We start from the raw sequence: 60,517 nt of genomic DNA, 5'->3' as shown, positions 1-60,517 counted from the left end.
CTGGAAGGAGTAAATGTATTTCATTAAATGAACAAAGTACAACCCCCAAGTTAAATAGATACTTTTCCTGAAACTCTTTTTCCCCCCTCCCTGCCTGTTCCATCAATGTATAAACCCAATACCAGCAGCTCCTCCATAAATGTATTGATTGGTATTCAGGCCCATTGTGCAGTTCATACCAAATAGCAATCATCCTTTCCAAATCCTACTGCATCTCCATTTGTGTCCTTCACCCCCAGGCATAGATTCAACTGTTGATGATGCTGCAGCTGCAACACGCCAGTGTTTACACGTTAATTTAGGAACTTAGCTGAGAACTGCACCGGCTGCAATGAAATTGCCATCTTCAGCCATTCCACGTTGATGTCTTTGCATCTCTGAGGCATTTCTGGGGTATCGGAGTCCCCACATTTCACACGACGATGAGCCACAATTCTACGAGTCGGGCTGAGTTTGACGGCTTCATGTTTCAGACAAAACAAAGTCTTCAGCTCACTCGATGTGAAAAACTTTACAGGCGCCCAAGTTTTAAGAATTACATTGAATTTACAGCACAGAAACAGGCCATTCGGCCCGACTGCTCCGTGCCGGTGTTTATGCTCCACACGAGCCTCCTCCTGCCCTTCTTCATCTAATCCGATCGGCATATTCTTCTATTCCTTTTTTAGCAAACTTCCCCTTAAATGCATCTCTGCTCTTCGCCTCAACTACTCCATGTGGTAACGAGTTCCACATTCTAACCACTGAAGAAGTTGCTCCTGAATCCCCTGTTAGATTTATTAGTGACTATCTTATATTTATGGCCGAGTTCTGGACTCCCCCACAAGCGAAAGCATTGCCTGCCTCTGTTCCGCGGCTATGTTCGCGCCCGTGTGGCCCTGGAGATGGAGCACGCGGTGTCCGCCGGCACGCTCGAGGCCTTCCGAGACCGGTGGGCGCCGCGGGGACTGGAGTGCATCGTCACCCCGGCCGGTGTCATTCTAATCTAAGTTGATAAGCCTTATTTGACGTTTTCCTTAAATTTGCAGATAAATTGTACAACCAAAAGGAGGGACAACTGATCCCTGGCTGATGTTACTTTAATTTAAGTTGATAAACTTTACTTGACATTTTCTGAAGCTGCAGATAAATTGTGCAACCACAAAAGACCACAAGTGAAAGCATTTTCTTTCCATCTACCTTATCAAAACACCTTCATCATTTTAAAGACCTCTATTAGGTCACCCTTCAGCCCTCTTATTTCTAGAGAAAAGAGCCCCAGCCTGTTCAGTCATTCCTGACCGATATAACCTCTCAGTTCTGCTATCATCCTTGTAAGTCAAATGTGCACCTCCTCCAGTGCCTCTATATCCTTTTTGTAATATTCTCCTTAGAGCAGAGAAGGCTAAGGGGAGATTTGATAGAGGTGTTTAAAATCATGAAGGGTTTCGATAGAGTAAATAAAGAGAAACTGCTTCCAATGGCTGAAGGGTCGATAACCAGAGGACACAGATTTAAGATGATTAGCAAAAGAACCAGAGGCGACAGGAGGAAAAACGTTGTTACACAAGGAGTGGTTAGGATTGGGAATGAGCTGCTTGATGGGGCGGTGGATACAGATTCAATAGTGGCCTTCAAAAGGGAATTGGATAAATACTTGAAGTAGAAAAAAATTCCAGGTTCCTGGGGAAAGAGCAGGGGAGTGGGACTAACTGGATTGCTCTTTGAACGAGCCGGGACAGACTCGATGGGCCGAACGGCCTCCTTCTGTGCTGCACTATTCTATGATTCTATGGAGACCAGAACCGTGCACCGTACTCCAAGTGTAGTCTAACCGAGGTTCTATACCAATTTAACACGTTGAACTCGGGTGCGGTTCGGCTGCAAGCACTCCCCGCACTGAGGTCAGAACGGCACTAATGGTAACTGTTTGCATCTCACAAAATCTATGAGGTCGACGTTCACCCCGCTCCGTGCCGATACATTTCCTACAGTCTGACTACAAAGAAGCACAGCCCTGGTAGCAGCTCCCCGAGTGACGGGCTAGAAAATACACAGAGAAACATAGAAGATTGGAGCATCAGTCGGCCATTCGGCAACTCGAGCCTGTTCAGCCATTTAATGAGATCGTGGCTGATCATCCAAATTCAGTACCCTGTCCCTGCTTTCTCCCCATATCCCTTGATCCCTTTAGCCTCAAGAAATATATTCAAATCCTTCTTGAATATATTTAATGAATTTTCCTCAACTGCCCTGTGTGGCAGAGAATTTCACAGCTTCACCACTCTCTGGGTGAAGAAATTCCTCCTCATCTCAGTCCTAAATGGCTTCCCACTTATCCTTAGACTGTGACCCCTGGTTCTGGACTCCCCGCCATCGGGAACATGCCTGTTTTTCTGGAAGAGAAATTTCTGTCTTTACATTCGAAGGGATTGTGTGATGGGGAGAAATATTTAATGGAAAGTCAAGCCTCATGGGTCCCGGTTCTACAGAATCTGAAAATGTGAAATGAATAATACTCTGGTGTATGTTCCATAACACACAAAGATGTTTCCAATCAATTGATTCCATTTTTAGAATATTAATTCACGGGATGTGGGCGTCGCTGTCAACGGCCAGAATGTATTGCTCGGCGCGAGTCGCCCTGGAGAAGGTGGGGGTGAGCCGCCTTCTTGAACTCCGTGCGGTGAAGGTACTCCCACAATGCTGTTAGGCAGTGAGTTCCAGGATTTTGACCCAGCGACGATGAAGGAACAATTGTAGGAAAATTCATCGATAGCGAAGGATGATTCTCAGCACCTTGAGCTTTTGGAAAGCAGCAAATTGTCATTTAATTCAAATGAGAGCATCGAACAACGAGAGACTTTCCGATTTGAAGAAGGTCAAGGAACCCAAAAGCAATGACATCACCGAGACTGATCTCCCAAACCTGCCGGTTTTCCATAGCTCTGATTGGCTCTGGGTCTCCCCCCCTCCTCCCCCACACCCCCTCTCCTTTGTTAATTGGTGCCTGGATTCAGGAAAGATTCCTGATTGGCTCTCAGGGATTGTCAATCGTCATTGGTGATGTCATTCCTTGTTTGATTGCAGGCCGTCCCAGTAGTATAAATACAAGAGCTTGAGTTAGAAAGAGTTAGTTTTTGAACTTTCTAGGTGCTAGTGAGCAGTAATAGTATAACAGGAAATAGTGAAGATGGCCTCCCAAGTACGTCAGAACTACCACAAGGACTGTGAGGATGCTGTCAACAAGCAAATTAACATGGAGCTCTATTCCTCCTATGTTTATCTTTCCATGGTGAGTCTTGTATTCCTTGTTGCTGTATTCTTAAAAGCTGGACATTCTGTAGTTCCATGAACTGGCTTTCAACTATATTTCTCTTGACTTCCTTACCTGGGGAAGCAATCTTTGAGCAGTGAGTACTTCAGGGTGAGCTTGTTGTGTTGATGGCCTGCTCCTTGTAGCAGCTGCACTCTGTTGACCAGGTTTAATATATGGAACGAGCTCAGCTGCTGCCTGAGTTTGTAACAGAAGAGCACAAACCTGGTCAAGTGACTGTTGGTGCTTGTTGATATGAAACAAAGTTCAGTTTCAGTGGGGTGACTGTAGTGAGTGACATGATGGCAGGTCCTCACTGGCTTTCTCTTTAACTGGAAGTGAAGTTCTGGGAATCCTGGTGTTGAAGCCTTGTTCACTGTGCCTAGATCTCTTTGGCTACAAGGCACTTTGGGAGGTAGTCAATGAAGTCACCTGTTATGTGGGAAATGCAGCAGCCAATTTGTGCACAGTAAGCTTGCACAAACAATGAGACTCATCAGATCATCTGTTTTGGTTGAGGGATAAATATTGGCCTGGGAATCTGGAGAGAACTCCCCTGTTCTCTGAAGTAGTGCCTTGAGATCTTTCACATCCACCTGAGGACAGACAGGGCCTCTGTTTAACATCTCATCTGAATGACAGGAAATAGAGGAGGGACTACTTATCCAGCAGTAGAGTTTAGTTTGACTGGTCATGAAATATAATCCTGAACTGTAGTTTATAGTTTTTATTTGTTGGTTGACTGTTTCATCCTGGTTCTTGGGAGGAGAAGCTGGCCAACATGTTCAGATTAGTGAAGTGAATTGCATTTTGCTAGTTAACCAATGGTATCTTCAGGATCAAGGGAGAAGCCAGGGACAGGGTACTTGTTTGGATGATCAGCCATGATCTCACTAAACGTTGGAACAGGCTCAAGGGGCCGAATGGCCTACTACTGCTCCTATCTTCTATGGTTCTATCTATTTTTGCAAGATTAAGAACTCACTAGCTAACTAGGGGTAAATATAATCTTGCATTGTATATGAAGATCTAGGTCTGATGAAGCTGTTTAAAATTCTCTCCACAGTCCTATTACTTTGACCGGGATGATGTTGCCCTGCGTCACTTTGCAGAGTTCCTCAAGGAGCAGTCACATGAGAAACACGAGGATGCTGAGAAATTGATGAAATTCCAGAATCGGCGTGGAGGCCGAATCATCTTGGAGGACATCAAGGTTGGATTCAATAAATGAGTGGCCTTCTGTTGGGTTCCCCTTGTTTCCAATACTTTCTAAAGCAATTAGTTCCAATTTGAATCCATGGTTCTGGTGGCTTAATGCTGTCATTCTATATTCCTGTGACACATTGGTTCATGGTAACATGGATTTCTGGCTGCTTTTCACCCCTGTTTTCCTTGTGCTGTCTTGTGTCTTTTTTGTTTAATTCATTGTAAGTGAACTGTGACTTTCACCTTCAGAAACCAGAGCAGGATGAGTGGAGCAATGGTCTGGAGGTGATGCAGAGAGCTCTGCAGATGGAGAAGAATGTCAACCAGAGTCTGCTGGATCTGCACAAACTCTCCACTGGGAGCACTGACCCTCATGTAAGTTCTTGGTGGGTTTTTGGGTATGTTGGAGGTGGTGGAACCTTGCTGTCCTTGAGCCGATTCAACAATCTACATGCCCAATCGCTTTGTGTTGGGGTGTCTCCTGGGTTCTTAAAGGGGTTGGGGTGAGGATGGGACAGTTGGCCTTATGTGGACATTGAGAATAAGTGTGTCGCAGTGGTTCCAGGATCTAAGCATCTATTGTACAGGAATTACTAGATCATTTGAGCAAATTTACATCATCTCAATTACACCACTTGACTATCCTCCAGTCCAAGAGGATTAAAATACCAACTCTAGAGGAAGTGGGGGGAGCTTGGATGTTCCTTGATATCTGCTACTGGCCATAACTTGTTTCACTTTTTGTTTCTTTTCAGTTGTGTGACTTCCTGGAGACCCACTACTTGGATGAGCAAGTGAAGATAATCAAGAAGCTTGGAGATCACATCACCAACTTGAAGAGACTGGGAGCCCCTGAGAATGGCATGGGAGAGTACTTGTTTGACAAGCACACCCTGGGGGAGAGTGACTGAAGCTTATTGTGTTCAGTACTCGTGTTTATATAATTGTGTGGGAGACCCTGTCCTTCAGGGAATGATGGGTTGTGTGACTTTGTACAAAGAGCTGTGAGACCTGGGCTCTGTAATATCAACTGTCACTAACTGTAAATAAACTGTCCAACATTGGACTGGATTTTGTCTCCTTGTAAATTTGAGTGGTTGCTTATTTTCTGATAACATTTGGTTGTCTTCAGACAAGAGCTACGCTGGGCTGTGTCCTCTGAGATGGTGTGCGTTGGCAACGTATTTCTTCCACCAGCTGCACGGCCTCAATTACGCCACGCAGCTCCTGTTTGTGAAAGTGGGCGGCATGCGTGCCAGCCTGCGGGAGCTGCCTGTCTTCTACCAGGAACTGCTATGGGTTTGGAACTACGTCGCTTCCAGGCGGAGCTCTTCCCCCGTCAGGAGCGGCGGCTCTCCTTCGGGAGCCGTTGCTCAGGAATCCGCACCTCCACGACCGTGGGTTCGGGTGGCTGGCGGAGCGCAGGGCTGTGCCTGGCAAGGTGACCAGAGTCGGGGATCTGCTTGATGGCGGAGGAGCGGGCTGGATGGCGCCGGAGGAGCTGGCGCGGCGCCTGTCCTGGGCCAATGTCCGGCTCGCGGTCAAAGCCTTCGAGTCGGTGAAAATGGCACTGGGCCCCAGGTCCACTAGGTGTATGGAGGCGGCTTAAACACGTGGGGCAATCTCGTCCGAGCTTACCCCCGTTCAGATGGAGTTCCTTATCGGTGCCAGGCCCCGAAACTCCCCTCGTGAACCGGCTCCTCACAACTTGCGCCGTCTCGCGGAAAGGCCCTCCGTGCCTTTTCATTCCGCGCGGAGGAGTTTCCTGTACGGGCTGCTCCTGCGCACACTCCACTTTGCCGTCTGTGTCTGCCGTCCGGACACGCCTTGGCGTGGTGTCTTGCTGATCGGCGGTGGCGGAGGTCCCCAATGGAGGGCTCTCGACGCGGGAGTCCTCCCTTGTTCCATCGGGGACTTGGCCTGGAGGTTGTTGCACGGAGCGGTCCCGTGCAATATGGTTTTAAATAGGTTCACGGACTCCCAGGCCGCCTGCATTTTTTGCGGCCTGGAGGAGTCCGTGTTTCACGTTTACATAGAATGTGAGAGGTTGCAGCTCCTCTTTCATTACCCGAAGGGGCTGCTCCTCGATTTTTGGTTGCACTTCAGTCCCACGCTCCTGATCTACGGTCACCCGGTGCGGAGGGGAGCGGGCAGGTTGGAGGACCTCCTTGTCGGCCTGGGCCTGGCTAGAAAAGCCATCAATTGTCCGGGGGGTCATTCAGGCGGATTGCCTGCCTCTCTTCCGCGGCCATGTTCGCGCCCAGGTGGCCCTGGAGATGGAGCACGCGGTGTCCGCCGGCACGCTTGAGTATTTCCGCGACCGGTGGGCGCCGCGGGGACTGGAGTGCATCGTCAAGCCGGAAAACCAAATTTTAAGTTTCATTTGATGTTTTAAGTTGCAGACAATTTGTTTAAACACCCAATCTAGTCTAGTAGAATTGTCCTAATTCAAATCTGGGAGTTCCAACTGGCCTTTATGGGATTCTTTTCTTGGTGAAGATCATTTCTGTTGGTGGGGAGGGGGTGAAGAACAATACTCTCTTCATGGAGTCCCATTGGCTTAGAACCACACTGCACTAGGTTCCTACGGCTAAAGCTGCCACTTCTAAGCCTAATGGAGAGTTGGAGAATAGAGCAAGGTAACTATAGGATAAACAATTAGAGACGTGGTCACAGTGTTAGAGCTTTATCTGAGTTTTGACCTTGGGTGAAAATCTGAGGTTATTCTCAACATACCTGTATCACATGAACACGTGTGTCAGTCCACTAGTCCCACTTTTCCTTACTTCATCTTTCATTCAATAGTGTTAGACCTTTGATGTGCTTTCTTAGCCTGTTCCTTCCTGTTGATCCCACAGTGTTGTGGTCCAAACAGGAACACAAGGTATCCATGGAACCACAGCACCGTCCTTCCCTGACCAGATTGAGGGAAACATCAGTAACTCTCATCTCAGAATGATTTACTGGACTTCCTGTTCCACCAGAGAAGATTCACCAGTCTCCTCGCCTCTTTTTCCATTTGTACTTTCCTTCTCGACAGTCAAACATCAAGAGAGATTAATCACTAAAACAAGTCTATAACAGATAGTCTCTTCACATCAGTGGGACAAAGTCTACACAACCAACACTACACACAGTGATTGCCAGCAACTGGGTCCAGGCAGCAGAGGGTCGTTCGGCCGACTGACTGCCGCTCTTCCGTGGCCACGTTCGTGCCCGGGTGTCCTTGGAGATGGAGCACGCGGTGAACCCGGCACGCTCGCGGCCGCCTGCGACCGGTGGGCCCCGTGGGGACTGGAGTGATTCATCACCCAGCAACCAAATTTCAACTTAATTTGTTAAGTTTCACTTAATGTTTTCAGTTTAGTTAGTCTCTTTGTTTATGGGTTGCTCAAAAAGAGTACACACAGTGATTGCCTCTCTCTTCCTGCAATCCCCCCAATCCCGTCAGCTTAACTCAAACATCCTTTCCCCGGCGGATAGACCAGACTTACCCCAGTACATGTCAAATACATGGAATGTACTCGTGCAAAAGGTAATATTTAAAACATTACAAAAACACACATACACAGTTAACCATCATTTAAAGCTGGCATGAATCTAATAATGGGGGTGAGGCGGACCTACAAATACAAAGGGATCGGGATAGGTGGGTGGAAAATGGCATATAATGTGGGAAAATACAAAAGAATGAGACTAGGGAAAAGAAAGACTTGCATTTCTATAGCGCCTTTTACGACCACCGGACGTCTCAAAGCACTTTACAGCCAATGAAGTACTTTTTGAAGTGTAGTCACTGTTGTAATGTAGGAAGCATAGCAGCCAATTTGCACACAGCAAGCTCCCACAAACAACAATGTGATAATGACCAGATCATCTGTTTTTGTTATGTTGGTTGAGGGATTAATATTAAAAGAAAGCACAATTTACACTTCATCTAGAGCCATCCTTTGTTTCTTAACCTGTCCTATTACCATCTCCCTTTGCCTTGAATATCTCTCAATGTCTCTTAATCTCTCCTGCCGTCCATCCTATCACAGACCGTCCCTTTTGTTCTTTCCTCCCCTTTCCCAGCCTCTTCACTTGCTTAAGAATCTGTTCCATTTCCGGCTTTTTTCCAGTTCTGACGAAAGGTCATCGACCTGAAACGTTGACTCTGTTTCTCTCTTCACAGACGCTGCCTGGCCTGCCGAGTGTCTCCGGCATTTTCTGTTTTTATTTGAGGGATAAATAGGACAACCCAGCCTATCCAATCTTTCCTCATAGCTAAAATTCTCCAGCCCAGGCAACATCCTCGTAAATCTCCTCTGTACCCTCTCTAGTGCAATCACATCCTTCCTGTAATGTGGTGACCAGAACTGCACGCAGTACTCTAGCTGCGGCCTAACCAGTGTTTTATACAGTTCAAGCATAACCTCCCTGCTCTTATATTCTATGCCTCAGCTAATAAAGGCAAGTATCCCGTATGCCTTCTTAACCACCTTATCTACCTGTCCAGCTAACTTCAGAAATCTGTGGACATTGTAAGATTCGCAATTTTCAGCAAAAATCACGCAAGAAAACTGGATAAAATAAGACTGTTTATTGACCAAAGTAAGCTTGCACAGAAAAACCTTTGATAAAAGGGCATACAAAATGGCCGCCAGGCCCCGTGATCAGTTTATGAACCATTTTATTTCTGTTACTGCAAGCCAGACAGGCTTGTGGATTGAAGACAGTGAGCCCGCGAAAGCCAGTATCTGGGAACCGAAACTCAGAGCAACAGCATACATATTCAATGGATTATAAGTACAGGATGGGGCCCATCAAGATATGGGCGGATAATGTAAAAACACTTATACCCATTTATCGTACAAAGGAAAAACCATTTAGCAGCCATCAAGGAAAATGTCCGGACCGATCAATATGCGAACCGAGCCGCGGTGACAATGCAAAGGACATTAACAGACATTATCGGCCAGGAAGGCCAGTTCAAGTTATCACCGGCTCCGTTACAAGACAAAGCGCCCCTGCAGAGATTTCTGCCCGCCAAAATTAATACAAAGACAGGACTATGATTTGACGGGAGATAAGACTGTCCCAAAAGAGTATAACTATGGATTGAAAGTCCATCTAAGTTACTTCTTCTTCACTGCTACGGCTTCTTGTTGGGCGACTTCAGGCTTCCATTTCTTCAAGAACTTTCTTCTACGAGGAACGAACGAAGGGCGGACGGTGCCCGGATCGGCGCCTCTTCCACTTCGGCAGATCGATGAAAACGTTTTCGTCTTTTTAAAGACGGACGGTTTCGGAAAAAGGACAACGTGGCCGGTGTTCAGCCAAACAAGGCTCGGCCACGACGAGAAGACGACAAGGGTGGCCCGGGTACTGGGGTCGGGAGGTCATCGACGACCCAGGCCGACGGAGAAGAAACCCTCTGGAGAACCGGCGATCGATGCCACAAGATTCTCCCATGTGCATAACCTGCATCTAGGTCTACTCCATGAACCCAAATCCACGATTGTGGATCTCAACCTTGACGAGCGCTCATCGAGGCTGGGTCTACCCCACCGCCTCGAGGGAGGAGAGAATATCGACTGCGCCAGAAGCTTCCAATCCACGTGACGACGGGAAGCGGTGTCAAAAAGTCTGCGAACCCCTTTTCGCGATTTCGGGAGTGGTGAGCATGATCCCAAGTTCCCCAGGTCGAAACTTAGTTTAGGTATAGGGGAGGGAGTTAAGGGAAATCGTAATGTGTTTCCCCTTTTACGATGTGCCGTGTGTTCCCCATTTCCATAGAGTCAAGTTCATAAATTTGTGCATGATTGTAGTTACTTTAATCTGTGCCTATGACATGTATTTTGTAATGCTTCAAACTGTTCAAAAATAAAAGCATCCATTTCGTGCTATTCAGCCTGGTCTATTGAGTCCTCTTCTCTGCACTACTGTTCTCTGCATCTAAGTCCAAGGTCTAGAACCGTAGGGGGGGTGGGTCGAACCACTCAAGGGTAATTCTTGCACGAAGCCTGGCAGGGGGCCAGAACGGGCAAGAGAGCAGACAAACCCCCTACAGAAATGGCGACCGCGGCAGGACCTTGGCAGCAGGAAAGTAGTGCGTTAGATCAAGATCTGAATAAACGAAATGTGATGGATGAAAGAATAGCAGATTATGTTTTCGGAAAAGTCAACCTCACAAAACAATGGATATCTGATCTACTAAGGGATAGGCGCCCGCTAGACGCAGCCATCAAGTGGACAGCGGGTAGAGAGCATAAGAAATCTGTAGAAAAGGCGGTCTGGCTGATGTGCTACAAGAAGCAAGTCCAGCTTTTGGACCAGGTAGTTGCAGCACAGACAGTCCAGATCAACGGCTTGCTTAAAGACGTAGAGGAAAAGGTTGCGGGAGGTCAAAAACTGATTGAATCGCTTGACGCGCTGAATCAGGAACGCCGCTCTGTAATTCGCTGCCACGAAACCCGGGTAGAATATTTAAAATGTCAGGTCGTTGAGGCCAAGGCTGTTGTGTATGTAATATGTATGCTACTTTAACCCTATGGCCAGGGCAGCACTACTTTGTAGGGCGTAGTGATACCGTAGTACCACTCCTGGCCATAGGGGTATAAATAGTACTGCGGGTACTGATCTCCCCTCAGTTCCCGCCTGTGGGTATGAAGTAAAGACCTAAGTTAAACCCTTCCAAGCTGTCTCTTCCTTTTTGTATCAAGTATATGCGCATACTTTACACTGGCGACTAGGAACGTTCGAACTCACCAGTACAAGGTGCAACAAAGGATCGGTAGCAGTACGGGGAGAGAAGCTTCTTACCAGCCTGCAGAGTCCAGCGTCGACCGAAGGAGGCCACCCAGTTCAGGAGGAGCGGCAGCAACGGAGCGAGAGAGAGAGGTTCCAGCGAAGGCTGCGGCAGCTGAGAGAAGAGGCTGAACGGGCGTTCCAGCCACGGGGCAAAAGTCCACCCAGGGTCAGGTAAACTGCAATCCTTCCTGGGGAACGCGAGCTGCAAGGGCCAGAACGGGCAGGCGATCTGGGGAACAAACGGAGCCACGAGGACTAGCGGGCCACGAGAGGGGAAGGTCGTTGTAATAGCGGCGGTGGCAATAACGGGAGCTGCAAGAAAAAAAAAATAACGAACCTGGAGAGACGTCGTTGACAGCAGAGGGAGAAAAGGCGGGAAAAGCGCCATCTAGTGGACAAAGGGGAAAGTTTTTCTCTTCTGCAGTTTAAAATGAACAGCGCCATCTAGTGGACAAAAGGGGGAAAGTTTTTCTCTTAGAAAAAAAAATAACAGCGCCATCTAGTGGAAAAAGGCGGGAAAACATCTTCAGTACTTTTAAAAATGGCTAAAGAAGCTCGGTTGTCAGAATTTGTTGCCGACATAGAAGATTGGGACGCATATGTAGAAAGGCATGAGCTTTATTGCATAGTAAACAAGGTGAAAGATGACGAAAAGGCAGCAACCTTATTAAATTCTATGGGGGCAAAAACATACGGTCTGCTGAGGAATCTTCTTACTCCAGAAAAGCCAGCAGACAAAACGTATGCCCAAATTGTTGATACGTTAAAGGAACATTTAAACCCTAAGCCACCATTTATAGCGGAAAGGTACCGCTTTTACAGACGCGACCAAAGGAATGATGAGTCGCAGGCAGCCTATTTAGCTGAGCTCAGACGGTTGTCCAAACATTGCCAGTTTGGAGCCTTTTTGGCGGAAGCGATCAGAGACAGATTTGTCTGTGGCATGTTAAATGAGAGTACACGAAAACGGTTGCTGGCCAAGAAACAGCTCAGCCTAGATCAGGCGATAGAAATAGTATTGGCACATGAAGCAGCAGCACAGGGTGCTGCCCAAATACGACAAAATACAACCGGCTATGACACCGATGAGGTGACATTTCACAAAGGTAAATGCTACCGTTGTGGCAAAACCACCCACGACCAAAGTAATTGTTGGTTTCGTGATAAAATATGCCGGCAGTGTGGGAAAAAGGGGCATATAGCGAAAGTTTGTCGGTCGGGTACGAAACCCAATAGTGGGGGCAATCCGAGCAGTACCAAGGCAAGGACAAAAATACATAAGATATCTGACAGTAGCTCAGACGAGTCACAGGAAGGCACAAAAGCAGAGCCTAAAGGTCTGGGATGTCTCAAGTTATATGGTGTAGACAAAACGGAGGACCACAGCACAATGTGGGTTAAAATGAAGGTAGCAGGCGTCGAAGTTAATATGGAGCTGGACACGGGTTCAGCCCTATCAGTAATTAATGAACAAGATTATAACAGGCTGTTCAAACGCATTCCCTTAAAGGATACCGAAATCAAATTAAAAACATATACGGGACAAAAAGTTTACCCGAAGGGAAAAATGCAAGTAACAGTTAAATACAATGGCAGAAAAGTGCCAGGACTTTATTTATACGTCCTACCAAACGGCGGACCACCACTTTTGGGTAGGGAATGGATAAGAAAAATCCATTTCGACTGGAAGTCGATACACGAGATAAAAGTAGAGACCACCAAGGATGATGCAACCATTACAAGCAGGCTGTCGAAAATATTGGCAAAAACGCCAGAGGTGTTCCAACAAGGGCTGGGGACCTTAAAGGACATTAGAGCAAAAATAACTATTGCTCAAGACGCAAACCCCAAGTTTTGTAAGGCCAGACCGGTGCCTTACGCCATCCGGCCAGCTGTGGAAGCAGAACTGGATGCCTTAGAGAGTGCAGGTGTCCTTACAAAGATTGAGTGGAGTGAGTGGGCCACGCCCATCGTCCCAGTTATAAAGAAATCTGCAAATAACACGCCGGGGGAACCAAAGAAGGTTCGCATTTGCGGGGATTTTAAAATAACTATTAACCCAGTCCTGCACACGGTACAGTATCCGCTGCTGCGGATAGAGGACATATTCGCATCGTTAGCTGGGGGTAGACACTTTACGAAGATTGACCTTTGTCAAGCTTATTTACAGATGGAGGTGGAGCAGGACTCGAAAAAGCTCCTAACGATTAACACCCACAAGGGATTGTACCAGTACAATCGCCTGGTATTTGGTGTGGCGTCCGCCCCAGCCATATGGCAGAGGACCATGGAACAGGTCCTACAGGGCATTCCAGGAACGCAGTGCTACCTGGATGACATCCTGGTGACAGGACAAACGGATAACGACCACCTCGCTAACCTGGAGCGAGTACTTCTGCGGTTGCAACAATACGGACTCAGGGCGAACAAGCAGAAATGTGAGTTTTTCCAGGAACGTATCTCATACTGTGGTCACATTATAGATAAGGAAGGCCTGCATAAGTCCCCAGAAAAGATCGAGGCAGTAGTGAAGGCCCCGCCCCCTGAGAATGTATCTCAGTTACGATCATTCTTAGGCCTTATAAACTATTACCATAAGTTCCTCCCGAACTTATCGTCCATTTTACATCCACTAAATTCATTGCTGCAAAAGGGAGTCTCCTGGAATTGGGACGAAGCGTGTGAGGCTGCTTTTAAAAAGGGTAAACAACTCATTACATCAAAGGAAGTGCTCGCACACTTTGACCCAAAAATGCCAATGAGGTTGGCATGTGACGCCTCCCCGTATGGTATAGGGGCAGTGTTGTCACACAAATTTCCCAATGGGACGGAGAGGCCAATAGCATTTGCCTCAAGGTCGTTAACTACAGCCGAAGGAAACTATGCGCAAATCGACAGGGAGGCCCTCAGTCTGGTGTGGGGTGTAAAAAAATTCCACCACTATCTACATGGACAACGTTTCACACTACTGACGGATCATCAACCGTTGGTGTCCATATTTAATCCAACAAAAGGGGTGCCCCTGATGACGGCCCAAAGGCTACAGAGATGGTCACTGTTCTTAGGAGCACACCAGTACCTTATCGAATATAAGGGTACCAAACAGCATGGCAATGCGGATGGCCTGTCGCGGCTACCATTGCCTGCAGAGATCGAAGAGATAGTACAGGACCCCGTGGAAATATATCATACGGCGGTTATGGAACACTTGCCCATCACCAGCCAATGTATCGAGCGGGAAACACAGAATGACCCGACACTGGCAAGGGTTTACGAATTGACCGTGAAAGGCTGGCCGGCGCAGGGTGACGCATCATTGCCGGCGTTTTCGGCAAGGAAGGACCAGTTGTCCGTATGCCGGGGCACATTGATGTGCGGAGCCAGGGTGGTGGTCCCTCAAAAATTACAACATAAAGTGTTGCGGGACTTACACGAAGGTCATCTGGGGGGTGTCAAAATGAAAAGCCTCGCCAGAGCCTACGTCTGGTGGCCCGGCATTGACAGGGACATCGAGGAAGTAGCAAAAGCATGCCAAGGGTGCCAGATGGTACAGAACGTACCACCCCAAGCCCCACTACATCCGTGGGAGTGGCCCTCAACGCCGTGGCAAAGGATCCACGTGGACTTCGCTGGGCCCTTCATGGATGCGATGTTCCTTATTGTAGTGGACGCCCACTCAAAATGGCCGGAGGTCATAAAGATGTCATCAACGACAGCCGAAAAGACGGTCGCAGTCTTAAGGACCATTTTTGCCCGAAACGGGGTGCCCGAGCAAGTCTGTTCGGACAATGGGCCACAATTTGTGGCAGAAGAATTTCAAGCATTCCTAAAAAGGAATGGAGTGCGACATTATACGTCCGCACCATATCATCCGTCTACAAATGGGCTGGCAGAGCGCTTTGTACAGACTTTTAAAAAGGCCATCAAGGCGATGGGGGAGGAAAGGTTGCCACTACAACACAAGGTGGACAATTTCCTATTCGCGTACCGTAATGCTGCACATACGGTGACCAACCAGGCCCCCGCCGTCATGTTCTTTAATAGAAGGTTAAGGTCTCGCCTCGAATTGCTCAGACCAAACATCCGGAGAGATGTGGAAAACCGAGTATTTCGTAGGGCTCCTGACAGACAGACACGGAGCTTCGAGGTGGGGCAGCAAGTGTTGGCCCGTGATTATAGAAATGAAAAGTGGCGGTCTGGTACGATAAAGGCCCGCCAGGGACCTTTGATGTACACAGTGGAGACAGGGGACGGCATAATCAGACGACATGCTGATCAACTTGTGGAGTCCAGAAACCCAACTGATTCACTACCTCAAACGTCTCAGCACATTGTTCCAGCGGAATCACGGCCCAGCTCGTCGCTACAGAAGTCTCAGGATGGCGAGGAGTTCAGCACTCCAGTGAGCTCCACGGCACAGGATGTGCCATCAGACACCGACGACTCCAGCGATGAAGTGGTGACGGAAGTACCGCCGCCTACACCGAGACCGACTAGAGAAAGACGTTATCCTAGTCGAGACAGGAGGCCTCCTCAGAGACTGAATCTATAACATGTTTCTTTTTATATATATATAGGTAGACAACTCTGATGTAAATATGTTATGTATGTTGTGTTACCAAATGTTATTAGCCCTAGTTATGGTGCATCTGTTGACTTAATTGCACGGGTACGTTTTAATTAAAAGGGGAGGAATGTTGTGTATGTAATATGTATGCTACTTTAACCCTATGGCCAGGGCAGCACTACTTTGTAGGGCGTAGTGATACCGTAGTACCACTCCTGGCCATAGGGGTATAAATAGTACTGCGGGTACTGATCTCCCCTCAGTTCCCGCCTGTGGGTATGAAGTAAAGACCTAAGTTAAACCCTTCCAAGCTGTCTCTTCCTTTTTGTATCAAGTATATGCGCATACTTTACAAAGGCCAGTGAAGGTAGAATGAGAGAGAGGTGTTTCCGTCTAGCCAAACAAGTAGATGCCCAAGAGGAAAAGCTCCTGGGAGCCAGGGCAGCATATAAGATGGCCATGGAGGATAGATCTGAGAACACCGACCACAGCGCTTGCCGCCGGGAGCTAGAGGACCTGAGAAAGGCCCTAGCGAAGGCAAACAGGTTGGTGTGTCTCATAAATCCACCAGCGAGTCAGCTGTTGCTAGCCAAGGAATCCAAAAGACCGGTTCCACAAGAGGCAGTTGGGGTACCAACCCCCGAACCTTCTGCGCCTCCTGCCTATGAGGAGTCTTGGACTCCGGGACAGGAGACGGAGACGGTAGAGGAAGAGAGCCCTGAGGTAGAGCAACCCCAGACAGTAGAGTCGGGGCCGGCGCCAATGTGTCCAACGAGACACCGGAGGATCGGTCCAAATGAAGAAAATGGCGATGACGGACCCCTTGAGAGTCAGATCATAATGCCTCATAGCGCACGACAGCTAAGAGAGATGATAAGTCACATCCCAAAACTCTCCGAGTCAGGAGATCCCTCCGTGCATTTCAGGGACGTGGAGCAGACCGCAGCAGTCAATGACTGCGACGGGGTTGAACAGTCTAAAATGCTGCTGTTCTCCCTGGACAGTTCGCTCCTCCAGTGTCTCCCTGACGAGAGCAAGAGAGGGCACAGGGACTATGAGTTGCTACGGGATGAGATTCTGGAGATCATGGGAGAGGGGGACGGAACTCCGTTCCTCCGTTTAGAAAAGACAGTGCAGCTAGAGGGAGAACCCCCACGGGTTTTCGCCGACAGGTTGTGGCCAGTGTATCGGCGCAGCTGCCCGGGCGGGCCGGCCCGGGCCGGGCTGGATGGCGAACAAAGGGCTCACTGGCTTCGGTGCCTGGTAGCAGGTTGCCTGCCAGTAGTGAAGGAACAGGCCAAAGCATGGTTTGACCCCACTAACGCCCGCTCCACGGAGGAAGTAGTACTAGATCAGCTCACGATCAGTTATAGAAACAACAAGGGCAAGAAAACGCCTGTTGTGAAAGGAAAGGTGCATGAGGTGAGACCCGCAGCCTCTGCTAAAAAGGAATGGCGTCAGGAGGGAAATCGCCATCCCCAAGCAAGTAGCAGTTGTTACGGGTGTGGGAAGGAGGGTCATTGGCGCAAGGACTGTAGGAATCCTTGGAAGGATAAGAGGGAGAGAGCGTTCGCCGCAGCCCAAGATCAAGCCCAAGCCCGAGTCGCCAACGGCCCGAGAGTTTACCCAACACCAGCACAACCACAAGTGCAGGCCGCTGCCCCAACACCAGTCCAGAACCCAACCGTAGCCTCTGCCCCGAATAAAGGGGGTGGTGCGGTTGTGGACCCCGCTGCGATCGAGTCAGTCTTGGAGACTATGCGGTCTCTGATGACCTGGCAGGGGAAGGTAGCGGTTGCTAACAGCCCTATCGCCCCCGAGACCCCAGCCGAAACACCTAAATGACTGACGCCCGCGCAGCCCATCTACTTGTGTCCGCTCCGCTATGACGCTTGGAGAAGACCTGTGGTGGAGATGGAGGTGGAGAAACAAAGGGGTAGTTACCTGTTGGATACGGGAGCTTCGTGTACCGTGATCCACACGGACAAACCTTTTGCCTCACCTCTGTCCGCCCAGGCTCCATATTTAGTAGCGGGTTTCACAGGTAGAGAACAGGCTGGCGCGTACTCCCTCCCGCTCTCCATTCAGTTGGGAGCGCTCCCCACCACATGGACGTGCATCCTATTGAAGTGGAATGAGGGGGGGGGAAAGGCATCCTCGGGGCTGATTTCTTGGTGGAACACGGGATCCTCGTGGACCTGAGAAATCACTGTCTCTGGGGAGCCGAGGGCGGTTTAGGTAAGGTAGTCGTAATCCCGGGGAAGGAAGAAAAGGGGGCCCTGTGCACTATGAAGCCGTCAGGAGGTTACGATCTCGAGCTCATGATAACAAACATCCCAACGGACTTGCAGGCGCGTGTGTCAGAAAATCTGACCGCGTTCGCCACCCACAAGCACGACTGCGGGAGAGTCACTGGGTTCGAAGTCAGCGTAGACGGGGACCCCATGATCCGACCCCAAAATCAGTATAATTTCCCCAAGGAGGCAGAACCCGACATGGAGACAGCAATATCTTCATTGGTACAGCAGGGCGTGTTGAGGACGATAGCCACCCACGTGAACTCCCCATTATGGCCGGTAAAGAAACCGGACAATTCGTGGAGAGCCACGGTGGACTACAGAGTCCTCAATAGTAATATCCCAGCCTGCGCGCCCACGGTAGCAGCAGTTGCAGACTTAATAGGGAGTATTCCAGCATCGGCGACCACATTCACGGTGCTGGACATCTCGAACGGTTTTTGGTCCATTCCGCTGCGGCGGGAGGACCAGTACAAGTTTGCCTTTACTTTCAAAGGGCAACAGTACACTTGGAACTGCTTACCACAGGGTTTTCACAACAGCCCCAGCATTTTCCATCAGTGCATGGCGGGGAGTTTGAAAGAGTTCAGCCAGCCCAACCAGATAGTGCAGTATGTGGACGACTTACTCCTGTTCACAGATACAAGGGAGCAGCACGGCCCACTGTTAGCCGAATTGTTGGAACTGTTAGAAAGGAAGGGTTTCAAAGTAAACCCAAAGAAAGCCCAGATCGGCCAGCAGGAAGTTAAATTCCTGGGTCTGGCCATCCGCGCTGGGGAAAGAGCCATAGATAAGGCCAGACGGGAATCTATACAAGATCTGCCGATTCCCAACACAGTAACGGGTGTAAGGTCCTTTTTGGGATTGACCGGGTACTGCAGAGATTTCATCGAGGACTATGCTGCCACAGCGGCCCCGCTACTTCGACTCTTACACAAGGGAGTCGAGTGGTCTTGGGACGAGGGGTGCCAGGCAGCATTCGAGAAGTTGAAAAGAGATCTGCAGACCGCGCCAGCCCTAGGGGCCATAGATGGGGGAGAGGAGTTCTTTCTGGAGGTAGCCGCTAGTGGGGACAGCCTGAGCGCAGTGCTGCTCCAAGAGCGGCACGGCAAGCTAAGACCAGTAGTTTATTCCTCCAGGGTGCTCACGGATGTGGAGAGGAGTTTCTCCAATTGCGAACGGCATCTCCTGGCCACGCATTGGGCTGTGAACAGATCAGTGATCTTCACAGGGACCTCTCCCATTACGCTCCTCACCCATCACACCCCCACGAAGATGCTTCTGGACGGGAGGATTAAGGATGGGACCGTAAGCAGCGCTCGGATTGCGCGCTGGACCCTCCTCCTTTCCCAGATGGATCTCAAAGTTAAAGGTCTCTGCGCGCCAAGGCTCGCAGCCAATATGGCATATCCCGGGACAGCCCATCAATGTTCCGTAGAAGGGGTATGGGAAGTTAACATAGGTTTACGGGCCGGGATACATCCCACGGGCCGCGAGATCTACGTAAACGGTTCTAGCACTGTAGCTGACGGCAAGCGACTCACAGGGTGTGGAGTTTATGACCCTGCGGCAAACATTGCCCTGGCAATTAAGCTTCCCAGCACTATGAGTGCGCAGCAGGCTGAACTGTCCGCGGTGGCGTACGTGGTTACCCACCCCGAGATTTTCCCAACCCCATACACGATTTGCTCAGACAGCATGTTCACGTGCAATTCGTGTACAGAGTACCTCGCCATCTGGTCCCGACGCGGGTACACCTCCGCGGACGGGCGGCCTTTAACAGTTAAGCCCTTGCTGGAGAAGATCCTAGCAGCTGTGGGGGAGAAAGGAGAGGTGTTCATCCATAAGGTGAAGGCTCACTCCACTACAGAACCCCGCAGTCAGGGCAACCAGCAAGCGGATGCGCTAGCCAGGGAGGGTGCCCGCAACGGCATTCTCTGGGACCCATACGAACCCGGACCCGTGGCGGCGATCCAAGGCAGGGAGGGAATTCCCGGGAACACAGGGGTGACACCGCCCCCAGACCTAAAGACCGTCCAAACCCTGGATCCCGCCCTAAAAGCAGTCCTAAAAGCCATCACAGAGGGCAAACAGGTAGAAGGTCCGTACAGTACGGCAGCCCTCACAGTCAAAGAAGGTATGCTGTTCCGAGAGGAGCAGTGGGTTGTGCCGCAGCAGCACCGAAGGGAATTCCTGCAATTGGCCCACGAGGGTCCAGGAGCGGGACACCCCGGACCTGAGGTCACCTGGCAACGGGTGGAGCAGGCGGGATGGTGGCCGGGACTTCGGGACGATGTCCGCGAGTTCTGCGCAAGCTGTCTTGTGTGTGCTGCTAACAACCCAGACCCCCACAAAAGGAAGGTGCCCATGGGGCACATCAGGAGGGTAGAGGGACCATGGCAGTCGATTCAGGTCGACTACATAGGGCCCCTGCCCGCCGCCCAGGGAGGCTATAAGTACTGCCTTGTCCTGGTAGATGTGTTCACCAAATGGGTAGAAGCCTTCCCGTGCAGAACAGCTACGGCACTGGGTACTGCTAAGATCTTGATTCGGGAAGTGTTCTCACGGTGGGGACTCCCCCGTTTTGTAGAGTCCGACCAAGGGAGTCAGTTCACCGGTCAAGTAATGCAGAACGCCCTCATGCTCTTGGGCATTGAGGGAAAGTGGCACGTAGCATACAATCCCCAGTCATCCGGGATTGTTGAGCGTATGAATCGGACCCTCAAGGAAAAGCTGAGGAAAGAGACAATGGGCTCGCCCCAGAAATGGGTGGAGGTCCTGCCTTTAGTCCTCATGGGGATCCGAGCCAGCCAGTCCAAAAGCACGGGGTATTCCCCGCACGAGTTAATGACTGGAAGGATCATGCGAACACCCACCCATGTGCTAGCCCTGGTGCTCACTGAGGGCCAGCTCCGAGAGGTGAAACGGGACAAATTCGCCCAAACCCTCTTGGAGCGCCTGAGACAGATTTATGGGCAGGCGGCTGGGAACATGGGAAGACAGCACCAGGGAAATAAACTGTTGTTGGAACCTCGGAAACAACAAGAGTGGGTAGTCGGAGACCAGGTCATGGTCCGAAACTACGCCAGGGTAGGGAGTTTTGAACCACTGTACATGGGGCCATACAGCATTGTAGACAAGGCCAGCCCCATGGTTTATGCAGTGAAGACGCCCCGACGTACCAAACGGTTTCACATCAACCAGTGTAAACTGTTTAAACCAGGTACACAAGGGCCACCAAAGGGGACCAGGTCTGAGAACAAAGATCCTCAGCCTGTAACAGAGTCACAGACCACACAGGCTGGAGCAGTAGCCTGCGTGAAGGGAGAGGCCATCCCATTGGAGTGGGAGGTCTCATCTTTTGAATGGGATTTAGGCAGGGGAGAGCCCGAACAGCTCAACCTCGCTTTAGACCCAATCACGGAGGAGGAAGAGTCAGAGGACGGCAGTCCCGCCCTCGACTGAAGCTTGGGGGAGGTAGGGAGTGGGGGTGGAGACTCGTTACCTGTAGGGACAGGTGAGGTGGAGTCGGAAGCCACAGATCCCGACCCCGGGGGGGCGGAGCCTGAGGGAGGGGAGCTGGAGCCGGCAGCTGTGGAGGAACCACAGGCTGTAACGGTAACAGTCACAACCCCCGGTCCATCGGCCCCGGGAGCCCAACCCAAAGCAGCCCCTCGTAGGTCGGCTCGAGCGCCCCAGCCCAGAAAATTTTGGCCAGATTCTCCCCATCCTCCCCAACCACGGTTTAAAGCAGCCCCAGGAAGACATGATCCCCGTTCAGCAGCGACAGGCTGCGGGGGATCAAAGCCAAAGATCAATGCAGCCCCACCGCAGGGTGTGGCACACGACAGACCTCACAGGGATTCGGAAAGCCGCCCCACGGAGGGCGGCGCTGTACATAAGTTAAGTTAGGTAATTATGGTCATAGTTTAAGGAATGTAAAGTATATGGTGTTAAGAGTACAATTTTGAGGTCTGCCCGGTATGTGTGTTTGTTAGGGAGCGGGGTCCAGGAACCCGCGCGTCCAATTAATTTAGGCCAGCACCTATCGGGAGCCCGGCTACATCATTTTGTTGGTTACAGAAACCTGGGATACGATGGAAAGGATTGTCGTCGCGTTCATGGCGATCAGGTGCGGGTGGGCCTACCGAGGCCGCACCAAGGACGTCATCATTTTCGGGTGCTCCGGGGACACGGCCCCCATCGCAATGGATGGGACGGGGGAGCGAGAGGTAGAGGAAACCGCCACCTACTTCCACCAAGGGAGATGGCCAGGTTGGCTGGGAACGAATTCTACGGAATATTCCAGCAATTTCGGTTTTGCCTACCAAGAGACTTCATTAACGTGCCCTCGAGTGAGGATCCTAGCGCCCAGAGTCAGCGTCACCGTGGGAAAGAGGATTTGTCTGGTGTGCAATGGGAACGTACCACCAAGGCGATGGTGGTGGCTACGAAAGCTGGGAAAGGACATGAGAAACTCTACGGTCGAGTGGGAGCGACTGGGTAATAATACCCATCGGACTATTACGGGAACTCACGGACAATTACTTGTGTGTTGGGACAAATGGTGGGAACCGGATGAGGGAATATATGTCTGTATGTGGGGTTCGAGACACGTCTGCCCCAAGGGCGTGTCCATCTTCTTCCAGAGGCAGTGGCAGGATGAAGGGAAGGGGATGAGATGGGATGTTAGCACTCGAGCGTGCGGAGCCCCATACTCCCCTATTCCGGTGAACGCCACTGAACTCATCACCCGCCCACGCAAGCCCCTGCCCACGCTTCCGGTAGCACTAGCCCAGAAAGGAGGGTGCCCAACCACCACCAAGGGACCCGGGAACGGTTTAGTATTGGTACCCACCGGTCAGGTGCTGTACCAAGGGGTACACTACGCGGTGGCCTCAGTGATTTTAAATCTCACTGAGGTAAGATTGCCGGAGTGGTGTCCCAAAGAAACGGAACAATTATACCAGGTCCTGTTAACCCGTATGTTTAGACAATTTTACGAATTTGACTTTGCCGACATCGACAGAGACAAATTATACACCACACCGCCAGAAGTTTTGGATCGAGTCGGGAGGCAAAGAAGGGGTACTGTAAATGACATATTCACTGCTTTTAATACCGGGACATCTGTTGTCAACGCTCTAGATAACGTGGAGCTGCAGACACAGATCAACGGTTTAAAAGCCCAGTTAAGGAACATATTGACAGACGAAAACAAGGTCGTGGGTTCTGAGTTGCATGAGGACCAGGCCATGACACTACACTTTAAGGACATAATTGCTGAGCTGGAGAAACACGCGAGAACGGTAAATGCACTCATTAAGGAGGATCGGAATGCGTCCGATCAAGCTGCGCAAAACGAGGCCTGTGTGCTGTACGGGGCGTGGTTACTGGGCGAGGGCCGCAGTAATCTTGAGGATTTAAAACAGGGTTTGGTCCCGTCCTGGATCAGCAACAAGCACTTGCAAGCGCTCCACCCTTTTGAGAATGCATTAAGCCCGTGCCAGCTCAGGCTAGCCGCAGAAGCATACCCAGTTCCAGTGGACTGCGGACATTCGAATCACACTATTATGGGAATAGTAGTAAGAATGCCGGTGTTGGGTCCCGCAGCAAAGCCCGCCCCGGTATACAGAGTAGAGAACATTGGAGTCATTCAGGGGGGCGCACACATTCGTTACGCAGTGGTCCCGCCTTACGTCATCAGATGGGAGCGTACGATGACAGGCACCGACCTCTCGGGATGTCGGAGCCGGGGAGCACACATCATCCTGTGTCCCCAGCACTTGAATGCCTTTTTGAAACCACAGTGCGGGTTCAGAACCGCTAGCGCGAAGCCGGTGAATTGCACCATGGAGGCAATGGCAGAGGACCATGTGCCCCCACAGGTAGCATATATCGGGGGTGGGACATACTGCGTCACCACTGCAGCGCCTCAGTACCGATATGGACAACACGAGTGGTGTTCGGTCGGTGATAGCAGTTTCTGTTTCAAACCCAGGGCCGAGGTTCAAGTGGCACAACAACGAATTGTTCCCATTCCTGCGCCCTCCACCGTACACATCACTATCAAAGAGAATTTCACAGACTTACAACGATTTGTCGCGCATTTTGGTTATGTCATTCCCCCTCTTCCCGAACACCTCACCAAGATTTTAAAAGCCGTTATAATTTTGCAGAAACATTTCTACACACTGGAGCAGAAGACTTTAGAGATAGGAAAAGACATATTGGAAATAACCATCCCACCATGGTGGGACTTGTTCACCAACATAGAGGTCCCCGCCTGGATTAGAATAGCATCCCATATCCTAGTAGTATGTCAGGTTTTGATTGTGATATTTTTGCTCTTCGTGCATTGCAAAAGAGGCAAACGCCTCCAGAGGCACGAGAACACAGGAGAATGGAGAGAACGCTATGTGCGAATGGGGGAAGCAGATACCCCACTCTAAGCTGCTAGTATAAGATTAAGCGTCCCTCCATTTAAAAAAATTTTTGTGATTGTTTTGGGTTATAAGGAAATAAGTATTGTTATGTTATTAGTTGTTCTTAAGTTTTTTTGGATTAATAAAAGATGCATGCAGATGGTGCCAGGGGGTATCAACCCCCGCACATCTGACAAGTGAATGTGTTATAGTTTAAAATACGCTGTCTATGATTGTCCAAATGTACAAAAGGTAATTTTCGTTTTCTGCGGAAATGGGAACTGCATGTGTCGTGAGGGTCATAGATAGCTAAGTGCCAGGAATGTTTGGATGTGGGGAATCAGGGAAAATTTGCTCATCAAGGATTATTGATACTTTAAGCAAGCTATCAGTATCACAGGGGGGCCTGTAAGATTCGCAATTTTCAGCAAAAATCACGCAAGAAAACTGGATAAAATAAGACTGTTTATTGACCAAAGTAAGCTTGCACAGAAAAACCTTTGATAAAAGGGCATACAAAATGGCCGCCAGGCCCCGTGATCAGTTTATGAACCATTTTATTTCTGTTACTGCAAGCCAGACAGGCTTGTGGATTGAAGACAGTGAGCCCGCGAAAGCCAGTATCTGGGAACCGAAACTCAGAGCAACAGCATACATATTCAATGGATTATAAGTACAGGATGGGGCCCATCAAGATATGGGCGGACAATGTAAAAACACTTATACCCATTTATCGTACAAAGGAAAAACCGTTTAGCAGCCATCAAGGAAAATGTCCGGACCGATCAATATGCGAACCGAGCCGCGGTGACAATGCAAAGGACATTAACAGACATTATCGGCCAGGAAGGCCAGTTCAAGTTATCACCGGCTCCGTTACAAGACAAAGCGCCCCTGCAGAGATTTCTGCCCGCCAAAATTAATACAAAGACAGGACTATGATTTGGCGGGAGATAAGACTGTCCCAAAAGAGTATAACTATGGATTGAAAGTCCATCTAAGTTACTTCTTCTTCACTGCTACGGCTTCTTGTTGGGCGACTTCAGGCTTCCATTTCTTCAAGAACTTTCTTCTACGAGGAACGAACGAAGGGCGGACGGTGCCCGGATCGGCGCCTCTTCCACTTCGGCAGATCGATGAAAACGTTTTCGTCTTTTTAAAGACGGACGGTTTCGGAAAAAGGACAACGTGGCCGGTGTTCAGCCAAACAAGGCTCGGCCACGACGAGAAGACGACAAGGGTGGCCCGGGTACTGGGGTCGGGAGATCATCGACGACCCAGGCCGACGGAGAAGAAACCCTCTGGAGAACCGGCGATCGATGCCACAAGATTCTCCCATGTGCATAACCTGCATCTAGGTCTACTCCATGAACCCAAATCCACGATTGTGGATCTCAACCTTGACGAGCGCTCATCGAGGCTGGGTCTACCCCACCGCCTCGAGGGAGGAGAGAATATCGACTGCGCCAGAAGCTTCCAATCCACGTGACGACGGGAAGCGGTGTCAAAAAGTCTGCGAACCCCTTTTCGCGATTTCGGGAGTGGTGAGCATGATCCCAAGTTCCCCAGGTCGAAACTTAGTTTAGGTATAGGGGAGGGAGTTAAGGGAAATCGTAATGTGTTTCCCCTTTTACGATGTGCCGTGTGTTCCCCATTTCCATAGAGTCAAGTTCATAAATTTGTGCATGATTGTAGTTACTTTAATCTGTGCCTATGACATGTATTTTGTAATGCTTCAAACTGTTCAAAAATAAAAGCATCCATTTCGTGCTATTCAGCCTGGTCTATTGAGTCCTCTTCTCTGCACTACTGTTCTCTGCATCTAAGTCCAAGGTCTAGAACCGTAGGGGGGGTGGGTCGAACCACTCAAGGGTAATTCTTGCACGAAGCCTGGCAGGGGGCCAGAACGGGCAAGAGAGCAGAAAAACCCCCTACAACATGCACTCCAAGGTCCCTCTGATCTTCTGCACTTCTCAGTGTCCTACCATTTAACCCTTGCCTTGTTAGCCCTCCACAAATGCATGACCTCACACTTCTCCAGATTGAATTCCATTTGCCACTGTTCTGCCCACCTGACCAGTCCATTGATATCTTCCTGCAGTCTTCAGCTTTCTTCATTATCAACCACACAGCCAATTTTTGTATCATCTGCAACCTTCTTAATCATACTTCCTACATTCAAGTCTAAATCATTGATATATACCACAAAAAGCAAAGGACCCAGTACTGAGCCCTGCGGAACCCCACTGGAAACAGCCTTCCAGTCACAAAAACACCCTTCGACCATTACCCTTTGTTTCCTGCCTCTGAGCCAATTCTGGATCCAACTTGCCACTTTGCCTTGGATCCCATGGGCTTTAACTTTCGTGACCAGTCTGCCTTGCAGGACATTATCAAAAACCTTGCTAAAATCCATTTACATTGCATCAAATGCACTACGCTCATCGACCCTCCTGGTTACCTCCTCAAAAAATTCAATCAAGTTAGTCAGACACGACCTTCCCTTAACAAATCCATGCTGACTGTCACTGATTAATCCGTGTCTTTCTAAATGAAGATTTATCCTGTCGCTCAGAAATGTTTCCAATAATTTTCCCACCACTGAGGTTAGGCTGACTGGCCTGTAATTATTCGGCCTATCCCTTTCTCCCTTTTTAAACAACGGTCCCACGTTAGCAGTCCTCCAGTCCTCTGGCACCACACCTGAAGCCAGAGAAGATTGGAAAATGATGGTCAGAGCCTCTGCTATTTCCTCTCTTACTTCTGAGCACTTGTGTTTGTCACATTCATCACACGCACTTTCCATTCTCCTGACCCGCTTTGCAGACTCACTGATCAGTTTGGATGTTCCCTCAAACCCGCAGATACCTGAAAATGACCAACCCACTGAACCACGCAGAACTATTCAAAAGACACTGACTCGCAAACAACGGAGGATTCAATTAACCTGGGCAAGGTGGCCCTCAACTGGTCCAGGCAGAGCGCGGTCGATGCGGGGGGGGTGTTCGCTCCGGCTGCCCACCTCTCTTCCGTGGCTACAACCAATGCCTGGGTGTCCCTGAAGAGGGAGCACGCAGTGTCTGATGGTTCCCTTTGAGGATTTCCCTAACCGGTGGGCACCAGAGGGACTGGAGTGCGGAGTGGATCCAGGGAACTCAATTATAATTTTTAAAGTTTTTATGTCAGTTTTGTCATAATTTGGAACTTATTGTTTGTGCCCCTTTAAAAAGGGGGGCACTTATGGTTTAAATGTTTCTGATTGATGATTTAATCGTCCCAATTGATTAGCCTAAAGATAAGCCTGTGATTCCAGATATTCGAACTGTGTTTGAGGAAAGTCAGGGCGATTGGGATCCTTATTTTTTTTTCTATAAATTTAAATTCCCCAACAGCCGTGGATGGATTTGAACTCAGATCATCAGTCAAATCCTCCGGATTAATTAGTTCACTAAATTTACCACTACGCTAGTGTCCCCTTCCTTTGGGATCCTTATTGCCTTGTCAGCCAATGACACTCATTTTTCAAAGTCATGATTGGCTCTGGGTGTCATCTCCCCCTCTTTTTGTTTAAACCAATAAAAATACATTAAACAAATACACTACCAACCAGTCCAATAAACCCCGAAACAAAACTTAACCACTTAAATTAAAGTCTGGTTGTTTAAACCAACTACGCACTCCAGTCCCCGCGGCGCCCACCGGTCTCGAAAGAGCTCGAGCTCGCCGGCGGACACTGCGTGCTCCATCTCCAGGGCCACCCGGCCGCGAACATGGCCGCGGAAGAGAGGGAGGCAATCCGGCCGGACGACCCCCTCGACCGCCCGCTGCCTGGACCAATTAATGGCTTTCTTGGCCAGGCCCAGGAGCAGACCCACGAGGAGGTCCTCCGACCTGCCCGCTCCCCTCCGCACCGGGTGACCGTAGATCAAGAGCGTAGGACTGAAGTGCAACCAAAATTCGAGGAGCAGCCCCTTCAAATAATGGAAGAGGGGCTGCAACCTCCCACACCCAACATAAACATGGAACACGGACTCCTCCAGACCGCAGAACAAACAGGCGGCCCGGGAGTCCGTGAACCTACTTAGGAACTTGTTGCACGGGACTGCTCTGTGCAACACCCTCCAGGCCAAGTCCCCAATAGAACAAGGGAAGACTCCCGCATAGAGAGCCCCCCATTGGGGACCTCCGCCTCCGCCGGAAGGTAAAACGTCACGCCACGGCGTGTCCGGACGGCAGGCGAAGATGGCAAAGTGGAAGGTGTGCAAGAGCAGCCCGTACAGGAAACCCCTCCGCGCAGAATGGAAAAGCACGGAGGGCATCTCCTCGAGACGGCTCAAGTTGTGAGGCACCAAATCCCTAGGGGAGCTTTGGGGCAGGGCGCCGATAAGGAATTCCGTCCGAACGGGAGTAAGCCCGGGCGGGATCGCCCCACGCGCTGGAGCCGCCTCGATACACCTCGTGGCGCCGGGGCGCAACTTCGCCTTCACCGCCTCGATGGCATCGACCGCGAGCCGGACGTCGTCCCACGACATGCGCCTCGCCAACTCCTCCGGCGCCATCCAGCCCGCTCCTCCGCCATCGAGTAGGTCCCCGACTCTAGTCACCCTGCCAGGCACAGCCCTCCGCTCCGCCAGCCACCCGAACTCACGGACGCGGAGGTGCGGATTCCTGAACAGCGGCTCTCGAAGGACAGCCGCCATTCCTGACGGGGGAGAGCTCCGCCTGGAGGCGACGGAGTTCCAAACCCATAGCAGTTCCTGGTAAAAGACAGGCAGCTCCTGCAGGCTGGCACGCCTGCTGCCCACTTCCAGAAACAGGAGCTGCGTGTCGTAATTGAGGCCGTGCAGCTGGCGGAAGAAATACATCGCCAGCGCACACCATCTGGGAGGATTCTCGACGTACAGGTATCTCTGCAGTGTCCGAAGACGGAAAGTCGCAGCCTGGGTGCGAAGGCACACCAGCGCCTGACCGCCCTCCCTAAGCGGGAGACTCAGAACCGCGGCAGCGACCCAGTGTATCCTGTTGTTCCAGAAGAAGTCGACGAGCTTCTTCTGTATCTTGGCGACAAACGCAGGGGGGGGGATCAGAGTAACCAACCGGTACCACAACATGGCGGCCACCAGTTGGTTTATGACCAACGCCCGACCCCTGTAGGACAGCACTCGGAGCAATACTGTCCAGCATCCTAGGCGAGCGGTGACTTTGGCCTCCAGCTCGTGCCAGTTCGCCGGCCAGGCGTCCTCGGCCGGGCTGAGGTAGACTCCCAAGTAGAGGAGGTGCGTGGTACTCCAGGCGAAGGGCCTGAACTCCTGCGGCAGAGAGTCCACCTGCCACTGACCCACCAGGAGTCCAGAACATTTCCCCCAGTTGATCCTGGCGGAGGATGCGTCCGAGTAAATCTGCTGGCATTCCCGCATCCTCCGCAAGTCAACGGGATCCGTGACCAAGAGGAGCACGTCATCGGCGTAAGCCGAGAGGACCACCTCCACGCCCGGCCCTTGCAGAGCCAATCCCGCCAACCTCTTCCGCAAGAGGCGCAGGAAAGGCTCCACGCAAATGGCGTATAACTGGCCGGACATGGGGCATCCCTGACGCACCCCCCTCCCGAAGCGAAGGGGCGCCGTCAAGGACCCGTTAACTTTAATCAGACACTCCGCGGCAGCGTACAGAAGTCGGATCCGGGCGACAAAATGCGTCCCGAACCCGAATGCGCGCAGAGTCCCGAAAAGATACTCGTGATCCACCCTGTCGAACGCCTTCTCCTGATCCAGGGAAAGGAAGGCGACCGACAGACCAGCCCTCTGGGAATGGTGGACCAGGTCCCGGACCAGATGGATGTTATCGTGAATGGTCCGGCCCGGGACCATGTAGGACTGGTCGGGATGGATCATGTGGGCCAGCACGGTGCCAAGGCGAACAGACATGGCCCTGGCAAAGATTTTGTAATCCGTGCTGAGGAGGGAGACCGGGCGCCAGTTCTTGAGGAGGCGGAGATCACCCCTCTTAGGCAGCAGGACGATCACCGCCCTGCGCCACGAGAGGGGCATCTCCCCGGTCGCCAAACATTCCCCCAGGACCCGCACGTAGTCGCCCCCCAGGACGCCCCAGAACGCCCTGTGGAACTCCACGGTCAGCCCGTCCAGCCCCGGGGACTTCCCCCTAGAGAGCTGGTGGAGGGCGCCGGACAGCTCCTCCAAACTCAGAGGAGCGTCCAATTTTTCGGCACCCTCCAGGCCGACCTTCGGCAGGTCCTCCCACAAAACTCTGCGCGCGTCCTCGCTGGACGGATCCGGAGAGAACAGAGCCCCGTAATAGGCGCGGGTCTCCGCGCGGATTCCCTCCGGATCCGAGACTGGAGATCCGTCGTCGGCCAGCAGCTCCAAAAGCTGCTTACGAACCCCCCGTCTTTTTTCCAGCGAGTAGAAGAAGGGGGAGCCGCGGTCCATGTCCCGCAGGAACTGGATCCGCGACCTCACGTACGCGCCTCGGGACCCGACGAGCCGCAGGTCCTTCAGCGCGCCCTTCTTCTCCTCGTACGCCAGCCGCAGGGCCGGGTCCTCGGCGACTTGACCGAGACGGGACTCCAGGTCGAGCACCTCCTTCTCCAACTGCCCGACCCGGGCCTCCCGCCTCTTGGTCGACCCCTTCGCGTACTCCTGACAGAAGAGACGGATGTGAGCCTTGCCCACATCCCACCATAGCCTCAAGGAGGGGAAGCCCCCCTGCTTCCTTCTCCAGCCGGCCCAGAACCGACCGAACGAATCCCGGAACCGCGCGTCCTCCAGCAGCAGGTTGTTAAAGTGCCAGTACGCGGACCCCCCCCCCGGCGCGCGGCGGCACGAGCTCCGCCCACACCAGGTGGTGGTCCGTGCACGGCACCGGCCGCACGGAAGCCGTCGGAACGCAGGAGACGTATGCCCGGGAAATGTAGAGGCGGTCGATCCTGGACGCTCCTCCCCCAGACCTCACAAAGGTGAAGGCGCTGGAGTCGGGATGGAGATTACGCCAGACGTCCACCAAGTCGAGGGACCCGACCAGGTCCCTCAACTTCCCCACCGACGCCGGGCTCGGCTGGGTACCCGTGCGGTCCCTCGCCTCGAGGGTACAATTAAAATCCCCCCCGAGGACGACGCACTCGCCCGCGTCGATGGAGCCCAAAAGAGTGGACACTTCTTCAAAGAAGCGCGCTTGCTGCGCACCGGCCCCGGGGGCGTACACGTTCACTAGATGGAACGGCACGCCCCCCAGGCGAACAGTGACCTGGAGCAAGCGGCCCGGCACGAGCTCCTTGACCCCCAAGATCTCCGGCTGAAAATGCGGGGCCAACAAGATAGCCACCCCACTGGAAACACTGGAGAGGTGACTCATGTTGACCCCTCCTTGCCACTCCAGGAGCCACGTGGCCTCGTCTCCCGGAACGGTGTGGGTTTCTTGCAGGAAGCACACCGCATACTTCCCGTCCCGAAGGACCGAAAAGTTATTAAATCTGCGGCTAGCTTCCCTGCTGCCGTTGACGTTGAGGCTGGCTATGGTTATCTTCATTTCAGAAGCACAACCAACCCCTACTTAAACCTAACGGGGGAAGGGAGGGCGGCCGCTAGTCGACCGCCACTCCCTTAGCAGCCCGGTGAGGAATGCCCGGAACCGACACAGCTCGGACGGGCTCACGCCCGCGTCCGCACCCATGGTCTTATAGGCGATGCGGGCCGACCCGACGAGCAGCGCCAGCCCCGACCATCTGTCGAGGGCCCGCTGGGTCCTGTGGCGACCCTGGCTCGTGGCCACAAATTCCCGGAGCTCCCTGATGGGAATGAGAACGAGGGGGGTCCCGGCGAGGGGCGCGAGGTCATCCATCGCCTCGTCGGCGATGGACTCTAAGTCTTCCTCCGCCCTCACCACCGAGTCCCCGTCCTCCTCCGGGGGGTCGCCACCGGCGGCCGAACCGTCCGCCACGCAGTGCGCGTCGGGCGGCCCGGCCGCGACAGCCGGCCCCGCCTCCGCCCGGATCCCACCCCCAGGATCGGTAGCGGAGGATTCCCCCCCGGGCTCCTCTAGGGGGGCCGGGCCAGCAGGCGGCGGCGGTTCGGAGACCCCCTCCGCCCCAGGCGCCGGAACGACCGGAGAGACCGGAGAGACCGGAGAAAACGAAAGCCCGGCCCCCTCCAAGTCGCCCGGCGCCGGAGACACAGACAGAGGGCCCTCCTCCGCAACGCCCCCGGCCTCCGACCCATCAGACGGGGAAAAATTCTGGCAAACCTCGACGAAGTCGAGCAGCACCTGGGAAAGGTCCGGGCCGCTCTGGGCGAGCTCATCATCAGAGGACTCGCCCGGCCCGGTCCCCTGGCCGCCCGACCCGTCGAGGGGCAAAGCCACCAGCAATGGATCCATTCCCGCCGCGGGTTGTTCCGCGACCCCCCCCACGGGCAGGGTCTCGTCCCCATCCCCGGGAGGCACGAGCTGGGCGAACGAAAGCCTGGCGCCGGAAGGAGAAGACATGGCGAAGGCTGCTTTCCCGGAGCCCGAGCGGGATCGGGGAAATCCCCGACCTCACCTCCCCAAGTTGACGTAGGTGGGGGAGGAGGAGCTCACCGGCGATATAGGGCGGGACATTTGATAGGACAACCCTCTGCGCGGTGGCCTCCAGCGGGTCCACCGGCAGGAAAGTCCCGCCCACGGTGAGCCCCTGGGCGATGGCCAGGGCCACCGCCCGCTCGGACTCCAGGAAAAAGACAGCCTTCCCATACATTTTTGAGGCGGCGACTATGGCCGGAGGGCCGACAACCCCGGCCATGGCCTTCACGCACGCCTCAATAGTCATGTCGGGGTGGGTGTAGCTCTTCACCCCGAGCTTCATCGTCATCAACCGGAACGGCGACGGGGCAGCAGCAGCATCGGGAGCAGCCGAGGCTTTGGCCGCCGCCGCCGCACAGGTCATCGCTGGCCCCGTCACCGCCGAAGAAGTGCTCGCCATCGTGGGGCGGTTTTTAAGGAAGAGCTACACACACCCCAAAAGTCACAGGCCCCAAGAATCCTTTGGGATCCTTATTGCCTTGTCAGCCAATGACACTCATTTTTCAAAGTCATGATTGGCTCTGGGTGTCATCTCCCCCTCTCTTTTCATTGGACCCAAAAAAAGAAACAATTTCACAAATAAGGTGACAAAAAAAACCAATTACCCTTTTAAATAACCCTCCACCAATCAAATTAAAATTTGGTTGTCCCGATTAACAATGCACTCCAGTCCCCGCGGCGCCCACCGGTCACGAAAAAGCTCGAGCGTGCCGGCGGACACCGCGTGCTCCATCTCTAGGGCCACCCAGGCGCGAACATGGCCACGGAAGAGGGGGAGGCAATCCGGTCGGACGACCCCCTCGCTCGCCCGCTGCCAGGACCAATTGATGGCTTTCTTGGCCAGGCCCAGGAGCAGGCCCACGAGGAGGTCCTCCGACCCGCCCGCTCCCCTCCGCACGGGGTGACCGTAGATCAGGAGCGTGGGACTGAAGTGCAACCAAAATTTGAGGAGCAGCCCCCTCAAAAAATGGAAGAGGGGCTGCAACCTCTCACACCCCGTGTAAACGTGAAAGACGGACTCCTCCAGACCACAAAACAAACAGGCGGTCTGGGAGTCCGTAAACCTACTTAAAAATCTATTGCACGGAACTGCTCTGTGCAACACCCTCCAGGCCAAATCCCCGATAGAACAAGGGAGGACTCCCGCATAGAGAGCCCCCCATTGGGGACCTCCGCCTCCGTCCGGAGGTAAAACGGCACGCCACGGCGTGTCCGGACGGCAGGCGAAGATGGCAAAGTGGAAGGTGTGCAAGAGCAGCCCGTACAGGAAACCCCTCCGCGCAGAATGAAAAAGCACGGAGGGTATTTCCTCGAGACGGCTCAAGTTGTGAGGCGCCGATCCCCGAGGGGAGTCTCGGGGAAAGGCGCCGATAAGGAATTCCGTCCGAACCGGAGTAAGCTCGGACGGGATCTCCCCACGTGCCCGAGCCGCCTCGACGCACCTCGTGGCGCCGGGGGGCAGCATCGCTTTCACCGCCCCGATGGCATTGACCGCGAGCCGGACGTCGTCCCACGACATGCGCCTCGCCAGCTCCTCTGGCGCCATCCAGCCCGCTCCTCCGCCATCGAGTAGGTCCCCGACTCTAGTCACCCTGGCAGGCACAGCCCTGCGTTCCGCCAGCCACCCGAACTCGCGGACGTGGAGGTGCGGATTCCTGAACAGCGGCTCCCGGAGGACAGCCGCCGCTCCTGACGGGGGAGAGCTCCGCCTGGAGGCGACGTAATTCCAAACCCATAGTAGTTCCTGGTAAAAGACAGGCAGCTCCCGCAGGCTCTCACACCTGCCGCTCCCCTCCAAAAACAGGAGCTGCGTGTCGTAATTGAGGCCGTGCAGCTGGCGGAAAAAATACGTCGCCAGCGCACACCATCTTGGAGGATTCTCGACGTACAGGTATCTCTGCAGCGTCCGAAGACGGAAAGTCGCAACCTGGGTGCGGAGGCACACCAACGCCTGACCGCCCTCCCTAAGCGGGAGACTCAGAACCGCGGCAGCGACCCAGTGCATCCTGTTGTTCCAGAAGAAGTCGACGAGCTTCTTCTGTATCTTGGCGACAAACGCGGGGGGGGGGTCAGAGTAACCAACCGGTACCACAACATGGCGGCCACCAGTTGGTTTATGACCAACGCCCGACCCCTGTAGGACAACACTCGGAGCAATCCTGTCCAGCGTCCTAAGCGAGCGGTGACTTTGGCCTCCAGCTCGTGCCAGTTCGCCGGCCAGGCGTCCTCGGCCGGGCTGAGGTAGACTCCCAAGTAGAGGAGGTGCGTAGTACTCCAGGCGAAGGGCCTGAACTCCTCCGGCAGAGAGTCCACCTGCCACTGACCCACCAGGAGTCCAGAACATTTCCCCCAGTTGATCCTGGCGGAGGATGCGTCCGAGTAAATCTGCTGGCATTCCCGCATCCTCCGCAAGTCAACGGGATCCGTGACCACGAGGAGCACGTCATCGGCGTAAGCCGAGAGGACCACCTCCACGCCCGGCCCTTGCAGAGCCAATCCCGCCAACCTCTTCCGCAAGAGGCGCAGGAAAGGCTCCACGCAAATGGCATATAACTGGACGGACATGGGGCATCCCTGACGCACCCCCCTCCCGAAGCGAAGGGGCGCCGTCAAGGACCCGTTAACTTTAATCAGACACTCCGCGGCAGCGTACAGAAGTCGGATCCGGGCGACAAAATGCGTCCCGAACCCGAAAGCGCGCAGAGTCCCGAAAAGATACTCGTGATCCACCCTGTCGAACGCCTTCTCCTGATCCAGGGAAAGGAAGGCGACCGACAGACCAGCCCTCTGGGAATGGTGGACCAGCTCCCGGACCAGATGGATATTATCGTGAATGGTCCGGCCCGGGACCGTGTAGGACTGGTCGGGATGGATCATGCGGGCCAGCACGGTGCCAAGGCGAACAGACATGGCCCTGGCAAAGATTTTATAATCCGTGCTGAGGAGGGAGACCGGGCGCCAGTTCTTAAGGAGGCGGAGATCACCCCTCTTAGGCAGCAGGACGATCACCGCCCTGCGCCACGAGAGGGGCATCTCCCCGGTCGCCAAACATTCCCCCAGGACCCGCACGTAGTCGCCCCCCAGGACGCCCCAGAACGCCCTGTGGAACTCCACGGTCAGCCCGTCCAGCCCCGGGGACTTCCCCCTAGAGAGCTGGCGGAGGGCGCCGGACAGCTCCTCCAAACTCAGAGGAGCGTCCAATTTTTCGGCGCCCTCCAGGCCGACCTTCGGCAGGTCCTCCCACAAAACTCCGCGCGCGTCCTCGCTGGACGGATCCGGAGAGAACAGAGCCCCGTAATAGGCGCGGGTCTCCGCGCGGATTCCCTCCGGATCCGAGACCGGAGATCCGTCGTCGGCCAGCAGCTCCAAAAGCTGCTTACGGACCCCCCGTCTTTTTTCCAGCGAGTAGAAGAAGGGGGAGCCGCGGTCCAGGTCCCGCAGGAACTGGAAACGCGACCTCACGTACGCGCCTCGGGACCCGACGAGCCGCAGGTCCTTCAGCGCGCCCTTCTTCTCTTCGTACGCCAGCCGCAGGGCCGGGTCCTCGGCGACTTGACCGAGACGGGACTCCAGGTCGAGCACCTCCTTCTCCAACTGCCCGACCCGGGCCTCCCGCCTCTTGGTCGACCCCTTCGCGTACTCCTGACAGAAGAGACGGATGTGAGCCTTGCCCACATCCCACCATAGCCTCAAGGAGGGGAAGCCCCCCTGCTTCCTTCTCCAGCCGGCCCAGAACCGACCGAACGAATCCCGGAACCGCGCGTCCTCCAGCAGCAGGTTGTTAAAGTGCCAGTACGCGGACCCCCCCCCGGCGCGCGGCGGCACGAGCTCCGCCCACACCAGGTGGTGGTCCGTGCACGGCACCGGCCGCACGGAAGCCGTCGGAACGCAGGAGACGTATGCCCGGGAAATGTAGAGGCGGTCGATCCTGGACGCTCCTCCCCCAGACCTCACAAAGGTGAAGGCGCTGGAGTCGGGATGGAGATTACGCCAGACGTCCACCAAGTCGAGGGACCCGACCAGGTCCCTCAACTTCCCCACCGACGCCGGGCTCGGCTGGGTACCCGTGCGGTCCCTCGCCTCGAGGGTACAATTAAAATCCCCCCCGAGGACGACGCACTCGCCCGCGTCGATGGAGCCCAAAAGAGTGGACACTTCTTCAAAGAAGCGCGCTTGCTGCGCACCGGCCCCGGGGGCGTACACGTTCACTAGATGGAACGGCACGCCCCCCAGGCGAACAGTGACCTGGAGCAAGCGGCCCGGCACGAGCTCCTTGACCCCCAAGATCTCCGGCTGAAAATGCGGGGCCAACAAGATAGCCACCCCACTGGAAACACTGGAGAGGTGACTCATGTTGACCCCTCCTTGCCACTCCAGGAGCCACGTGGCCTCGTCTCCCGGAACGGTGTGGGTTTCTTGCAGGAAGCACACCGCATACTTCCCGTCCCGAAGGACCGAAAAGTTATTAAATCTGCGGCTAGCTTCCCTGCTGCCGTTGACGTTGAGGCTGGCTATGGTTATCTTCATTTCAGAAGCACAACCAACCCCTACTTAAACCTAACGGGGGAAGGGAGGGCGGCCGCTAGTCGACCGCCACTCCCTTAGCAGCCCGGTGAGGAATGCCCGGAACCGACACAGCTCGGACGGGCTCACGCCCGCGTCCGCACCCATGGTCTTGTAGGCGACGCGGGCCGACCCGACGAGCAGCGCCAGCCCCGACCATCTGTCGAGGGCCCGCTGGGTCCTGTGGCGACCCTGGCTCGTGGCCACAAATTCCCGGAGGTCCCTGATGGGAATGAGAACGAGGGGGGTCCCGGCGAGGGGCGCGAGGTCATCCATCGCCTCGTCGGCGATGGACTCTAAGTCTTCCTCCGCCCTCACCACCGAGTCCCCGTCCTCCTCCGGGGGGTCGCCACCGGCGGCCGAACCGTCCGCCACGCAGTGCGCGTCGGGCGGCCCGGCCGCGACAGCCGGCCCCGCCTCCGCCCGGATCCCACCCCCAGGATCGGTAGCGGAGGATTCCCCCCCGGGCTCCTCTAGGGGGGCCGGGCCAGCAGGCGGCGGCGGTTCGGAGACCCCCTCCGCCCCAGGCGCCGGAACGACCGGAGAGACCGGAGAGACCGGAGAAAACGAAAGCCCGGCCCCCTCCAAGTCGCCCGGCGCCGGAGACACAGACAGAGGGCCCTCCTCCGCAACGCCCCCGGCCTCCGACCCATCAGACGGGGAAAAATTCTGGCAAACCTCGACGAAGTCGAGCAGCACCTGGGAAAGGTCCGGGCCGCTCTGGGCGAGCTCATCATCAGAGGACTCGCCCGGCCCGGTCCCCTGGCCGCCCGACCCGTCGAGGGGCAAAGCCACCAGCAATGGATCCATTCCCGCCGCGGGTTGTTCCGCGACCCCCCCCACGGGCAGGGTCTCGTCCCCATCCCCGGGAGGCACGAGCTGGGCGAACGAAAGCCTGGCGCCGGAAGGAGAAGACATGGCGAAGGCTGCTTTCCCGGAGCCCGAGCGGGATCGGGGAAATCCCCGACCTCACCTCCCCAAGTTGACGTAGGTGGGGGAGGAGGAGCTCACCGGCGATATAGGGCGGGACATTTGATAGGACAACCCTCTGCGCGGTGGCCTCCAGCGGGTCCACCGGCAGGAAAGTCCCGCCCACGGTGAGCCCCTGGGCGATGGCCAGGGCCACCGCCCGCTCGGACTCCAGGAAAAAGACAGCCTTCCCATACATTTTTGAGGCGGCGACTATGGCCGGAGGGCCGACAACCCCGGCCATGGCCTTCACGCACGCCTCAATAGTCATGTCGGGGTGGGTGTAGCTCTTCACCCCGAGCTTCATCGTCATCAACCGGAACGGCGACGGGGCAGCAGCAGCATCGGGAGCAGCCGAGGCTTTGGCCGCCGCCGCCGCACAGGTCATCGCTGGCCCCGTCACCGCCGAAGAAGTGCTCGCCATCGTGGGGCGGTTTTTAAGGAAGAGCTACACACACCCCAAAAGTCACAGGCCCCAAGAATCCTTTGGGATCCTTATTGCCTTGTCAGCCAATGACACTCATTTTTCAAAGTCATGATTGGCTCTGGGTGTCATCTCCCCCTCTCTTTTCATTGGACCCAAAAAAAGAAACAATTTCACAAATAAGGTGACAAAAAAACCCAATTACCCTTTTAAATAACCCTCCACCAATCAAATTAAAATTTGGTTGTCCCGATTAACAATGCACTCCAGTCCCCGCGGCGCCCACCGGTCACGAAAAAGCTCGAGCGTGCCGGCGGACACCGCGTGCTCCATCTCTAGGGCCACCCAGGCGCGAACATGGCCACGGAAGAGGGGGAGGCAATCCGGTCGGACGACCCCCTCGCTCGCCCGCTGCCAGGACCAATTGATGGCTTTCTTGGCCAGGCCCAGGAGCAGGCCCACGAGGAGGTCCTCCGACCCGCCCGCTCCCCTCCGCACGGGGTGACCGTAGATCAGGAGCGTGGGACTGAAGTGCAACCAAAATTTGAGGAGCAGCCCCCTCAAAAAATGGAAGAGGGGCTGCAACCTCTCACACCCCGTGTAAACGTGAAAGACGGACTCCTCCAGACCACAAAACAAACAGGCGGTCTGGGAGTCCGTAAACCTACTTAAAAATCTATTGCACGGAACTGCTCTGTGCAACACCCTCCAGGCCAAATCCCCGATAGAACAAGGGAGGACTCCCGCATAGAGAGCCCCCCATTGGGGACCTCCGCCTCCGTCCGGAGGTAAAACGGCACGCCACGGCGTGTCCGGACGGCAGGCGAAGATGGCAAAGTGGAAGGTGTGCAAGAGCAGCCCGTACAGGAAACCCCTCCGCGCAGAATGAAAAAGCACGGAGGGTATTTCCTCGAGACGGCTCAAGTTGTGAGGCGCCGATCCCCGAGGGGAGTCTCGGGGAAAGGCGCCGATAAGGAATTCCGTCCGAACCGGAGTAAGCTCGGACGGGATCTCCCCACGTGCCCGAGCCGCCTCGACGCACCTCGTGGCGCCGGGGGGCAGCATCGCTTTCACCGCCCCGATGGCATTGACTGCGAGCCGGACGTCGTCCCACGACATGCGCCTCGCCAGCTCCTCTGGCGCCATCCAGCCCGCTCCTCCGCCATCGAGTAGGTCCCCGACTCTAGTCACCCTGGCAGGCACAGCCCTGCGTTCCGCCAGCCACCCGAACTCGCGGACGTGGAGGTGCGGATTCCTGAACAGCGGCTCCCGGAGGACAGCCGCCGCTCCTTACGGGGGAGAGCTCCGCCTGGAGGCGACGTAATTCCAAACCCATAGTAGTTCCTGGTAAAAGACAGGCAGCTCCCGCAGGCTCTCACACCTGCCGCTCCCCTCCAAAAACAGGAGCTGCGTGTCGTAATTGAGGCCGTGCAGCTGGCGGAAAAAATACGTCGCCAGCGCACACCATCTTGGAGGATTCTCGACGTACAGGTATCTCTGCAGCGTCCGAAGACGGAAAGTCGCAACCTGGGTGCGGAGGCACACCAACGCCTGACCGCCCTCCCTAAGCGGGAGACTCAGAACCGCGGCAGCGACCCAGTGCATCCTGTTGTTCCAGAAGAAGTCGACGAGCTTCTTCTGTATCTTGGCGACAAACGCGGGGGGGGGGTCAGAGTAACCAACCGGTACCACAACATGGCGGCCACCAGTTGGTTTATGACCAACGCCCGACCCCTGTAGGACAACACTCGGAGCAATCCTGTCCAGCGTCCTAAGCGAGCGGTGACTTTGGCCTCCAGCTCGTGCCAGTTCGCCGGCCAGGCGTCCTCGGCCGGGCTGAGGTAGACTCCCAAGTAGAGGAGGTGCGTAGTACTCCAGGCGAAGGGCCTGAACTCCTCCGGCAGAGAGTCCACCTGCCACTGACCCACCAGGAGTCCAGAACATTTCCCCCAGTTGATCCTGGCGGAGGATGCGTCCGAGTAAATCTGCTGGCATTCCCGCATCCTCCGCAAGTCAACGGGATCCGTGACCACGAGGAGCACGTCATCGGCGTAAGCCGAGAGGACCACCTCCACGCCCGGCCCTTGCAGAGCCAATCCCGCCAACCTCTTCCGCAAGAGGCGCAGGAAAGGCTCCACGCAAATGGCATATAACTGGACGGACATGGGGCATCCCTGACGCACCCCCCTCCCGAAGCGAAGGGGCGCCGTCAAGGACCCGTTAACTTTAATCAGACACTCCGCGGCAGCGTACAGAAGTCGGATCCGGGCGACAAAATGCGTCCCGAACCCGAAAGCGCGCAGAGTCCCGAAAAGATACTCGTGATCCACCCTGTCGAACGCCTTCTCCTGATCCAGGGAAAGGAAGGCGACCGACAGACCAGCCCTCTGGGAATGGTGGACCAGCTCCCGGACCAGATGGATATTATCGTGAATGGTCCGGCCCGGGACCGTGTAGGACTGGTCGGGATGGATCATGCGGGCCAGCACGGTGCCAAGGCGAACAGACATGGCCCTGGCAAAGATTTTATAATCCGTGCTGAGGAGGGAGACCGGGCGCCAGTTCTTAAGGAGGCGGAGATCACCCCTCTTAGGCAGCAGGACGATCACCGCCCTGCGCCACGAGAGGGGCATCTCCCCGGTCGCCAAACATTCCCCCAGGACCCGCACGTAGTCGCCCCCCAGGACGCCCCAGAACGCCCTGTGGAACTCCACGGTCAGCCCGTCCAGCCCCGGGGACTTCCCCCTAGAGAGCTGGCGGAGGGCGCCGGACAGCTCCTCCAAACTCAGAGGAGCGTCCAATTTTTCGGCGCCCTCCAGGCCGACCTTCGGCAGGTCCTCCCACAAAACTCCGCGCGCGTCCTCGCTGGACGGATCCGGAGAGAACAGAGCCCCGTAATAGGCGCGGGTCTCCGCGCGGATTCCCTCCGGATCCGAGACCGGAGATCCGTCGTCGGCCAGCAGCTCCAAAAGCTGCTTACGGACCCCCCGTCTTTTTTCCAGCGAGTAGAAGAAGGGGGAGCCACGGTCCAGGTCCCGCAGGAACTGGAAACGCGACCTCACGTACGCGCCTCGGGACCCGACGAGCCGCAGGTCCTTCAGCGCGCCCTTCTTCTCTTCGTACGCCAGCCGCAGGGCCGGGTCCTCGGCGACTTGACCGAGACGGGACTCCAGGTCGAGCACCTCCTTCTCCAACTGCCCGACCCGGGCCTCCCGCCTCTTGGTCGACCCCTTCGCGTACTCCTGACAGAAGAGACGGATGTGAGCCTTGCCCACATCCCACCATAGCCTCAAGGAGGGGAAGCCCCCCTGCTTCCTTCTCCAGCCGGCCCAGAACCGACCGAACGAATCCCGGAACCGCGCGTCCTCCAGCAGCAGGTTGTTAAAGTGCCAGTACGCGGACCCCCCCCCGGCGCGCGGCGGCACGAGCTCCGCCCACACCAGGTGGTGGTCCGTGCACGGCACCGGCCGCACGGAAGCCGTCGGAACGCAGGAGACGTATGCCCGGGAAATGTAGAGGCGGTCGATCCTGGACGCTCCTCCCCCAGACCTCACAAAGGTGAAGGCGCTGGAGTCGGGATGGAGATTACGCCAGACGTCCACCAAGTCGAGGGACCCGACCAGGTCCCTCAACTTCCCCACCGACGCCGGGCTCGGCTGGGTACCCGTGCGGTCCCTCGCCTCGAGGGTACAATTAAAATCCCCCCCGAGGACGACGCACTCGCCCGCGTCGATGGAGCCCAAAAGAGTGGACACTTCTTCAAAGAAGCGCGCTTGCTGCGCACCGGCCCCGGGGGCGTACACGTTCACTAGATGGAACGGCACGCCCCCCAGGCGAACAGTGACCTGGAGCAAGCGGCCCGGCACGAGCTCCTTGACCCCCAAGATCTCCGGCTGAAAATGCGGGGCCAACAAGATAGCCACCCCACTGGAAACACTGGAGAGGTGACTCATGTTGACCCCTCCTTGCCACTCCAGGAGCCACGTGGCCTCGTCTCCCGGAACGGTGTGGGTTTCTTGCAGGAAGCACACCGCATACTTCCCGTCCCGAAGGACCGAAAAGTTATTAAATCTGCGGCTAGCTTCCCTGCTGCCGTTGACGTTGAGGCTGGCTATGGTTATCTTCATTTCAGAAGCACAACCAACCCCTACTTAAACCTAACGGGGGAAGGGAGGGCGGCCGCTAGTCGACCGCCACTCCCTTAGCAGCCCGGTGAGGAATGCCCGGAACCGACACAGCTCGGACGGGCTCACGCCCGCGTCCGCACCCATGGTCTTGTAGGCGACGCGGGCCGACCCGACGAGCAGCGCCAGCCCCGACCATCTGTCGAGGGCCCGCTGGGTCCTGTGGCGACCCTGGCTCGTGGCCACAAATTCCCGGAGGTCCCTGATGGGAATGAGAACGAGGGGGGTCCCGGCGAGGGGCGCGAGGTCATCCATCGCCTCGTCGGCGATGGACTCTAAGTCTTCCTCCGCCCTCACCACCGAGTCCCCGTCCTCCTCCGGGGGGTCGCCACCGGCGGCCGAACCGTCCGCCACGCAGTGCGCGTCGGGCGGCCCGGCCGCGACAGCCGGCCCCGCCTCCGCCCGGATCCCACCCCCAGGATCGGTAGCGGAGGATTCCCCCCCGGGCTCCTCTAGGGGGGCCGGGCCAGCAGGCGGCGGCGGTTCGGAGACCCCCTCCGCCCCAGGCGCCGGAACGACCGGAGAGACCGGAGAGACCGGAGAAAACGAAAGCCCGGCCCCCTCCAAGTCGCCCGGCGCCGGAGACACAGACAGAGGGCCCTCCTCCGCAACGCCCCCGGCCTCCGACCCATCAGACGGGGAAAAATTCTGGCAAACCTCGACGAAGTCGAGCAGCACCTGGGAAAGGTCCGGGCCGCTCTGGGCGAGCTCATCATCAGAGGACTCGCCCGGCCCGGTCCCCTGGCCGCCCGACCCGTCGAGGGGCAAAGCCACCAGCAATGGATCCATTCCCGCCGCGGGTTGTTCCGCGACCCCCCCCACGGGCAGGGTCTCGTCCCCATCCCCGGGAGGCACGAGCTGGGCGAACGAAAGCCTGGCGCCGGAAGGAGAAGACATGGCGAAGGCTGCTTTCCCGGAGCCCGAGCGGGATCGGGGAAATCCCCGACCTCACCTCCCCAAGTTGACGTAGGTGGGGGAGGAGGAGCTCACCGGCGATATAGGGCGGGACATTTGATAGGACAACCCTCTGCGCGGTGGCCTCCAGCGGGTCCACCGGCAGGAAAGTCCCGCCCACGGTGAGCCCCTGGGCGATGGCCAGGGCCACCGCCCGCTCGGACTCCAGGAAAAAGACAGCCTTCCCATACATTTTTGAGGCGGCGACTATGGCCGGAGGGCCGACAACCCCGGCCATGGCCTTCACGCACGCCTCAATAGTCATGTCGGGGTGGGTGTAGCTCTTCACCCCGAGCTTCATCGTCATCAACCGGAACGGCGACGGGGCAGCAGCAGCATCGGGAGCAGCCGAGGCTTTGGCCGCCGCCGCCGCACAGGTCATCGCTGGCCCCGTCACCGCCGAAGAAGTGCTCGCCATCGTGGGGCGGTTTTTAAGGAAGAGCTACACACACCCCAAAAGTCACAGGCCCCAAGAATCCTTTGGGATCCTTATTGCCTTGTCAGCCAATGACACTCATTTTTCAAAGTCATGATTGGCTCTGGGTGTCATCTCCCCCTCTCTTTTCATTGGACCCAAAAAAAGAAACAATTTCACAAATAAGGTGACAAAAAAACCCAATTACCCTTTTAAATAACCCTCCACCAATCAAATTAAAATTTGGTTGTCCCGATTAACAATGCACTCCAGTCCCCGCGGCGCCCACCGGTCACGAAAAAGCTCGAGCGTGCCGGCGGACACCGCGTGCTCCATCTCTAGGGCCACCCAGGCGCGAACATGGCCACGGAAGAGGGGGAGGCAATCCGGTCGGACGACCCCCTCGCTCGCCCGCTGCCAGGACCAATTGATGGCTTTCTTGGCCAGGCCCAGGAGCAGGCCCACGAGGAGGTCCTCCGACCCGCCCGCTCCCCTCCGCACGGGGTGACCGTAGATCAGGAGCGTGGGACTGAAGTGCAACCAAAATTTGAGGAGCAGCCCCCTCAAAAAATGGAAGAGGGGCTGCAACCTCTCACACCCCGTGTAAACGTGAAAGACGGACTCCTCCAGACCACAAAACAAACAGGCGGTCTGGGAGTCCGTAAACCTACTTAAAAATCTATTGCACGGAACTGCTCTGTGCAACACCCTCCAGGCCAAATCCCCGATAGAACAAGGGAGGACTCCCGCATAGAGAGCCCCCCATTGGGGACCTCCGCCTCCGTCCGGAGGTAAAACGGCACGCCACGGCGTGTCCGGACGGCAGGCGAAGATGGCAAAGTGGAAGGTGTGCAAGAGCAGCCCGTACAGGAAACCCCTCCGCGCAGAATGAAAAAGCACGGAGGGTATTTCCTCGAGACGGCTCAAGTTGTGAGGCGCCGATCCCCGAGGGGAGTCTCGGGGAAAGGCGCCGATAAGGAATTCCGTCCGAACCGGAGTAAGCTCGGACGGGATCTCCCCACGTGCCCGAGCCGCCTCGACGCACCTCGTGGCGCCGGGGGGCAGCATCGCTTTCACCGCCCCGATGGCATTGACCGCGAGCCGGACGTCGTCCCACGACATGCGCCTCGCCAGCTCCTCTGGCGCCATCCAGCCCGCTCCTCCGCCATCGAGTAGGTCCCCGACTCTAGTCACCCTGGCAGGCACAGCCCTGCGTTCCGCCAGCCACCCGAACTCGCGGACGTGGAGGTGCGGATTCCTGAACAGCGGCTCCCGGAGGACAGCCGCCGCTCCTGACGGGGGAGAGCTCCGCCTGGAGGCGACGTAATTCCAAACCCATAGTAGTTCCTGGTAAAAGACAGGCAGCTCCCGCAGGCTCTCACGCCTGCCGCTCCCCTCCAAAAACAGGAGCTGCGTGTCGTAATTGAGGCCGTGCAGCTGGCGGAAAAAATACGTCGCCAGCGCACACCATCTTGGAGGATTCTCGACGTACAGGTATCTCTGCAGCGTCCGAAGACGGAAAGTCGCAACCTGGGTGCGGAGGCACACCAACGCCTGACCGCCCTCCCTAAGCGGGAGACTCAGAACCGCGGCAGCGACCCAGTGCATCCTGTTGTTCCAGAAGAAGTCGACGAGCTTCTTCTGTATCTTGGCGACAAACGCGGGGGGGGGGTCAGAGTAACCAACCGGTACCACAACATGGCGGCCACCAGTTGGTTTATGACCAACGCCCGACCCCTGTAGGACAACACTCGGAGCAATCCTGTCCAGCGTCCTAAGCGAGCGGTGACTTTGGCCTCCAGCTCGTGCCAGTTCGCCGGCCAGGCGTCCTCGGCCGGGCTGAGGTAGACTCCCAAGTAGAGGAGGTGCGTAGTACTCCAGGCGAAGGGCCTGAACTCCTCCGGCAGAGAGTCCACCTGCCACTGACCCACCAGGAGTCCAGAACATTTCCCCCAGTTGATCCTGGCGGAGGATGCGTCCGAGTAAATCTGCTGGCATTCCCGCATCCTCCGCAAGTCAACGGGATCCGTGACCACGAGGAGCACGTCATCGGCGTAAGCCGAGAGGACCACCTCCACGCCCGGCCCTTGCAGAGCCAATCCCGCCAACCTCTTCCGCAAGAGGCGCAGGAAAGGCTCCACGCAAATGGCGTATAACTGGACGGACATGGGGCATCCCTGACGCACCCCCCTCCCGAAGCGAAGGGGCGCCGTCAAGGACCCGTTAACTTTAATCAGACACTCCGCGGCAGCGTACAGAAGTCGGATCCGGGCGACAAAATGCGTCCCGAACCCGAAAGCGCGCAGAGTCCCGAAAAGATACTCGTGATCCACCCTGTCGAACGCCTTCTCCTGATCCAGGGAAAGGAAGGCGACCGACAGACCAGCCCTCTGGGAATGGTGGACCAGGTCCCGGACCAGATGGATATTATCGTGAATGGTCCGGCCCGGGACCGTGTAGGACTGGTCGGGATGGATCATGCGGGCCAGCACGGTGCCAAGGCGAACAGACATGGCCCTGGCAAAGATTTTATAATCCGTGCTGAGGAGGGAGACCGGGCGCCAGTTCTTAAGGAGGCGGAGATCACCCCTCTTAGGCAGCAGGACGATCACCGCCCTGCGCCACGAGAGGGGCATCTCCCCGGTCGCCAAACATTCCCCCAGGACCCGCACGTAGTCGCCCCCCAGGACGCCCCAGAACGCCCTGTGGAACTCCACGGTCAGCCCGTCCAGCCCCGGGGACTTCCCCCTAGAGAGCTGGCGGAGGGCGCCGGACAGCTCCTCCAAACTCAGAGGAGCGTCCAATTTTTCGGCGCCCTCCAGGCCGACCTTCGGCAGGTCCTCCCACAAAACTCCGCGCGCGTCCTCGCTGGACGGATCCGGAGAGAACAGAGCCCCGTAATAGGCGCGGGTCTCCGCGCGGATTCCCTCCGGATCCGAGACCGGAGATCCGTCGTCGGCCAGCAGCTCCAAAAGCTGCTTACGGACCCCCCGTCTTTTTTCCAGCGAGTAGAAGAAGGGGGAGCCGCGGTCCAGGTCCCGCAGGAACTGGAAACGCGACCTCACGTACGCGCCTCGGGACCCGACGAGCCGCAGGTCCTTCAGCGCGCCCTTCTTCTCTTCGTACGCCAGCCGCAGGGCCGGGTCCTCGGCGACTTGACCGAGACGGGACTCCAGGTCGAGCACCTCCTTCTCCAACTGCCCGACCCGGGCCTCCCGCCTCTTGGTCGACCCCTTCGCGTACTCCTGACAGAAGAGACGGATGTGAGCCTTGCCCACATCCCACCATAGCCTCAAGGAGGGGAAGCCCCCCTGCTTCCTTCTCCAGCCGGCCCAGAACCGACCGAACGAATCCCGGAACCGCGCGTCCTCCAGCAGCAGGTTGTTAAAGTGCCAGTACGCGGACCCCCCCCCGGCGCGCGGCGGCACGAGCTCCGCCCACACCAGGTGGTGGTCCGTGCACGGCACCGGCCGCACGGAAGCCGTCGGAACGCAGGAGACGTACGCCCGGGAAATGTAGAGGCGGTCGATCCTGGACGCTCCTCCCCCAGACCTCACAAAGGTGAAGGCGCTGGAGTCGGGATGGAGATTACGCCAGACGTCCACCAAGTCGAGGGACCCGACCAGGTCCCTCAACTTCCCCACCGACGCCGGGCTCGGCTGGGTACCCGTGCGGTCCCTCGCCTCGAGGGTACAATTAAAATCCCCCCCGAGGACGACGCACTCGCCCGCGTCGATGGAGCCCAAAAGAGTGGACACTTCTTCAAAGAAGCGCGCTTGCTGCGCACCGGCCCCGGGGGCGTACACGTTCACTAGATGGAACGGCACGCCCCCCAGGCGAACAGTGACCTGGAGCAAGCGGCCCGGCACGAGCTCCTTGACCCCCAAGATCTCCGGCTGAAAATGCGGGGCCAACAAGATAGCCACCCCACTGGAAACACTGGAGAGGTGACTCATGTTGACCCCTCCTTGCCACTCCAGGAGCCACGTGGCCTCGTCTCCCGGAACGGTGTGGGTTTCTTGCAGGAAGCACACCGCATACTTCCCGTCCCGAAGGGCCGAAAAGTTATTAAATCTGCGGCTAGCTTCCCTGCTGCCGTTGACGTTGAGGCTGGCTATGGTTATCTTCATTTCAGAAGCACAACCAACCCCTACTTAAACCTAACGGGGGAAGGGAGGGCGGCCGCTAGTCGACCGCCACTCCCTTAGCAGCCCGGTGAGGAATGCCCGGAACCGACACAGCTCGGACGGGCTCACGCCCGCGTCCGCACCCATGGTCTTGTAGGCGACGCGGGCCGACCCGACGAGCAGCGCCAGCCCCGACCATCTGTCGAGGGCCCGCTGGGTCCTGTGGCGACCCTGGCTCGTGGCCACAAATTCCCGGAGCTCCCTGATGGGAATGAGAACGAGGGGGGTCCCGGCGAGGGGCGCGAGGTCATCCATCGCCTCGTCGGCGATGGACTCTAAGTCTTCCTCCGCCCTCACCACCGAGTCCCCGTCCTCCTCCGGGGGGTCGCCACCGGCGGCCGAACCGTCCGCCACGCAGTGCGCGTCGGGCGGCCCGGCCGCGACAGCCGGCCCCGCCTCCGCCCGGATCCCACCCCCAGGATCGGTAGCGGAGGATTCCCCCCCGGGCTCCTCTAGGGGGGCCGGGCCAGCAGGCGGCGGCGGTTCGGAGACCCCCTCCGCCCCAGGCGCCGGAACGACCGGAGAGACCGGAGAGACCGGAGAAAACGAAAGCACGGCCCCCTCCAAGTCGCCCGGCGCCGGAGACACAGACAGAGGGCCCTCCTCCGCAACGCCCCCAGCCTCCGACCCATCAGACGGGGAAAAATTCTGGCAAACCTCGACGAAGTCGAGCAGCACCTGGGAAAGGTCCGGGCCGCTCTGGGCGAGCTCATCATCAGAGGACTCGCCCGGCCCGGTCCCCTGGCCGCCCGACCCGTCGAGGGGCAAAGCCACCAGCAATGGATCCATTCCCGCCGCGGGTTGTTCCGCGACCCCCCCCACGGGCAGGGTCTCGTCCCCATCCCCGGGAGGCACGAGCTGGGCGAACGAAAGCCTGGCGCCGGAAGGAGAAGACATGGCGAAGGCTGCTTTCCCGGAGCCCGAGCGGGATCGGGGAAATCCCCGACCTCACCTCCCCAAGTTGACGTAGGTGGGGGAGGAGGAGCTCACCGGCGATATAGGGCGGGACGTTTGATAGGACAACCCTCTGCGCGGTGGCCTCCAGCGGGTCCACCGGCAGGAAAGTCCCGCCCACGGTGAGCCCCTGGGCGATGGCCAGGGCCACCGCCCGCTCGGACTCCAGGAAAAAGACAGCCTTCCCATACATTTTTGAGGCGGCGACTATGGCCGGAGGGCCGACAACCCCGGCCATGGCCTTCACGCACGCCTCAATAGTCATGTCGGGGTGGGTGTAGCTCTTCACCCCGAGCTTCATCGTCATCAACCGGAACGGCGACGGGGCAGCAGCAGCATCGGGAGCAGCCGAGGCTTTGGCCGCCGCCGCCGCACAGGTCATCGCTGGCCCCGTCACCGCCGAAGAAGTGCTCGCCATCGTGGGGCGGTTTTTAAGGAAGAGCTACACACACCCCAAAAGTCACAGGCCCCAAGAATCCTTTGGGATCCTTATTGCCTTGTCAGCCAATGACACTCATTTTTCAAAGTCATGATTGGCTCTGGGTGTCATCTCCCCCTCCTCCCTTTACTTGATTGGTGCTCTGAGAGAGGCTGCCACTTCTGATTGGGTATTGAGGAATGTCACTCATCACCTAGGCGGTCACGCCCTGGATTATCCAGCAGTATAAATACTAGGAGTTTGGGGGGTTGGTTAAATCCCAGCTTCTTACTTCAACAAAGTTTAGATTTAGCAATAAATAATAATAATAATAATAATTAGGATGGCTTCTCAAGTGCGTCAGAACTACCACAAGGACTGTGAGGATGCTGTCAACAAGCAGATCAACATGGAGCTCTATTCCTCCTATGTTTATCTCTCCATGGTGAGTCTTGTATTTCTGACCACTTCATAGTGGAGTCTATGTAATGTTACTTTACTAAATTCTGTGCTGTATCTAGCCCACCCCTCAATCTATGCACAGTAAATTCATTTTTAGAGCTAAAATCGCATTATATTAATTAATCATCTTGTGCATTAATTAAAAAACTGCCTCTCTGGTCCTTGCAGTAACTGAACCATATTCTGAGTATGTTAATGATTCTCTTTCCTGGGCTCTTGTGAGTGTGGTGTTGAAGTTTATATTTGGAATACACTCTGCATTCAAAGTGTGTAAATCAGAATTGTTATCCTCACTTCTAAATCACTCCATGGCCTTTCCCTACTTTTGCTTTTGCAATGAGGGGATGTAATCTTAAAATTAGAAGTAGCCCATTTAGGAGGGAAGTCAGGAGGTACTTTTTCACAAGGGTGGTGGAAATCTGGAACACTTTCTTTACCTGCTTTCTCCTCCCGCCCCCTAGCTGTGGATGCTGGGACAATTGGAGCTTTCAAGACAGATGGTTTTGTTGGGTAAGGGTCTCGAGGGGGATGGAGTAAAGCTACAGGTCAGCCATGATCAAATTGAATGGTGAAGTAGGCTTGAGTGGCTGAATGGCCTACTCCTGTTCCTAATATTCTTAATCTCCTAGTTTTAAGTATCAGTTTGTGCCCTTCTGTCTTTTCTCTAACTCCCTTTGCTTTAATGGTGGTAAATCCTTCAGCCACTTTGACCCTACTCAGGGGAACTCTCCCTTAACTCCTCTGCTTTCCTACTTCTTGACCTTGACCAAGCACTTCAAATTCTGAAGGCTTATGAACCTTTATTCCTTGGTATCTGGTTCTCCTCTGAAATGCCTTGATTAGTGTTGAAGGTGCCAAATTAATGCTGCTTGTGGTGATTTTTAGTTCCATGGGATGAATGTAGCCAGTAAGACTCAGACCAGTGTCTCCTCTTTGTACTACATGAACTGTGCACTGTGACTAGACTTTAATGGGTTTGCTTCTAATGCCCCTTGGCAATAGCTCTGGGCCAATAATTGTAAGTTACTATTTAATCTGCTCCCACCACCCTTTTCAGGCAGTTCATGCACTTGAGTTTGCTCATGTTGCCTCTTTTTTGCCATTTCCATTGGCCAGTTTCCCTATTGCTAGGGGTCAGATTGTCCACTCTACCAGGTTAGTGAAGTAAGTAGGCCTGTGCTAATGTACAACAAGTTCAGTGAGACTTGAACCCTTTGAAAGAAAGCAAAATCCAGGTTGGCTTTATGTACAATAACCATGATAGGTCTGCTATGAGATACACAACGACTTTTCTGATCTCTCCATAGTCCTATTACTTTGACCGGGATGATGTTGCCCTGCGTCACTTTGCCGAGTTCTTCAAGGAGCAGTCACACGAGGAACGGGAGCACGCGGAGAAACTGATGAAATTCCAGAATCGGCGTGGAGGCCGAATCATCTTGGCGGACATCAAGGTTTGGCTCAATAAACGAGTGACCTTCTGTCTGGAACCCCTTAGACTGATTGTTTCAAATACTTTCCAAAGCAATTGGTTCCAATTTATAACACTGGCCAAGTCGGTCCATGACAGAGTTTATACTCCACGAACCAGTTCCCACCGTGTGTCATCTAACCCTATCTGCATATTCTTTTATACACCTCTCCCTAGTACATATCTAGCTTCCCCTTCAATACATCTGTTATTTGACTCCGGGAGTTGTGTTGGCTTAATGCAGTAGTTCTATTTTCTGTTAACACATTGATTCATGGTAACAGTAGACGTTTGCACCCCTAATTTCCTTCAATACTTGTTTGTTTAATCCATTGTACAGTGAACTGTCTGTATTTCCCTTTCCAGAAACCAGAGCAGGATGAGTGGAGCAATGGTCTGGAGGTGATGCAGAGAGCTCTGCAGCTGGAGAAGAATGTCAACCAGAGTCTGCTGGATCTGCACAAACTCTCCACTGAGAGGACTGACCCTCATGTAAGTTCTTGATGCTGTAATGTGGGCATTTTGTTAAGTTGGAGGTGGTGGAACCTTGAGCCTATTCAAAAGATCTCTATGCCCAATAGCTTTGTGTTGGTGCTTTTTAGGTTTTTGATTGGTGGGAGGTTGGCCTACTGTGGACATTGACTAGTAAATGTGTCCCAGTGATTCTAGGATCTATGCCCCTATTGTGCAGGAAGTTTAATCTAATGATGCAGTAATTCCATTAATCTCAATTGCACCACTAGACTATCCTGCAGTCCAAGAGGATTAAACTCTTGGGGAAGCTAGGATGTTCCTTGAAATCTGCTGCTGGACATAACTAGTTTCCCTCTTTTTTTCCAGTTGTGTGACTTCCTGGAGACCCACTACTTGGATGAGCAAGTGAAGATGATCAAGAAGCTTGGCGATCACATCACCAACCTGAAGAGACTGGGAGCCCCTGAGAATGGCATGGGAGAGTACCTGTTTGACAAACACAGCCTGGCGGAAGAGTGACTGAAGTGACTGCAGGGATGAAGCCTATTGTGTTTAGTACTTGTATTTGTAATTGTGTGCGAGACTCCTGTCCTGTAGGGAATGATGGTTTGTGACTTTGTACAAGAGCTGAGACCTGGGCTCTTAATGTGAAATGTCACTAACTGTAAATAAACTGTTCAATATTGGACTGGATTTTGACTCTTTGTAAATTTTAGTAGTTTTTGTTCCAGTTAGCATAACTTGGTGACATTTCCTGTATTACACTAGGCTGTGCAGCAGTGTTGTCATGGGATTTGGTCATAGAATGATTATAGCACAGGAGGCCATTCGGCCCGTCGAGCCCGTACGGCTCTCTGCAGGAGCATTTCAGCTCCTCCCACTCCCCCACCCTTCCTGTAGTCCTGCAATTTTTTTTCTTTCTGGTATTTTCTAGTTCCCTTTTGAAAGCCACGATTGAATCAGACTCCACCACCCTCGGGTAGTGCATTCTAGATCCTAACCACTCCCTGCATAAAAATGTTTTTCCTCCGGTTGCCTTTGGGCCTCCTGCCAATCACCTTCAATTGGTGGCCTCTGGTTCTTGAACCTTCTGCCAATGGGAACAGTCATATGAATTTTTTTGCTGTGTTAATTTTACTATATTTAACTTGGATATTCAGACACCGGTTGAAAGATCTCCATTCAATTGTATGTATTTCTTGCAAATACTTCAATCTTGTGTTGCAGACGAAGGGCAATGATTCAGCATCCACAGTGCTCTGGGGTAGAGAATTCCAAAGATATCTTACTAGGAAAGTGTGAATACCCTATTGGGCTTTGTTCTGGGACCCCTCTCCTTCCCCCACCATGGTTGACCAACCTGCCAACACTCATGGTCTTGGGTAAGGTATTGAAGGATGAGGAATCCATGTGGAACTGTATTCCCACAAAATATAATCCTTCTGGAAGGAGTAAATGTATTTCATTAAATGAACAAAGTACAACCCCCAAGTTAAATAGATACTTCTCCTGAAACTCTTTTCCCCCTCCCTGCCTGTTCCATCAATGTATAAACCCAATACCAGCAGCTCCTCCATAAATGTATTGATTGGTATTCAGGCCCATTGTGCAGTTCGCACCAAATAGCAATCATCCTTTCCAAATCCTACTGCATCTCCATTTGTGTCCTTCACCCCCAGGAATGGATTCAACCGTTGATGCTGAAGCTGCAACACGCCAGTGTTTACACGCTAATTTAGGAACTTAGCTGAGAACTGCAGCGGGTGCAATGAAATTGCCGTCTTCAGCCATTCCACGTTGATGTCTTTGCATCTCTCGGAGGCATTTCTGGGGTATCTGAGTTCCCCACATTTCACACGACGATGAGCCGTAATTCTACGAGTCGGGATGGGTTTGCGTGCTGACGGGTTTCATGGCTTCATGTTTCAGACAAAACAAAGTCTTCAGCTCACTCGATGTGAAAAACTTTACAGGCGCCCGTGTTTTAAGAATTACATCAAATTTACAGCACAGAAACAGGCCATTCGTCCCGACTGCTCCGTGCCAGGGTTTATGCTCCACACGAGCCTCCTCCCGCCCTTCTTCATCTAATCCGATCAGCATATTCTTCTATTCCTTTCTTACCAAACTTCACCTTAAATGCATCTCTGCTCTTCGCCTCAACTACTCCATGTGGTAGCGAGTTCCACATTCTCACCACTGAAGAAGTTGCTCCTGAATCCCTTGTTAGATTTATTAGTGACTATCTTATACTTATGGCCCTGAGTTCTGGACTCCCCCACAAGCGAAAGCATTGCCTGCCTCCATTCCGCGGCTATGTTCGCGCCCGGGTGGCCCTGGAGATGGAGCACGCGGTGTCCGCCGGCACGCTCGAGGCCTTCCGAGACCGGTGGGCGTCGCGGGGACTGGAGTGCATCGTCACCCCGGCCGATGTCATTCTAATCTAAGTTGATAAGCCTTATTTGACGTTTTCCTTAAATTTGCAGATAAATTGTACAACCAAAAGGAGGGACAACTGATCCCTGGCTGATGTTACTTTAATTTAAGTTGATAAACTTTATTTGACATTTTCTTAAGCTGCAGATAAATTGTGCAACCACAAAAGACCACAAGTGAAAGCATTTTCTCTCCATCTACCTTATCAAAACACCTTCATCATTTTAAAGACCTCTATTAGTTCACCCTTCAGCCTTCTTATTTCTAGAGAAAAGAGCCCCAGCCTGTTCAGTCATTCCTGATCGATATAACCTCTCAGTTCTGCTGTCATTCTTGTAAATCAAATGTGCACCTTCTCCAGTGCCTCTATATCCTTTTTGTAATATTCTCCTTAGAGCAGAGAAGGCTAAGGGGAGATTTGACAGAGGTGTTTAAAATCATGAAGGGTTTCGATAGAGTAAATAAAGAGAAACTGTTTCCAATGGCTGAAGGGTCGATAACCAGAGGACACAGATTTAAGATGATTAGCAAAAGAACCAGAGGCGACAGGAGGAAAAACGTTGTTACACAAGGAGTGGTTAGGATTGGGAATGCGCTGCCTGATGGGGCGGTGGATACAGATTCAATAGTGGCCTTCAAAAGGGAATTGGATAAATACTTGAAGTAGAAAAAATTCCAGGTTCCTGGGGAAAGAGCGGGGGAGTGGGACTAACTGGATTGCTCTTTGAACGAGCCGGGACAGACTCGATGGGCCGAATGGCCTCCTTCTGTGCTGCACTATTCTATGATTCTATGGAGACCAGAACCGTGCACCGTACTCCAAGTGTAGTCTAACCGAGGTTCTATACCAATTTAACACGTTGAACTCGGGTGCGGTTCGGCTGCAAGCACTCCCCGCACTGAGGTCAGAACGGCACTAATGGTAACTGTTTGCATCTCACAAAATCTATGAGGTCGACGTTCACCCCGCTCCGTGCCGATACATTTCCTACAGTCTGACTACAAAGAAGTACAGCCCTGGTAGCAGCTCCCCGAGTGACGGGCTAGAAAATACACCCCTGTTTTTCTGTGAGAAATTCCTGTCTTTACATCCGAAGGGATTGTGTGATGGGGAGAAATATTTAATGGAAAGTCAAGCCTCATGGGTCCCGGTTCTACAGAATCTGAAAATGTGAATGAATAATACTCTGGTGTAGGTTCCATAACACACAAAGGTGTTTCCAATCAATTTATTCCATTTTTTGAATATTAATTCATGGGATGTGGGCGTCGCTGTCAACGGCCAGAATTTCTTGCCCGGCGCGAATCTCCCTGGAGAAGGCGGTGGTGAGCCGCCTTCTTGAACCGCTGCAGTCCGAGCAGTGAAAGTACTCCCACAATGCTGTTAGGGAGGGAGTTCCAGGATTTTGACCCAGCGACGATGAAGGAACAATTGTAGGAAAATACATCGATAGCGAAGGATGATTCTCAGCACCTTGAGCTTTTCGAAAGCAGCAATTTGTCATTTAATTCAAATGAGAGCATCAAACAACGAGAGACTTTCCGATTTGAAGAAGGTCAAGGACCCCAAAAGCAGTGACATCACCGAGACTGATCTCCCAAACCTGCCGGTTTTCCATAGCTCTGATTGGCTCTGGGTCTCTCACCCCCCTCCCCCACACCCCCTCTCCTTTGTTAATTGGTGCCTGGATTCAGGAAAGATTCCTGATTGGCTCTCAGCGATTGTCAATCATCATTGGTGATGTCATTCCTTGTTTGAATGCAGGCTGCCCCACCAGTATAAATGCAAGAGCTTGGGTTAAAAAGAGTCAGTTCTTGAATTGTCTAGGTGATAGTGAGCAGTAATAGTATAACAGATAATAGTGAAGATGGCCTCCCAAGTGTGTCAGAACTACCACAAGGACTGTGAGGATGCTGTCAACAAGCAGATCAACATGGAGCTCTATTCCTCCTATGTTTATCTCTCCATGGTGGGTCTTGTATTCCTTGTTGCTGTATTCTGAAAAGTTGGAAATTCTGCAGTTCCATGAACTGGTTTTAAACTATATTTCTCTTGACTTCCTTACCTGGGGAAGCAATCTTTGGGCAGTGAGTACTTCAGGGTGAGCTTGTTGTGTTAATGGCCTGCTCCTTGTAGCAGCTGCACTCTGTTGACCAGGTTTAATATATGGAACTAGCTCAGCTGCTGCCTGAGTTTGTAACAAGAACACAAACCTAGTCAAGTGACTGTTGGTGCTTGTTGACATGAAACAAAGTTCAGTTTCAGTGGGGTGACTGTAGTGAGTGACATGTTGGCAGGTCCTCACTGGCTTTCTCTTTAACTGGAAGTGAAGTCCTGGGAATCCTGGTGTTGAAGCCTTGTTCACTGAGCCTAGATCTTTTGCACTACATTGTAGTGTAAAACTACTGGAATTGAGGAAGTTTCTCCTTCCATGCCCAATGTTAGTTTAGATTTGGAAAAATAAGCATTTATATAGTGCCTTTTGACTACCTCCCAAAGTGCTTTGTAGCCACCTGTTATGTGGGAAATATAGCAGCCAATTTGTGCACAGTAAGCTCCCACAAACAATGAGAATGATCAGATCATCTGTTTTAGTGGCGTTGGTTGAGGGATAAATATTGTCCTGGGAATCTGGAGAGAACTCCCCTGTTCTCTGAAGTAGTGCCTTGAGATCTTTCACATCCACCTGAGGACAGACAGGGCCTCTGTTTAACATCTCATCTGAATGACAGGAAGTAGAGGAGGTGCTACTTACCCAGCAGTAGAGTTTAGTTTGACTGGACATGAAATATAATCCTCAACATTAGTTTATAGTTTTGTGTTTTTTGCTAGTTGAATCTTTCATCCTGGTTTTTTTATTGGGAGGAGAAGCTGTCCAACATGTTCAGATAAGTGAATTGTATTTTGCTAGTTAACCAATGGCATCTTGAGGCTTAAGGGATATGGGGAGAAAGCAGGGACAGGGTACTGAATTTGGATGATCAGCCATGATCTCATTAAATGGCGGAACATGCTCGAGGGGCCGAATGGCCTACTACTGCTCCTATCTTTTTTTATATCTCTTTTTGCAAGATTAAGAACTCTCTAACTAGATAAATATAATAATCTTGCACTGTATTTGAAGATCTAGGTCTGATGGAGCTGTTTAAAATTCTCTCCACAGTCCTATTACTTTGACCGGGATGATGTTGCCCTGCGTCACTTTGCCGAGTTCCTCAAGGAGCAGTCACATGAGCAACACGAGGATGCTGAGAAATTGATGAAATTCCAGAATCGGCGTGGAGGCCGAATCATCTTGGAGGACATCAAGGTTGGATTCAATAAATGAGTGGCCTTCTGTTGGGATCCCCTTGTTTCCAATACTTTCTAAAGCAATTGGTTCCAATTTGATTCCATGGTTCTGGTGGCTTAATGCAGTAATTCTATATTCTGTGACACATTGGTTCATGGTAACATGGAATTCTGGCTGCATTTCACCCCTGTTTTCCTTGTGCTGTCTTGTGTATTTTTGTTTAATTCATTGTAAGTGAACTGTGACTTTCCCCTTCAGAAACCAGAGCAGGATGAGTGGAGCAATGGTCTGGAGGCGATGCAGAGAGCTCTACAGATGGAGAAGAATGTCAACCAGAGTCTGCTGGATCTGCACAAACTCTCCACTGGGCACACCGACCCTCATGTAAGTTCTTAATGTGGGTTGTTGGGTGTGTTGGAGGTGGTGGAACCTTGCTGTCCTTGAGCCTATTCAATATTCCCCATGCCCAATCGTTTTGTGTTGGTGTCTCTCCTGGGTCCTTAAGTGGGTTGGGGAGAGGACTGGACAGTTGGCCTAATGTGGACATTGAGAATAAAGCTGTTGGTGTTCTTAGCATCTATTGTACAGGAATTACTGGTTCATTGGAGCAAATTTACATCATCTCAATTACGCCACTTGACTATCCTCCAGTCCAAGAGGAGTAAAATCCCAACTCTAGGGTGGGGGGAGTGGTTGGGGGGGAGATCATGTTCCTTGATATCTGCTACTGGCCATAACTAGTTTCACTTTGTTTCTTTCTTTCAGTTGTGTGACTTCCTGGAGACCCACTACTTGGATGAGCAAGTGAAGATGATCAAGAAGCTTGGAGATCACATCACCAACTTGAAGAGACTGGGAGCCCCTGAGAATGGCATGGGAGAGTACCTGTTTGACAAGCACAGCCTGGGGGAGAGTGACTGAAGCTTATTGTGTTCAGTACTTGTGTTTGTGGTGGTGGTGGGGGGAGATGAATACTCTCTTCATGGAGTCCCATTGGCCTGGAACCACACTGCACTAGGTTCCAACTGCCAAAGCTGCCACTTCTAAGCCTAATGGAGAGTTGGAGAATAGAGCAAGGTAACTACAGGATAACCAATTAGAGACTTGGTCACAGTGTTAGAGCTTTGAGTTTTGACCTACCTTGGGTGAAAATCCAAGGTTATTCTCAACATGCCTGTATCACATGAACACGTGTCAGTCCACTAGTCCCACTTTTCCTTACTTCATCTTTAATTCAATAGTATTCCACCTTTGATGCACTTTCTTAGCCTGTTCTTTGCTGTTGATCCCACAGTGTTTTGATCCTAGCGGGAGCACGAGGTATCCACGGAATCCCAGCACTGTCCTTCCCTCGCCAGATTTAGGGAAACGCCAGTAACTCTCATCTCAATGATTTACTGGACTTCCTGTTCCACCAGAGAAGATTCAACAGTCTCCTCGCCTCTTTGCATTTGTACTTTCCTCCTGGACAGTCAAACATCGAGAGATTAATCACTGAAACAAGTCTATACCAGATAGTCTCTTCTCACAAGTGGGACAATATCTACACAACCAGCACTACACACAGTGATTGCCAGCAACTGGGTCCAGACAGCAGGGGGTCGTTCGGCCCGACTGCCTGTCTCTTGTTCGTGGCCCTGGAGATGGAGCACGTAGTGTCCCCGGCACGCTTGAGGCCTCCCGCAACCAGTGGGCGCCGCGGGGACTGGAGTGCATCGTCACCCCCCCGGCAACCAAATTTCAATTTAATTTGTTAAGTTTCACTTATTGTTTTGAGTTTAGTTACAGTCTGTTTGTTTATGGGTTGCTCAAAAAGAGTACACCCAGTGATTGCCTCTCTCTTCCTGCAATCCCCCCAATCCCGTCAGCTTAACTCAAACATCCTTTCCCTGGCGGATAGACCAGACTTACCCCAGTACATGTCAAATACATGGAATGTACTCGTGCAAAAGGTAATATTTAAAACATTACAAAAACACACATACGCAGTTAACCATCATTTAAAGCTGGCATGAATCTAATAATGGGGGTGAGGCGGACCTACAAATACAAAGGGATCGGGATAGGTGGGTGGAAAATGGCATATAATGTGGGAAAATACAAAAGAATGAGACTAGGGAAAAGAAAGACTTGAATTTCTATAGCGCCTTTCATGACCAC

The 60,517-nt window shown here is 53.9% G+C and overlaps 2 protein-coding genes across 2 annotated transcripts in view; both read left to right on the top strand.

The window, feature by feature from the left end:
* The first annotated feature begins 3,056 nt into the window (after positions 1-3,056).
* Positions 3,057-53,770, top strand: LOC147099826 (ferritin heavy chain B-like). Its single transcript, XM_085969398.1, has 6 exons — positions 3,057-3,274; positions 4,362-4,508; positions 4,751-4,876; positions 51,991-52,137; positions 52,521-52,646; positions 52,995-53,770. Exons 1-6 carry the CDS (start codon positions 3,173-3,175, stop codon positions 53,145-53,147), a joined length of 801 nt encoding a protein of 266 aa, XP_085825524.1. The 5' UTR covers positions 3,057-3,172; the 3' UTR covers positions 53,148-53,770.
* Positions 53,771-56,857: 3,087 nt separating this feature from the next.
* The window catches only part of LOC147099825 (ferritin heavy chain B-like), a 9,920-nt gene continuing 6,260 nt past the window's right edge, over positions 56,858-60,517 (top strand). Inside the window, exons 1-3 of the mRNA XM_085969146.1 lie at positions 56,858-57,034; positions 58,229-58,375; positions 58,616-58,741. Coding sequence (XP_085825272.1) covers positions 56,933-57,034; positions 58,229-58,375; positions 58,616-58,741 — 375 coding nt within the window. The 5' untranslated portion in view covers positions 56,858-56,932. The remainder of the gene's footprint in view (positions 57,035-58,228; positions 58,376-58,615; positions 58,742-60,517) is intronic.

The sequence above is a fragment of the Somniosus microcephalus genome, chromosome 28, assembly GCF_052327205.1.
Source record: "Somniosus microcephalus isolate GS21.2 chromosome 28, FLI_Smic_1.0, whole genome shotgun sequence".
Taxonomy (NCBI): Eukaryota; Metazoa; Chordata; class Chondrichthyes; order Squaliformes; family Somniosidae; genus Somniosus; species Somniosus microcephalus.
The sequence above is the reverse complement of the archived record's forward strand: the minus strand, read 5'-3'. Positions and strand labels throughout refer to the sequence as shown.

Coding starts and splice junctions, on each gene's coding strand:
- LOC147099826 (XM_085969398.1), top strand. CDS start 3,173: ATGGCCTCCCAAGTACGTCAGAACTACCACAAGGACTGTGAGGATGCT. Junction 3,275..4,361: donor CCTATGTTTATCTTTCCATG/GTGAGTCTTGTA, acceptor TTCTCTCCACAG/TCCTATTACTTTGACCGGGA. Junction 52,647..52,994: donor CTGAGAGGACTGACCCTCAT/GTAAGTTCTTGA, acceptor CTTTTTTTCCAG/TTGTGTGACTTCCTGGAGAC.